The sequence below is a fragment of the Mercenaria mercenaria genome, chromosome 13, assembly GCF_021730395.1.
Source record: "Mercenaria mercenaria strain notata chromosome 13, MADL_Memer_1, whole genome shotgun sequence".
In the NCBI taxonomy this organism is placed as follows: domain Eukaryota; kingdom Metazoa; phylum Mollusca; class Bivalvia; order Venerida; family Veneridae; genus Mercenaria; species Mercenaria mercenaria.
In genome coordinates, this window is record NC_069373.1 from 67635456 (window position 1) to 67693088 (window position 57633).

At 34.6% G+C, this 57633-nt stretch overlaps 1 protein-coding gene across 1 annotated transcript; it reads left to right on the forward strand.

Moving 5' to 3' along the window:
- Positions 1 to 15541: 15541 nt before the first annotated feature.
- Positions 15542 to 56707, forward strand: LOC123528641 (transcription factor EC-like). The gene is made up of 8 exons (XM_045308517.2): positions 15542 to 16075; positions 17295 to 17513; positions 31841 to 32059; positions 35238 to 35339; positions 42463 to 42595; positions 43867 to 43942; positions 51574 to 51721; positions 55592 to 56707. Exons 1-8 carry the CDS (start codon positions 15704 to 15706, stop codon positions 55898 to 55900), a joined length of 1578 nt encoding a protein of 525 aa, XP_045164452.2. The 5' UTR covers positions 15542 to 15703; the 3' UTR covers positions 55901 to 56707.
- Positions 56708 to 57633: the final 926 nt, after the last annotated feature.

Genomic DNA, 57633 nt, shown 5'->3' on the forward strand with positions numbered 1-57633 from the left:
GTCTGTTGAAATCCAATTTCTTTTTACAGCATTGTGCGAATGGATCAATGTTGTCTTTCTTTGTTGGTCTGTCCTGTCTTGTTTATGTTTTTAACTTTTATGTAGTTTCAGATTTTTATTCGTTTGTGAATTTTAGAATGTGTATTGCAACGAACGTTTGAACGTATCTGTGGATGAATAGTGCGCTTTATAGATATGGTATAACGATATAAATAATAATAAAATGGATGAAAGTGTTTTTCGCATCTGTTTTGACTGAGCTACTCTGTGAAGTTTGTTTGTGCAAGGTTAAAATTGAGCCTGATTGTCGTTACTACAAGCTGGTGATCTCTGCAATCATGTGCTCCACTGTTTACTCGCACAACCTTCAAAAATCTGCACAACTTATCATACATGATGACGTTGTCAATTTGCTCCTGTGTCCAACCTTGTGCTGCAGTTACCTTGTTCAAAGAGCGTCCTTACAATTAAAAAGTTGTTAGTCAGGCCGTTGCTTTTTTTTCATTTCACCGCAACCAGGCTTGTTTATAGCCTCTCGCAATACGTCTTGTTTGCTGCAACATTTGCATTCATGTCGCCAACAATCAGAAGAATGGCTTGGAGTTAGTCTTTTGATATAACCTGTTATGGACTCTTATATCAATTGACCCAACCTTATCTCCATTTGTTTCTTTGGAGCATTAGAGCATAACATATTCTACACGTTTTAAGTTCGAGTAGACTATATGTTGCACTCCATGACTTTCTTACATCAATAATGATTTTAGTGTCAGGTGTCTGTTAGAAGTACTCTCTCCGAAAGGATTTGATTGCACTCTGTGGTTCGTTGTTGTTTTACGTAACGGTGGAATTCTTATAGAATAGATTCCAATCCTAGGTGGCAATGACCCGATATTGAAAACGTGTCTTAGGAAAAAAGCCGGGGAACACTTAGGCCTACAACAGACTAACTTCAAAGAGTTAATACCTGCGGTCAATAGATAACCTCTTTTCTTTTGGAGTCAACTGGTCAAAGATTAAGGTCACAGTAATCCATCAAGATTGCTTTAACGTACAGCTGTGGAACGTCATAGAATGATTCCTGCGTTCTGTAGAGAGTCATTATTGTTATAACAAGTAGGTATGCATATGTAATTAAATAAAAGAACATATCCTTTCCACAGCCTTAACGTAATAAAACGTATAAGCGTCTGATGGCCCTTTCACGCTTCCGTAGAATCAGCATTTATTACACGAAATTTATTTTGAAAATATTTCTGAACTGTCTAGGTCTGCAGCTCTCAAATACGGTTATATCTTACATCAATGTACTTCAGTTGTACAATACAAATCAGTCTTTCTTATTGTCGGTAAAGGCGGAGTTGTGCAAACTGTTTGAAGGTGAAAGCTGACCAAGTGAATGAAAACAATATTGATAGATGGATCCTTGAAAGGCTTTGTTGATATGCAAGTTATTAATAATGGCAATTTATATTCGCTAAATTGATATTCAACGCTTCCAAGTTAATTGCATTTTTACTTCGCTATGTCAGTAAACTACAGATTGAAGAATAAGGCATGCAAGAAAAAGAATCTAGCACTACTAGTAGTTGAGGGTACGGATGGAAATATCTGACTCTCGTGTCACTGTTTTGCGGTAACGAGGCTCAGCTTCGTTACCGCCTAAACAGTAACCATCGAGCCAGATATTCCCATCTGCACCTTTGTCACAAATTGACATACGGGCCTTATTTTATCTGTAGTGTAAATGCAGGTATTGCATCATCTTTTTGTAAATTTTTTGAGTTATTGAGGTAAATGTCAGATTTAACGCATGAAATACCTCTCATGTTTTCCTGTATTTCACAACTTAAATTTCCATGTAAATTTCATTAAATTCGGTTCAGTAATAAGAAAGTTGATATTTTATAAACTTCAGTAATTTATGTTTTATCCCCAAAACCACTATAATGGGCCTCAAATTGTCAATTTCAATCCTCGCCAAAGAGTTTACGCATAGGCCGTGAATCCCATGAAATTTAGTATTTGGCGGGACATTACCCTTTAAATAGACTGGACTAGATATGCCTTGCGCACACCACCTTCCGACATTATAGACGAATCTATGTCTGAATTATTTTCTTGCTAGAAATTTATGCTCGGTCGAGGTAAGAAATTTATTTGTTAGATATTTGTATGATTTTTGCATTACGATTTTAATCTGGTAAATTTTTGTGCATTCTACAGAATTCTGTAACATTTACTTTTCGGCATATGATTTTTGCTAGTTCCGGTATATCAGGATAATTTATTAAATTTTTCAGACTTTTGTAAATTGTTTCGAAAGAGGAATCTAAAATGTTTCATTTTTATAAGATGTTTAATTTGTACTGAAATTTGTAACATGATAATTATAAAGTACTTTGTTTCAAAAACTTACGTCAAACATTTCGTTGTTATGGAACGCCATTACTGCATTGTATTGTTATGTATAAATATGTATGGGAAGTTTAGTACCATGTATGTAATATATTATTGTAATTTGTAATTGTGTGCCAGTCTATAGCACATCTAATTAATGTCCGTTGTAGTGTATGGCATTAGATATTATATCGATACCAACTATGATATAACGTTTGATTTATATTGAATTTTGTTAATTTGTAGTTGTAAATATAGCTGCAATTTATCATGTCCGTATCTATAATGTTTCATCATATACTTTTCATATCTTTTTCATACTTTAACTTTAGTCTTTTAAGTAAGTAATTTTTGTAATAATGGAAGTAATTAGTGACGTATTTTAATCACGTGACGTCTGAACTTAGTAGCACATATATTTGTATAAGTAGCACGTATTATTTATGGGAGCCTACGGAGGTATGGTGAACCCAAAGGAGCAGTTTTATGCCCTGACTTAATTGTTTTGCTATGGTGCTTACCAAATGTTATATATTTTAGCTTCTTCCGCCAGACGATTTTACCTGGTGATGTCATAACCCGGAAGTACAATGCCCGAGGTTCACTTGTCTTCACTCGCCTGGATGTGATTTTCCCAGCACAGACCTTTCGTCCCATGGTTGTGCCGTAAACCGCAAAGACGCTGATTTTTGTTATCCTCTGAAGTCAGCTCAGGGATGCAATCACCTACCACCATAGAGAGCCAATACGGAATCATTGTATTCACGGTTTAAAGGGACTTTATTTCAAGATACGTTTTGATATTGTTAGTGCTACTTAAAGTTCGCAATTAAATTAAAGAACTGTGACACGTCACTTTAGAATGGAACTGTAAGATCTTTTGTATCCGGAGATACTGAACTTTGATTTTCTTTTCTTTCTTATAATCAGTTTTTTTTCATATCATCTTTGCATTGTCAATAATCATCTTATGTAAATAAATTTGTAAATATTGTAAAGGGTGTTGATTTGTTTTGATGGTTACTGTCGCCGGTACGCCCATTCCTGTCACAACCTTCAACCAGTGAAAGATTCTTATAGGACACTTAAATTATGGAATATATTGATAAAGAATAAGATATTTGGAAATATTTAAGAAACTTACCTGCTATGATTGCTCCTGTTTTTTTTATGTTCCTTCAAAATTGAGGTATTAATACAATGCCAAACATAGGACTTCATAGGCCATAATTAAGTTATTACTTTAAATGGCCGGCAAGCAATCAAGTATTACTTGCTTATTCTTTAATTTGTTTTTTTTGGGTCACAAAATACTTTTTTAATTTCAAATCCTCTCAAACCCATGTTACTTTTGCACTTTTCTGCTTATGTTGCAGTATTTTGTAACATGACTTGCCCAGGAATTACCTTTAAGTTTGCTTGCGGGAATATTCAAAACTAGGAATGTCTTTTTCTCGATAATTCTTTTACATGTATTTCATGAACTTTTATTCAAGCTTTCAGCTAAATATTTGGAATCACTAGCAATGCTTGTATTTTAGATATAGGTAGTTTTAGAATAGTCATCATTCATAGTATTATATAAATTCACTTTTTCTAAAATATTTTTGGCAACATGGGCGACATTTCAATAAAATCCTGTCATCCTGCCAGACTACCAGGACGAATAGAAACATATGATTGGTCAATCCTGACAGTCTCGGAACATTCAGAGTTTATAAAGGTATCCAAGGTATTACATTTGGGACATTTTTCAACTTGGTTGATATTCAACAAGGTCATAAAATCTTTTGACAAAACTCTAGTAATATCTACTTAAGAAAGCTATATATTATTTTTCATTGGTGATTTGCTGAAACAAACAACCCAAACTTTTGACTGTCTTTATATTAAAACCTGCTCAGTTCCATGATAATTAGTAAGAAGTAATCTACTGTGACGGGCGTTTATAGTGATGTTTGGCACACTTGTTAAAATTTCATTAACTACGTGTCAATACACTTTGCCGGAACGAAACTAAAGACAAAAGTTTATAGTTTAGATTAAACATGATTTAAAAGTGATCAGATCGGCCATAATGTATTTAAGATTGAAAAGTACGGAAATTTCCAGTCTTCAGCAGCTTTATTATAAATAATAAAGTTATAGTCAATATAGACAGTCTGGACGTTTTAATTTGCGCTTTCCATAAACATTTATTCAAGTTATGTGAGTTGTTTTTGATTATAATTTACATAATAAATGCCATTTTCATAACATTTTACGTCTGTTCCGAACATGAAATGTGAATTATTTAACTCGTGTTAATATAAATAGTCTAAAGTGCACGCACGTGGTTTTTAAGGTTCACGGTCGTTATGGTAATGTAACATCACGCAAAAAAAAAAAAATAGTTTAAGTATATCTTGTCATTATATGTTTTTCAACGAAGTTTGAAATATTGTAAACATCTATTTCTTACGAACGCCATATTTTACATTTTTCTCGTGGCAATGCTGGAGACGATGTCCAATCGCAATTATGGCACTAGATGTGCCATTATGGCAAGAAAGCACAACTAAACCGTATATTAATCTCTTACAGAATCTGAAACAAAATAAGAAACTAGAGGGTCATAATTACCCTATATTATTCACGTGAGTTTCATTGCGCAAACAGGTAACACATTAATATGGTAGAGGGTACTCAAAGTAAAGCATTTCGATTTTTTATGAACATACAGAGAAAAAAAACGTGCCTTCACAGTTATATTTCTTTGAAAAATCGGAATAGTATATACAGTCTTTGTAGAAATTTACTGAAGGAGATTTTGTATTAAATCATATAAAACTGGACAAGCTTCTAGAAGAAGATATTGTTTTGAAGATTCAATCCTCAGTTGTAGTGGACATGTTGTTGATGTATCGTTTGGGGCTCCAGGAGGATTTGACCATTAGTTCTTTAAAATTTCTTCTGTAAATATGTGTAGGTTTCTAAATAAAAATGATTAATCAAACCTAAATTTAGCAGAGGGCCTCTAAAAGAAAACCTATCCTTAATCATTTACCAATGAAATAAAATTTAGTATAGATATTGCTTTTGAAAATTACAAAGAAGTCAACGATATAAACAGAGGAAGCACCAATCTACTTCTTGGACATAATCAAGGGAAGTAACTGACTAATATTCCCCATTGTCACAGATCTGGAGACTGCATTATTGGGGAGTTTATCCCCTCTTCCTAATCATTTGTGATGTTACCTGTATCTTACATTGCTAGATTCCTGTTTCCCCCGTGACTGTGAATGGGTCTGCCTTCAGCATTCCAGCGCGGATGAAGGCAAATGTCTGGCGCTTTCAACTTCTTCAGGACGTTGATTGCTTCTTTGCTTCATCTTCTCACATGGACATGTGGTGATGTCGTGGTCACCTGGTGGGGAGAATATGCTTGCTGGATCGGCTATTTTAATACTTCAATGAAGTGTTGTACCATATTTTGCCATCTGGTCACGCTCAGGAGTTCTTATGGTGTCATTTTGTCCTTTTGGTAGTAATGAAATGGTCTTGATGCTTAAGAGAGCTTTAGTGATCCAATAGACATTTCGCACTGGGCGGCAGCCAACACTTCCAAAAAAGCCGCCAAGTGTCAGCTCTGACTGTACTCTTAGCCTCATTGCTTTAAGACTTGCTGGCTTCTTGGATCTCCTCTTGCAGTCTGGATGACAAGATATATAGTGTTGTCACTTTGAGCGTTTTTTCTTCTTCTGTTGTCTGTTAAACGTTCGCCGACAGCCATTAATTATAATATTTTTTCTAGAAGCCTACGGCCTTAAAAGCTTCCTACTTATTCTTGTCGTTATTTTCCAGTTTCCTGCTAGAATACTGTTTTGTATAATGTATTGTGTTACATCCGCTAAATCCGTGAATTTGGGGTTGATATTGCAAGTTTCGGATACAATTGTACATCATTCGAAAGGTCCCCAAAGCGGTATTAACATCATTTTGAAATGTAATAATATCTTAAATATTGAAAATGCTATGGTCAAAAATATACTTTCCCCTATAAAATTCTGACCAATGAGAACCTTAAAAAATTGTGTTTAGAAAATTTTAACAGGGAAATACGGCTTTTAGACTATTAATAACTAAGATATCAAAAACATATAAAACAATCCATCAATATATATAATCTAATATTTTGTTACTAAATGCTTTTACGAAGAATTCAAAACTAATAAAAAATGTGCTTAATGTCACCCTTCGTGTTCTTGGGAATGATCTAATCTTATATATAAAAGATACCAATAGACAGATTGTCTAACAGTGGGTGAAATATGCAGATGTCATGGCCTGCAGACGGCTCTGTGTCATTTAAGCCAATAAAACAGTAATAGGGAAGCGCTGTACTGTTGAATATCTTCAGTAAGATTTATACTAGCATTTTAACGAGGCGTTTAAATTTTTATGTAAATTTATTTGAAAAATTGGGTGAGCCACAAGCCGGGTTCCGTGAAGATTACTCTACAACAGATAATGTGTTTATTTTACAAGCAGTTATAAATAGACAACTAGCCAAACCCGGTGGGAAAATGTATATTGATTTTATTGATTTTATGAAATGTTTTGACTTGATTAAAAGAGACAAACTTTGGGGGGCTCTTAGGCGTTCGGGTTTAAAAGGTAAATTGTACAATGCAATTATTGGTATGTATCGATCTGTAGAAGCTTGTGTCAGAACAGATGAAGGTTTGACAGACTATTTTAACTTCCCAATGGGTCTAAAGCAAGGATGTTTAGCATCCCCGATTTTGTTTTTAATTTTTATTGATGAACTAGTAAAAATGATAGAAAATAGTGGCATAAGGGGTATACAGTTATTCCCTGACATAAATGAATTGTTATCGTTGTTATTTGCTGATGATCTTGCACTGACTTCCGATACAGTTGTTGGACTTCAAAAGCTATTAAATTTGCTAAAAACGTTTTGTGATGAGAAGAAAGTAAAAGTTAATCCACAAAAGTCTAAAATAATGGTTTTTAAAAGAGGAGGGGCGTTGTCTAAACATGAAAAATGGTTTTACGATGGTCAAGTTCTGGAAGTTGTAAGTAGTTTTTGTTATGTAGGCGTAACCTTATCATCACAGCTATCCCTTAACAGAATGGCAAACGAGCAAGCTTTGAAAGCCAAAGGAGTTTTAATCTCTGTATTATCTAAACTATATGAGTACGGTCAACTCCCGCGTAAAGTGTTCTTTAATATTTTTGATACTAAAATAAGCCCAATCCTATTATATGGTTCAGAAATCTGGGGAATACATGCTCATTCTTTAGTTGAAACTGTACAGCATTATGCATGCAAAATATACACGTGTGTTAGTAAAAACTCGGCAAATTTAGCTGTCTTGGGCGACTGTGGAAGGTTCCCTTTATTTATCAATGCTGCTAAAAGATGTTTAAAATATTGGATTAAAATATTACAAATGAGGGATACAAGATTAGTTAAGAAAAGTTATCTTATGTTGAAGTACCTTGACAATTGCGGACAAGTGAATTGGTGTACAGGTGTAAGGGACTTATTATCTTCTAACGGTTTTGGGTATGTTTGGGCAGCCCAGATGGTTCATAATGAGAAATCTTTTATGAAAAGTTTTAACCAGAGATTAAAAGATCAATACCGTCAGAAATGGGAAGCTTCTTCACAAGCAAGCCCAAAGCTTTTCAATTATTGTCAGTTTAAAAGTACATTCAGACATGAATATTATCTATGAATTGTAATGGAGAGAAAGCATAGACGAGCTCTCTCAATTTTAAGAATTTCTGCCCATGATCTTGAAATTGAAACTGGTAGATATCAGAATGTTGTTCGGGAAGCACGTATTTGTAAGTTATGTAAAAAAGACGTAGAATCTGAATATCATTTTGTATTAGTCTGTCCAAATCTTTTAGCTCTGCGAGAAAATTATATTCCTAGGAAGTTTTATACAGACCCAAATTTACATAAATTCAATGTTTTAATGAGTTCATCATCATATACCATTATTCTTAATTTAGCAAAATATGCATACTTTGCATTGAAAGAAAGGAAAAATATGTTAAAGCATAACCCTTGGTTTAATGCTCAACTCAATTTTATGTACTGTACACTTGATACTGTTATTATGTCATATTCTGCATACCTGCCTTGAATTGTAAGGTATGCCCCATTGGTTTGTTTTGTTCTAAAATTGTATTAAAAGTGAGTTATACCTTTCACGGGCAAGTGTGTGTACTTTTTGTACAGGTCACTTCAATTATATCATAATGTCTTTTTGTATTATACCACACTTGTATGTAGTTAGAATTGATAGTAGTGGTTTATTTGTAATACTACATTCAACCCATTGTCGGGTACCAGTTTTGTATTCATTTTATATTTGCTGTATTTGTTTGATATGGGCCGGTGGCCATTGTCAAACAAAAAATTGTCATTGTCATTGTATGAAAGGTTACCTTGCCTATGTCTGCTCGTGAATGAGTTGCACATATAGATATAATAGAAGTAAAGTTATCACATTAAAGCATAGCTATACACAAATTGCAGACGTATAGTAAAGGCCGGTTACTCAATAGTGTGAAAAATCTCGGAAATGGAGCAACAGGTCAACTCTGTGTCCATGTCTAGATATGCACAACCCTTCTGAATTGGTCACATAAGACTATACTTTACCAGTGATGCCACGACCTCTCTTCTGTACTGCGTTTTTATGAGGTATTCCATGCGTCATATTATACACCCTATCGGAAGCCCGTATTATTACAAGATTTTCAAGATTTTATTTCAAGTCATAGGCCTTTAAGGGCATAAGACATTTACAATTACAGTAAGACAATACTTTATAAGAAAACAAAGTACAAAAATGATGTTACAAGTATACTGCAATTAAAACTGCACCACGGTAATAATATTACTACTGTACTGAAGGAACTCGGTTTACAAATAAGGTACAACACACAAAAATGATTTACCCACACCTACAATGCACAATGTCATTCCGCAACCTATAAAAAGGATACAATATCAGTATACTTCCACCCTTAAAACACTTTGTCCTTTAATTATTCCGAGGTCTCCTTTATGCTAGGCTACTAGATCTTTGCATGCAAAGTACAGGTCCAAGGCTGTGGAACTGTCTCCAAAACATGACAAGGGAAGACGTTATCCCGACTTTTAAATGTCTGTTGAAATCTAATTTCTTTTTACAGGATTGTGCGATTGATCAATGTTGTCTTTCTTTGTTGATCTGTCCTGTCTTGTTTATGTTTTTTATGTAATTTCAGATTTTTATTCGTTTGTAAATTTTAGAATGCACGGTGGCACAGAGGTGACATGCACTACTCTTTTTTTTCAATTGCACTTCTCTTTTTTTATGTCGTTCCCACGAGATACTAACTCGAGGGAACGACTTAGTATGTCGTGGTAACGAGTTACTAAGTCGTGGGAACGACATAAAAAAAGAGAAGTGCAATTTAAAGAAAAAAGTATTGCATTGTAAAAAAGGAGTAGCGCAATAAAAAAAGTAGTGTAATAAAAAAAAAGAGTAGTGCGTGCTAGCTATGTCGAGGGAACGACTTACTAACTCGTGGGAACGAGTTAGCTATGTCGTGGGAACGGCTTGCTATCTCGTTCCCACGACATAGTAAGTCGTTCCCACGACATAGCTAACTCTTTACCACGACAAAGCTATCTCGTTCCCACGAGTTAGTCAGCCAATCAAATTGTTTGTTATATTTATTATACCTGTGATCATCATGGACGACCTGGTAGGGGTTGGAGTGGGTCGGATCCCAGTCGGGAGGTATGAACTGTTCCGCGGAGAATGCTCTGGCATACCGACAGCAGACGTCCGAAAGTCGTGGGAATGAGAAGCGCAATTAAAAAATAGAGTAGTGCATGTGCCACAGTAAGAATGTCTTTTGAACGGATCTATGGATGAACAGTGCGCTTTACAGATGTGGTTTAATGATTAAAATAATAATAAAATGAATGAAAGTGTTTTTCGCATCTGTTTTGACCAAGCTACTCTGTGAAGTTTGTTTTTGCAAGGTTAAAATTGAGCCTGACTGTCGTTACTACAAGCTGGTGATCTCTGCAATCATGTGCTCCACTGTTTACTCGCACAACCTTCAAAAATCTGCATAACTTATCATACATGATGACGTTGTCAGTTTGTTCCTGTATCCAACCTTGTGCTGCAGTTACCTTGTTCAAAGAGCGTCCTTACAATTGCAAAGTTGTTAGTCAGGCAGTTGCCTTTTTTTCATTTCACCACAACCAGGCTTGTATATAGCCTCTCGCAATACGTCTTGTTTGCTGCGACATTTGCATTCATGTCGCCAACATTCAGAAGAATTCAGAAGAATGGCTTGGAGTTAATCTTTGGATATAACCTGTTATGGACTCTTATATCAATTGACCCGACCTTATCTCCATCTGTTTCGTTGGAGCATGAAGTTTTTCCTGCGTAGTAAGGTAAGTAGTTTTTAGTAGAGTAGACTGTATGCACTCCATGCCTTTCTTTGACCAATAATGATTATATTGTCAGTTGTCTGTTAGAAGTACTCTCTCCGAAAGGATTTGATTGCACTCTGTGGTTCGTTGTTGTTTTACGTAACGGTGGAATTCTTACAGAATGGATCTGTAAGCTCCATATCCAACTCAAGGTGGCAATGACCCGATATTGAAAACGTATCATAGGACAATAGCCGGGAAACACTTAGGCCTACCGCAGACTAGCCTCAAAGAATTGATACCTGCGGTCAGTAGATAACCTCTTTTCTTTTGGAGTCATCTGGTCAAAGATCAAGGTCCCAGTGACCCATCAAGATTGCTTTAACGTACAGCTGTGAAACGTCATAGAATGATTTCCTGCCTTCATTGTTATAACAAGTAGGTATACATGTGTAATTAGGCAGTTAAAACTTTATAACTGAAATACTTCTTATCCAATGTGCAACAAGTTTAACTTCTTCTTACAAATGGATAATTTAGATAGATAAACATAATATCCACGCATAAACAGTTTAGACAGAGTATCTAAAATAAACTATGTTACATAAACTTTAGACAACAGAGTAGGACATTTAAATATGGAATATATTGATAAAGAATAAGATATTTGGGAATATTTAAGAAACGTACCTGCCATGACTGCTCCTTTTCCCCTGTTTTTTGTGTTTGAAGATAATTTCCTTCAAAACTGAGGTACTAATACAATGCCACACATAGGACTTTATAGGACATAATTAAGGCACCGTGTAAATATGGAGTGGAGTCGTGTAGTGGAGTTGTGGAGTGGAGTCTGGAGTCAATTTTGGAGTGGAGTCTCTGGAGTGGAGTCAATTTTGGAGTGGAGTCACTTGAGTAGAGTCTATTTTGGAGCCAGTTTTAGAGTGGAGTCAATTTTGGAGTGGAGTCACTGGAGTGGAGTCTCAGGACTGGAGTCACTAAACAGTGGTCTCTTAACGAAACTGTCTCTTCCTTAATACTTTGACTGATAAAATGGGTCTTAAGACAAATGTTCTCTAAATACAAGTGGCCTCTTGAGCAAGATTTACTGTATATCTTGAGGAATTTTATGAGTGGAGTTTGGTGTTTAATGTTGGGAATTATTTTTTATTAAAGTCTTTGGTTTAACTTAATTAAATTTAATCATTTTTGTGGGGAATTGAGGAATAGAATATTTCCTTGATTTTATGGTCGAGGACAAAACACTGGTTATAACTATGTTCATCACGGTTTCCTTGTTAAAAATGTTCTATTAAAGTCTGTGTTTTAGACAATGGTCATTCTTGGTAACATTATGATTTACCAAGGGTATTAAAGTCCCAGAAACACTTTGGATGTTATAATTTCAAGTAGCATTTTTTTACCAAAAAAGATATTGGCCTTTTTTGCTGAAAAATATAATCCTAGCATTTCTTTTTAAGTTTAAGTATAGGCTACAACAGAAATACAGCACAGTATTTTTTCAACGGTATTGCAAAAAAATAAGATTAAATGCCATAGAATGGTATTTGGTAACGTTGTTTTAGAGTAAAATAAAACACAGTTATATCACTAAACTATCAACACAAATTAATGTTCTGTAAGTAAATTTAAAGAGTTACTGGACCTTTAATGGTTTTATCTTAACTTTACCTTTCTCACTTATACATTTTATTAACTGCCTCGAGGGTATGATGAATATTTTTTGTAATTTTGTAGCACCAATATTGCTAACTTTATTGATGGGTTACAACGACCTGTGACCACCTGTGACCCTGGTCAGTGGGCCTTAGATTTGTCAGTCATCTGTTACCCTCATATATTAGGAGAGACTACAGTGTGTATTCTCTTGTGTCAGTTTATCAGGGTAAGTTTGTCATCATGTACCATTATAAATATGACTAGTTTGTTGGAATATGGAGGGTAACGGTAACATCATTCATTGGTTGTCCTCATAAATTAAGTGGTCCATTATGTTTCCAAGAATGACCATTGTCTAAAACAGACTTTAATACAACATTTTAACAAGGAAAACCGTGAGGAACATAGTTATAACCAGTGTTTTTTTTTCCTCGACCATAAAATCAAGGAAATATTCCATTCCTCAATTCGCCACAAACATGATTAAAATTAATTAAGTTAAACCAAAAACTTTAATCAAAAATAATCTCAGTATTACTGATATTGGTGGTTTGCTGAAATAAACGACGAAAACATTAAACTGTCCTTATATTAGTCAAAAGTAAAGTACTGTGACAGTCGTTGGCACACTAGTTAAGTTTTAATTTGCATTTTCCATAAAATTAATTCAAATTATATAAGTTGTTTTCATTTTAATTTACATAATAAATGCCAGTTTCATAACATTTAACGTCTGTTCCGAACATAACATGTGAAATAAATAATTTCTGTTACCAGTCTCCTTCAAAATTAATGAAATTTTGTCTATCGCCGTATAATGTGCTCAGCACAGAACCAAATATAGTTCTTGTGGCCTTACTAGCGAATGTTATATAACTATTCTATTTTAATTATATGCACGCACGTGGTGTTGAAGGTTCACGGTCGTTATGGTAATGTAACATCACACAAATAAAAAAAAGTTTACATAACGAAGTATATCTTGTCATTACAGGTTTTTCAGTGAATTATCAAAATATTAGTTTGAAATATATTTGGTATTTTTTCACTGGTAAGAAACTATAAAATGGGCAAATTTAGTTACATATGATAAAAAGAAAATTTGTTTGTTTTACATGTAAGATCAAATAATCTATCAATTATGAACGCCATATTTACATGTCCAGTCGTGGCAATGCTCGCAAAAACATTGCATACGATGTTCACTCGCAATTATGACACTAGGTGTGCCGTATATTAATCTCTTACGGAAACTAAAACAAAATCAGAAACTAGAGGGTCATAAAGGTCCTAGATTGCTCACCTGAGCTTCATTGCACAAACAGGTAACACATTTAGTATGGTAGAGGGTTGCCCAAAGTAAGGCATTTTGAATTTTTTTATGAATATATAGAGAAAAAACATGCCTTCACAGTTATATTTCTTTGAAAAATCGGAATAGTATATACAGTCTTTGTAGATATTTACTGAAGGCGATTTCCTATAAAATCATATAAAATTAGACAGGCTTCTAGGAGATATTGTTTGAAGATTCAGTCCTCAGTTGTAGTGGACATGATATTGATGTATCATATTGATGTATCATTTGGTGCTCCAGGAGGATTTGACCGTTAGATCTTTAAAATTTCTTCTGTAAATACAAGTTGTTGTTGATAAATGGGAACAGTTTGAACTGTCTAAGATAATGTTTAGTCTAAATTATAATGCATGTCATTCCTCTGAACCTTTACCCTTACCCTGCTAAATTTCTATAATGACCTTGTCTATCTTTCAACTTGGACAGTAAAATTAACTTTTAAAAGGGATGCTTACCAAAAAGATACTGGCTGAATAGCGAACAGTGCAGATCTTGATCAGGCTGCACGGATATGCAGGCTGATCACGATCTACACTGGTCGCAAAGGCAGAATCAATCGTGTCCAGCATGGAAAGGGTTAAAATTCAACGTACTGTCGTGGAGATTTCATAAACAGTGTAAAACATTATATCTATAAAATATGCCTTGCTTATCGAAAAGGCATGGGCCTCAGTATTCTAAAAAATATTGTAATGTGTAAAGTTATTCAGATAACAATAAATCAAATCTATCATTATTATATATAAATACGCATAAATGCACGCACACACGCACACACGCACACACGCACGCACACATGCACGCCCGCATATAAATGCCAGAAAGCATGACGGTACACTATTACGGAATGGGCTGGCTCGTTTCTTCCATGTCGTACAGTCGTGTCGGCGCTCTCTCCACAACTTTAGTTTCCTTCATTCGTGTAGCATTTTCAATATTTGACATGTTCTGTACAATTCCTGACATGAATCAGTGGTGGATAAACGGCCGAGAACAACGCCGGGATTCGGATAGAACTTACTGAAATGTATCAGAGATGGATAAATGGCCGAGAATGCCAAGTCCGGGATCTGATTTCAACTACCTAACATGAATAAGAGGTAGAAAAATGGCCGAAAACGCCATTCCGGGATCCGAGTCTACTGCTCTTATAGACATACTTACTTCACTGGATTGGCTAAATACTACAAGTGCAAAACGGTAATTGTACATAAATACGTGATAAAATCTGTAAGAAAATCCTTTTGAAGCATGGAATGCAAGTAGCATAGGTTTCATTGAGTCTACTCATGACAGGTAATGGGAAGTGTAACACTCCTCACGCCTAGTGGCAATTCTATTACACAGATATTGAATGGACACATCCCAAAGGACCAGAAGATATAAAACACTTAAGTACATATGTACTTGTGGACTGCTGACATTTTAATTAACGTTCTAATACCTTTCTGCATCATATATAATCATTTTTATATACTTTTGAAACCCTGCTTTGCTCAAATAAATTGTTAGTTTCCAAGTTAGTACGACAGTACGATAGTACGATAGAAATAATTGATAAAAAGAATACAGGATTTTCAATTACGCACGCCAAGAGCATTTTGCAGTAAAGGTATCATAATTTTCCCCGCATAGACGATAAATCTAGATTTTATTCTTTGATCTAAGATTGTCAAAAAGGAACAGTGTAAGACTTGCTTCATAAGTCTGGCCTAAAACGACATTACGAAACCAAAAAAAAAAGTATATAACTGTAAACATTGTTTCTACTGATCAAAACAACTCCGGAGTCCCACTTAGCTATGTCCGATTTCATTTGGAGCTATAAAAATTTAAAAGATGATCACAAAAATTCTGATTATGATAGTTTCAAACATCTATTATACGGTTCCCGTAACACGCCACAAAGTGACCGTGCTCGCTTCTTTAGCCTCAACCACGGGATAAATAATTCTGGAGAAAACTGGGACAATCAATACAAAGCAAGGCGGCGAACAGACTTTAGAAATAAATTTAGCGGCAGCGAAAGGGCTTATCAAGACATTGGAAGTACATACCGACGGGATAGTTACTGCAGGAAGGATGACAGAAAAGAGTATTGGGATTTTGATGAACTTGAAAGGTTGTCCTCGTGTTTGATCCAATTTCTTGGCGAAGCTAGAAAGGACGGCAAGGTATATTCTTAAAGAAATACTTGTGGGTGGGGGGAGGGGGGGGGATTTTTTTTTCTATTTTTAATTCAAATGTTAGTTTTGGGGGATTTGAAAATTTGTTATTTTATAATCATTTTTGAATCATTTTGAAACATTAATGTCTTATAATGTAATTTTAGCTTGTGAAAGAAATGAATTACTTAACATTTCTTAATTTAATTGCTTCTGAGAATCTGAAAGTTACATGTAGTGGGCCAAACCAAAAGTAATGAATACTGTTTAATCAAACAAATGAGAAATATAATGTAAAATTAAAGAAGTGCCTATTATCATCAATGGAGGTCTTTAGAAAGATCAATAGTTCCGTTACCTTAATATAGATTTTTGAAAACTGTATGATAAAAGACTAATTGAATATACAGTACATCAACTCTTAGCTCGCATTCCCTAATATTTAATAACTTATTTTTGTATTGTTTTTGCTCACATACAATACGAACATGTTTTGTATCTACATGTTTTTATAACGCTTGCTTTTGGTCAATGTGCCAGTGTGGCAAATTCGACATTTACTGAAAATGTAATTTATTTTTAAGATCTAGAAAACACTTTTATTTATTGATCTACTATTGGAGAAAAATAATGAAAATTCACCATTTACATTTCGTCTTTTTCTTTCCTATTAGACATAATTAGATTCAGAAATAATCAATTCCGCCATGGACTAAAATAAACGCGCTTTTTAAAAAACTTCTTTGTTCACAAACAAGAAATTTTCAAACGCTTTTTATTGTGCGAATATCTTTATAATATAATTACTAAAGGATTAGAATCATAATTATGTTGTTAATAACATTTTGAAATTTCCATAAAATCGTAGAAGCATCATGCAAAATATTCAGTTAACTAAATTAACACATTTTCAAAACTTCAAAATTTCAACAACAAAAAATAAAAATAAAAATAAAATGAAATGAAAAATGGAAAAAAACTAAATAGATCTAATAAAAAATGAAAAAAGCTACATTTTCAACTTCCTCGCTCGAGAAAACCTCGGATTTAAAACACAGAGGTATAAAAGTACTTGTTAGCAGTAACGAATACAAAAAAATAGTTATCCGAGCGTCGGTACATCAATTTTACCCGCACTATCAAATGCTAAAATATACACAATATAGAAAAGATTATTCACTTGGGAAATCACATTAAAAACTTAGAAACCTATGTATATATGTTGCAGTTACGGAAAAAGTTGGAACATCCGGCACAAAGCAATGTTATACAACAGTCAAAACCGCGCAATGCAATTAGTGTCGGAGACCCACCGCCGCACAATGTCGCGAAGGTTCAGTCAAGTACAGACACAATACCAGCATCTTTCAGCAACGTAAACACACAAACAAACGCCGACAGTCCGTTGTCGGTTGGTTTATGGAACACTCCTTTCAGCACTTCTGAGGTAAGACTTTCTTTTTAATGTTGTAAAGACCAGTCTCTCAAAATTAGCTATTGCATGGCTCAGTTTTTAAATTGGCCATGGCAAGATTTCATTCTGAGTTGGAGCATGCTTGCACGGTATATTGGCCCACATGCAGTATATCAATGAATACTAAAACTCTTGTATTCATGTATAAAAACTAATACTTCTAAATAGGAAAAGAAGATACCTTGTCAAAATGTGTATAGTACTGTTAACAAGTTAATTGACATCTGTGACAAGCTCCTTTAATGAATTTACATATATATGTTAAAGTATGTCATCAATGAATACTGAAAATCTTGTATTATGTGTAACAACTGGTTAGCCAAACACTATCAGCAAGTGAATTGACAGATGTGACAAGCTCGCTTTAAAAGAGGCTTTTTGTCAAAATATGTTTGGTACGTAAGTTAATTGACACCTGTGACAAACCCGCTTAAATGAATTATTTACATATGTATAATGTAGTATTGATTAACATAACATAACATAACATAACATAACATAACTTTATTGGCATTAAATGTCGTAATACATTTATAGCCTCTATTGATTAACATAACATAACATAACATAACATAACATAACTCTATTGGCATTAAATGTCATAATACATTTATAGCCTCATACATTTTGTATAATACAATAAACCTGTAGTGAAGACATGAATTTCCATAGAAGAACAAAACAATACTATAGATTGTACGGTAAACAATGTTAAAGATTGCGCGGTAAACAATGCTAGAGATTGTACGGTAAACAAAACAATGCTAGAGATTGTACGGTAAACAATGTTAGACAGTGTACGACGCTAGAGATTGTACGGTAAACAATGCTAGACGCTAGAGATTGTACGGTAAACAATGCTAGAGATTGCACTGTGAACAATTCTAGAGATTGTATGATAAACAATGTTAAAGATTGTACGGTAAACAATGCTAGAGATTGTACGGTAAGCAATAATAGATATTGTACGGTAAACAATGATAGAGATTGTACGGTAAACAATGTTAGGGATTGTACGGTAAACAATGTTAGAGATTGTACGGTAAACAATGTTAGAGATTTTACGGTAAACAATGCTAGATATTGTACGGTAAACAATGATAGAGATTGTACGGTAAACAATGTTAGGGATTGTACGGTAAACAATGTTAGAGATTGTACGGTAAACAATGTTAGAGATTGTACAGTAAACAACGCTAGAGATGTTACTGTAAACACTGCTAGAGATTGTACAGTAAACACTGTTAGAGATTGTACAGTAAACAATGTTACAGATTGTACGGTAAACAACGCTAGAGATTGTACTGTAAACAATGCTAGAGATTGCACGGTAAACAATGCTAGAGATTGTACGGTAAACAATGCTACAGATTGTACGGTAAAAAATGCTAGAGATTGTACAGTAAACAATGTTAGATATTGTACGGTAAACAATGCTCGAGATTGTACGGTAAACAATAATAGATATTGTACGGTAAACAATGTTAAAGAATGTACGTTTAACAATGCTGGAGATTGTACAGTAAACAACGTTAGAGATTGTACAGTAAACAATGCTAGAGATTGCACGGAAAACAATGTTAAAGATTGTACGAAAGAGAATGCTAGAGATTGCACGGTAAATAATGTTAGAGATTGTACGTTAAACAATGCTAGAGATTGTACGGTAAACAATGTTAGAGATTGTACAGTGAACAATGTTAGAGATTGTACGGTAAACAATGTTAGAGATTGTACGGTAAACAATGCTAGAGATTATACTGTAAAACAATGTTAGAGATTGTACGGTAAACGAAGCTAAAGATTGTATTGTACGGTAAACAATGTTAGAGATTGTACAGTAAACAATGCTAGAGACTGTGCAGTAAACAATGTTAGAGATTGTACGGTAAACAATGTTACGGACTGTACGGTAAACAATGTTAGAGACTGTACGGTTTAAAACGTTAGAGATTGTACGGTAAACAACGCTAGAGATTGTACAGTAAACAACGTTAGAGATTGTACAGTAAACAATGCTAGATATTGTACGGTAAACAATGTTAGAGATTGTACGGTAAACAACGCTAGAGATTGTACGGTAAACAATGTTAGTGATTGTATGGTAAACAATGCTATAGAATGTACAGTAAACAATGTTAGAGATTGTACAGTAAACAATGCTAGAGGTTGTATAGTCAACAATGTTAGAGATTGTACAGTAAACAATGGTAGAGATTGTACAGTCAGCAATGTTAGATATTGTACGGTAAGCAATGCTAGAGATTGTACGTTAAACACTGTTAGAGATTGTACGGTAAACAATGCTAGAGATTGTACGGCAAACAATGCTAGAGATTGCACGATAAACAATGTTAGAGATTGTACAATAGACAATGTTAGAGATTGTACAGTACAATGTTAGAGATTGTACGATAAACAATGCTAGAGATTGTACGGTAGGTAATGTAGACAATGTAAGAGATTGTACGGTAGACAATGTTAGAGATTGTACGGTAAACAATGTTAGATATTGTACGGTAAACAGTGCTAGTGATTGTACGGTAAACAATGTTAGAGTGTGTACGGTAAACAATGTTAGAGATTGTACAGTAAACAATGTTAGAGAGTGTACGGTAAACAATGCTAGTGATTGTACAGTAAACAATGTTAGAAATTGTACAGTAAACAATGTTAGAGATTGTACGGTAAACAATGTTAGAGATTGTACAGTAAACAATGCTAGAGATTGTACAGTAAACAATGTTAGAGATTGTACGGTAAACAACGCTAGAGATTGTACTGTAAAACAATGTTAGAGATTGTACGGTAAACGACGCTAAAGCTTGTACGGTGAAGAATGCTAGAGATTGCACGGTGAACAATTCTAGAGATTGTAGGTAAACAATGTTAGAGGTTGTACGGTAGACAACGCTAGAGATTGTACGGTAAACAATGCTAGAGATTGCACGGTAAACAATGCTAGAAATTGTACAGTAAACAATGTTAGAGATTGTACGGTAAACGACGCTAAAGATTGTACTGTAAACAATGTTAGGGACTGTACGGTAAACGACGCTAAAGATTGTACGGTAGACAATGCTAGAGATTGCACGGTGAACAATTCTAGATATTGTACGGTAAACAATGTTAGAGATTGTACTGTAAACAATGCTAGAGACTGTACAGAAAACAATGCTAGAGATTGCACGGTAAACAATGCTAGAAATTTTACAGTTAACAATGTTAGAGATTGCACGGTGAAGAATTCTAAAGATTGTACGGTAACCGACGCTAGTGATTGTATGGTAAACAATGCTGAGGATTTTACGGTAAACAATGCTAGATATTGTACGATCATTAATTAATACCGTTTGTATTACGTTGCTGAAAAGCAAGATATATATATTTAGCTACATTAATAATTTTCTTTCTGGATTCACATGTTAATAATTCTACAAATTTAGTTATGTTTGGCCATCTACAATAATAAGGATTAAAAATCGATTTCTGTATTTCGGACAGACTAGTAAGAAATGGTATTCATTTTCTACCATACCCATATTACAATGATAGCATAAACAATATTGTCTATCAGTGTTGTTATATCTTCCCGTTTCTATCGCCAATTTATGCGAAGATAATCGAAATTGAGTAAGAGCAATTTGATACTTTCTTTCCTTTATACACTCTAAATATTTTTCTAATTCGAAATTATGCTTAAATAAGCTATAAGACGATAATCTTCCAGAATTATTAAATATTAACTTTTGTGTACCAAGACTGCTTGTAGATATCAGTAACACGTTGTTTTATATGTAAATAAGGAATGTGTAATGTTCTTTGGTTAATCCACACATGTTATCTAAAATTGTTTTAATTTGGCTCGCCCAGTTCATATTATTATATGAGATATTTCATAAATTCGGACGATCAAAGGGTTTGATGATTTAAGAATTTTAATCCAGTAATTCAACCTTATGAGCTTTCTATAAATTTTCATGGGAAATCTTCCTAGCTCTCCAAATAATCCGTCCAAGTTTGTCGATTTTTTAACACCCAGAATCTTACGTAAACATTTTCAATGTATCAGTTCAATGTCTTTTCAATCGTGGTTTCCCCATACGGCTGCATTTTAATTAAGAATCGAGCCGACTAGACTGTCGAACAAACGACATTTATCACGGGTCATTGAATACAACAAATAAATTATGTAAAACGTAGGCGTAGTGCTGTGCAATTCTTTTCTGCGTTCTGTACTAAGATCCGTTTTTAAAAAAATGTATTCCAAGATACTTAAATGAATCAACGACTTCTAATATTTTTCCGTATGTCGGCCTTTTTCAAATATCATTATCTTTGTTTTATCGTTATTAGTCCCCTACTGGTTGAAAACCAGTTTCGGGGACTATAGGAATGCACTTGTCCGTCATTCCGTCCGTCCGTCCGTTCTAACCAAACGGTATTTATGTGACACCCCCATTGTTCTCTCTATTGTTCTATCAGTCACATAAAAAGAAAAAGGCCACATAAACAGAACGGAATGAATGACATTAAAGAGAAAGTACCGTTATGAAGTCACTTAACCATCATTTCGCGGGCACGGACAGACGGACGGACGTCCGTCCGTCCGTCCGCAATTTCGTGTCCGGTCAATAACTCTGTCATCCACGAAGGGAATTTAATATAACTTGGCACAAATGTTCTTTTTGTACCTCATAATAAGACGATGTGTCATGCACAAGTTTCAGACCCCTAGCTCAAAGATCAAGGTCACACTTAGCAGTCAAATGTTAACATAGCATGAACAGGGTCTGTTTCGTGTCCGGTCCATAACTCTGACATTCATTAAGGGATTTTAATATCACTTGGCGCAAATGTTCCCCATGATGAGACGACGTGTCATGCGCAAATCTCGGACCCCTAGCTCAAAGGTCAAGGTCACAATTGGGGGTCAAAGTTCAACAGAGTTTTTTTCCTGTCCCGTTCATAACTCTTCTGCCATCCATGAAGGGATTTTAATATTACTTGGCACAAATGTCTCCCATGATGAGACAGCATGTCATGCGCAAAGCCCGGACCCTTAGCTCAGAGGTCAAGGTCACAATTGGAGGTCAAAAGTCAATAAGTTTTTTTTTCCTGTCCGATCCAGAACTCTGTCATCCGTCAAGGGATTACAATATTACTTGGCATAAATGTTCCCCATTTTGAGACGACGTGTCATGCGCAACACCCAGTACCCTAGCTTAAAGATCAAGATCACACTTTGAGATCAAAGGTCAAGAGGATTTTTTTTCCTGTTCGGTCTATAACTTTGTCATACAAAACAGGATTTAGATATCAGTTGGCACAAATATTCCCCAGGATGCGACAACATTTCTTGCGCCAAACCCAGGCCCAAGGTCTAATGTCAAGGTCACACTTAGAGACCAAAGGTCAGACACAAGAATGACTTTGTCTGGAGCTTTTCTTCTTCATGCATGGAGGGATTGTGATGTAACTTGGCGCAAATGTTCACCAACATAAGACGGATTGTCATGCGCAAGAACCAGGTCCCTAGGTCTAAGGTCAAAGTTATATTTAGAGGTCAAAGGTCAAATTCAAAAATGATTTTGTACGGAGCATTTCTTCTTCATGCATGAAGGGATTTTGATATAACTTGGACCAAATGTTCACCACCATGAGGCACCCTTGTTTTTAGAATTACGTCCCTTTGTTTCACTACAAATAGATTTTATTGTAACTTTTTTATTACTGGCGGTAGAGGAAAATCGAGACATGGTGGTACAACATGCATGTTACATCCAATTTTTAGGTGTATTTTGACCTATCTCTACCTGGTAAAGAGTTTCTTGTGAACTTATATTATATAGATTTTTTTTTCTTTTCTTTTTTAAAGATTAATTTCCCTTTGTTTTTACTATGAATAACTTATATGATAACAATTTTATAATCAGCCAAAACAATTTAATATGAAAATAACTGTGGGTTTTTATATATGCACATTTTAATCCAAGTGTGATGTTATAACATAGTGTATATATAGTACAATATTGTTTATACATCATTGACAGCTATCGGTTCATTATGTTATACTGCAGTAGAGAAAATTAGGTGCTTTCCAGTAGGGTACTTTGTATTGCATGACAATACTTCTTTCACTTGTTAATTTTGAATCTCCACGTGTGGAGCAGTTTTCTAGTTTGTTTTATAGATGACAATGTAATCATATATATAATAATTGACTAGCTAAATTGTACTCTCAACAAGTTAGTTGACATTTGTGATAAACTCGCTTTAATGAATTTACACATAATTATATATGTTGAAGATTTTCATCAATGAATACTGAAAATCTTGTATTTATGTGTAACAATTGATTAGCTTAACTAGCAAAATCTGTATAGCACTGTCAACAAGTTAGCTGTGACAAACTCTCTTTATAAGAGGCTTTTTGTCAAAATCTGTTTAGTACTGTCAACAAGGGAAAACACATAAGTTGACTGACACCTGTAACAAACCCGCTTTAATTAATTAGTAACATTTATATATTGTAGTATATCATCAGCTAATACTAATCGTTTAAATGGGTCAACATTGTTGTTGTCCTTATAAAACAGACTGGCCCGGTTTATAGATTGGTCAGGACTACGGATATGCGATATATATTGTATTTTGCCATCAATTAAAGACATATAGCTTTGAAACTTATTTTTTCCTTTTCTAGGCCAATTACCAACCTCTCTGGGTCAAGTCTCATAACTCTGACATGTATTTTGAGCAAATTATGCCCCCTTTTGGACTTAGAAAATTTTGGTTAAAATTTTACATGCAAGTTACTATCTCTAAAACTAATGCAGATATTGATTTGAAACTTCACATGTGTCTTCGGGGTTATAAAACTAGTTGATAGCAGGAAGTCCCATAACTCTGACTTTCATTTTGGCCAAATTATGCCCCCTTTTGGACTTAGAAAATTCTGGTTAAAGTTTTGCGTGCAAGTACATACAGCTATTTCTAAAGGGCATATAGATAAGAAACTTATTTTTTTCTTTTTCTAGATCAATTACCAACCTCACTGGGTCAAGACCCATAACTCTGACATGTATTTTGAGCAAATTATGCCCCCTTTTAGACTTAGAAAATTTTGGTTAAAGTTTTACATGCAAGTTACTATCTCCAAAACTAATGCAGATATTGATTTGAAACTTCACAAGTGTCTTCGGGGTTATAAATCTAGTTGATAGCAGCAAGTCCCATAACTCTGACCTTCATTTTGGCCAAATTATGCCCCCTTTTGGACTTAGAAAATTCTGGTTAAAGTTTTGCGTGCAAGTATATACAGCTATTTCTAAAAGGCATATAGATTTGAAACTTGTTTATTCTTTTTCTAGATCAATTACCAACCTCACTGGGTCAAGTCCCATAACTCTGACATGTTTTTTGAGCAAATTATGCCCCCTTTTAGACTTTGAAAATTCTGGTTAATGTTTTACATGCAAGTTTCTATCTCCAAAACTAATGCAGATATTGAATTGAAACTTCACATGTGCCTTCGGGGTTATAAAACTAGTTGATAGCAGCAAGTCCCATATCTGATATGCATTTTGGTCAAATTATTCCCCCTTTTGAACTTAAAACTCTTTTGATATTTAACCTTTTTGGGTAATATTTGCCTGCTTCTGGGACAATATTTCGAATAGTCGAGCTTGGCATCTTACGGACAGCTCTTGTTTGTGAGCATGGATTCCCTTCAGTTTGGAACCGTCCATGTTTATAAACACGTTTGTTTATTTTATGAGGAGTACTAAAAGTCTTGTATTCATGTATATGACAATCAATACAATTAAATAGGAAAAGAAGATTTTTCTGTCAAAATCTGTATAGTACTATCAAGTTAATTGACAGGTTTAATGAATTTACATATATATTTTGTAGTATATCATCAATGAATACTTAAAATCATTTGTATTTATGTATTTTCCACAGGTGGCAATAATGTACCTCGGATACAGTATTGGTCCATGAGCCATATACATTTAAATTTATACAATTATAATGTTTTCTGAGAAATAAAAATGACAAAAAGTCATTTTGAAAAAAAAAATGCACCTGTGACAATGAGCCATGAGAAACGTTTATTTTTTTTAGGTTTACGCCGTTTTCAACAATATTTCAGTCATGTAACGGCGGGCAGTTAACCTAACAAGTGTTCCTGGATTCTGTACCAGTACAAACCTGTTCTCCGCAAGTAACTGCAAGGTAGATATGATCATTTTGACATGTGCCTTGCTTCCAGGTCCGTATTTCTTTCGAAACAATATTTCCTTATCAATGATTGGCCGTCTTTTTGGGCAAGTGAATAATCTTTCAGAAAAACCTTACTTTAAAACCCAGTTGCAAACCGTTTACGCATAGAGAGCGAGCAACGGCGTTAAAACGATAGGTTTTTCTCTATCCGAATAAATCCCACACATTTTCCGCACCAACACATCAAGTATTCCGTGTCAGTTAAAAATAGCGTTACAAGCGGACGAAATGTAAACGTTTGTTTGTTTGTTTGTTTTGGGTTTAACGCCGTTTTTCAACAGTATTTCAGTCATGTAACGGCGGGCAGTTAACCTAACCAGTGTTCCTGGATTCTGTACCAGTACAAACCTGTTCTCCGCAAGTAACTGCCAACTTCCCCACATGAATCAGAGGTGGAGGACTAATGATTTCAGACACAATGTCGTTTATCAAATAGTCACGGAGAACATACGCCCAGCCCGAGGATCGAACTCACGACCCCGCGATCCGTAGACCGACGCTCTACCTACTGAGCTAAGCGGGCGGGTCGAAATGTAAACGTACTAACAAGACAAAAAATAAGGTTCAATCCCACTTAGTTACTTACCAGTTTTATTTAATTTGAATTTGGTAAATAATCTTCGTGAGCCATCGCTGCTTGTTTATATTCGGGTACTCTTCGGATTTTATCGCTACATTTGAAATACGTAAACTGTCTCCGCCAATGAAAACTGTCTTTACAACTACCGTCTTGTCATCGGTAATCTTGGCAGGCGAAGGTAATTTGCGAAAGCGAACAAGTTAAATAGCGAATCTGTAAGTAACGAAGTAGGATTGAACCTGATTTTCGGTCTTGTTAGTTTGCATTTAGCCTGTTCTGAACGGTCATAACGTTATTTTTAACTGGCACGCTGTGCTTGGTGTGTTTTAGGGGAAAGACTTTGGTACTAAAAGAGGGTGGGATTAATTCGGATAGAGAAAACAAGACCGTTTTTACGTCGTTGCTCGCTCGCTGTGCGTAAACGGTTTGCAACTGGGCTTTGAAGTAAGATTTTTCTGAAAGAGTATTCAATTGCCCAAAAGACGGCCAACTATTTGTAAAGAAGTATTTAAAAAAAAAATACGGACCTGGAAGCAATGCACATGTCAAAATGTTCATATCTACCTTTTTCATGGCTCATTGTCACCGGGGCAAAATATTTTCAAAATGACGTTTTAGCATTTCCTTCCTTGGAAAACATAATAATTACAATATATTTAAGTGTATATGGCCCATGGACCCATACTGTATCCTAGGTACGCTACTCCCACCTGTGTATAACACTAGCAAAAGGTTAACTGACAGCTGTCACAAAATCGCTGTAATGAATTTACATACATATATTGTAGTATATACTAGTAGTTCGGTTTTAATGTCAACGATGTTTTTGTACTTTTAATAATGGAACAGTCCGTTATTTAGGTAGAATTATTCAGTACGATAGTGATTCTTACCTAACTAAGGCAAGGTAAATCATGATGGTTTCCCTAATTTGCAGACGAGTCTATAAATTGAACTCTCAAACGTCAAAATCAAACTATATCATCAATGAATAACGAAAATCTTGTACGTATGTATATCAGTACAACAAGATAGGTATCAATAAAATGTAAGGTACTCTAAATTCGCGAGATTGTTCTACATTTACAACAAAACTATTGACTGCGTACTGCAGGACAAAAGATAGTCGGCAAAAGTTAATCTGCCACGGAGTATGACAAGAAAGGTGTCAGGTCACGTTTTGAGTGAATTCTACGTACTGAAACTTATTTTTATCTTTGACAACCTATGCCAGAATTGTTCCTTCGGACGCCCATGCACCAAGAATATTTTTTGCGTTTTACAAGTTGTTCAAACAGGAGCTCAGATCTAAATCTGGTGTGGTCTTCGTTGACAAAGATGCCATCGTAACTGTTTGATTTGAGGAGCAAACGTTTTTTTACAAGTTTGTCACGTGAACGCCGAGAATTAAATTTAACTAAAATGCCGCGAGGTTTGCCTGATTCCCAAGGTTTGCTCACACGATGTGATACAGATATCTCGGGTAGACTTAGGTCGTAGCCTATGGCCTGTGCCAAGATGTGTTTGTCTGTGTTTTCGCTGTTATTTTCCATTGCTCCAGAAAAACGCAGATTGTCGCGACGACTGTATTGCTCTGCGGCATCAGCTTTGTCTTCAAGAATTTGCAGACGGTTAACTAAATCTAAATTTTCAGCTTTAAAAGCTTGATTTTCAGTTTGAAGAAAGTTAATTTGTGTTTGAAGACCATCTACCACACCTTTAACTATTGATTATATCGTTGAATTTAACATTGAACAGATTTCCGCTTGAACGGATCCCTTGAGTGCAGCAGCAATGGAATAGATGGCGCCTTCATCAAGACAGAGACTTCATCATTTCAGCGTCGCTTTTAATATCAGAAGCACCAGGAGATATATGTTTAGCTTTATTTTTCTTTGGTGCAAGATCTTCGTCCGGTAATGATAAAGCCCTCTTGTTTCTGCCAGTTACAGGTGTGCCTATATTAGTATTCATTATATAGCGGTGTAACTTTTGTTGAGAAGTATACTATGTGCCTTGCTTATTGAAAAGTTCAAAATATTTTTAAAACCTTCTGCAGGGGCCTCAGTATTTTGAAAAATATTGTAACGTGTAAAGTTATTCAGATAACAATAAATCATATCTATAATAATTATATGTAAGTACGCACAAATGCACCCACGCACGCACATATGCACGTCCGCATATAAATGCCAGAAAGCATGACTGTTTATTACATATATAATGGAAATAAAATTACTTTTCCTCTTATGGTGCCTAGTTTTTCAGCTGGCTAAATTGTACCGGCAATACTGAGCATTTTGATGTTTGATATTTATACCATAATTTTTTTGTACCAAACAATGCCAACAGCATTGTCGCACAGGCCTCTTTTCTTTGGTCGCCGACTTGCTGGACGGTATACTGTTAAGGACTGTGGCGGCCTGTTTCTTTCATGTCGTGCTGTCGTGTCGGCGCTCCCTCCAGAAATTTAGTTTCTTTCATTCGTGTATCATTTTCAGTATTTGACATGTTCTGTACAATTCCTGACATGAATCAGTGGTAGAACTTATTGAAATGTATCAGAGATGGATAAATGGCCGATTACAACTTCCTAACATGAACAAAAGGTAGGAAAATGGCCGAGAACGCCATTCCCGGGATAGGGGTCTGCTGCTCTTATAGACACACTTACTTCACTGGATGTACTAAATACTACAAGTGCAAAACGGTAATTGTACATAAATACGTGATAAAATCTGTAAGAAAATATTTTGGAAGCATAGAATGCAACTAAACAAAATAAAAGCAGAATAGTCTACTCATGAGAGGTAATGGAAAATGTAACATCCCTCACGTTTTAGATGAATTCTGTTTCACAGATATTGAATATACTCCATGATCCCAACACCAGAAAAAAAAACAACACTAAGTCCGTATGTACTTTCCGTATGTACCTATGGACGGCTGAAGTCCGTATGTACCTATGGACAGCTGACATTTTAATTAACATTCTAATACCTTTCCGCGTCATTAATAATCAAGTTTTTGTACTTTTGAAACCCTGCTTTGCTCAAACTGGTACTGATGTGATGTAAATAAATTGTTAGTTTCCAACTTCACAATAGAAATGACTGATAAAAAAGAATACAGGAATTTCAATTACGCACATAAAGAGTATTTTGCAGTAATTGCACCATAATTTTCCCTGCATATAGATCTAGATTTGATACATTTGATCTCAGATTGTCAAAAAGTAACAGTGTAAGATTTGCTTCATAAGTCTGGCCTAAAAAAAGCATTACGAAACCAGAACACAAGTATAGAGCTGTTAACATTTTTTCTACATATCAAAAACAACTCCACAGTCCCCACTTAGCTATGTCTGATTTCATCTGGAGCTATAAAAATTTCACCAATTATTTAAAAGATGATCGCAACGATTCTGATTATGATAGTTTCAAACATCTATTTTACGGTTCCCATAGCACGGCACAAAGTGACCGTGTTCGCTTCTTTAGCCTCAACCGCCGGATAAATAACTCTGGAGAAAACTTGGACAATCAGTACAAAGCAAGTCGACGAACAGAAATTAGAAATGAATTTAGCGGCAGCGAAAGGGCTTATCAAAACAATGAAAGTACATACCGACGGGATAGTTGCTGCAGAAAGGATGACAGAAAGGAGTATTCGCAATTTGATAAACTTGAAAGGTTGTCCTCGTGTTTGATCCAATTTCTTGGCGAAGCTAGAGAGGACGGTAAGGTCTGTTGTTAAAAATTTACTTTCGTATGAGAGGGTGGGGTTATTTCTATTTTGTTCTTAATTTGCAAGTATCAAATGTTAGTTTTTTGGGGATTTGAAAATTATGTTATTTAAGAATCATGTTTTTAAAAATCATTTTGACGAAACATTAATTTCTTATAATGTAATTTTAGCTTGTGAAAAAAAAATGAATTACTTAACATTTCTTAGTTTCATTGTTTCTGAGAATCTGAAAGTTACATGTAGCGGGTCAAACAAAAAGTAATGAATACACTTTAAACAAACACACGAGAAATATAATGTAAAATTAAAGAAGTGCTTATTATCATCCAATGAGTTCTTTAGAAGGATCAATAGTTCCGTTACCTTAATATAGATTTTTGAAAACTGTATAATAAAAGAGTAATTGAATATACATCGACTCTTTATAAGCTCGCATTTCCTTATATTTAAAAAACCAATTCATTTTGTATTGTTTTTTTTTTTTTGCTCACATACAATTTACGGACATGTTTTGTCTCTAGTGTAAAATTATCAAAGATGATTTTGATTTGTTTTAATTGTTATATAAGATTAGAAAGTACATTGTTATGATTACATTCCAGTTCACATCTGTCAAATTGATATATTGTTGATGCACTTTTGTAATAAATGCATATAACTGATGTTAGGATATGGCTATATATTGTTTAGATGTTTCGTATATCAAGAGAGTTCTAGGACAGTCCGAGTTGGGGCCCGGAGTCCGTGGCAGAAACCTAGAAAATGGGTCTCGTAGATATTTAAATGCTGAGAGACATTGTAGAAGAGAAGATTAAGTTAGGTTTTAGATGAGAAGCTTGTTAAGATAAGACTTCTGAAGTTACAAAATGATTTACGAAAGTTATGTACAAAATGCTCTACTACGTGAAAAAACGTCAAAAATGGTTCAGCATGTGTTGTTGTTATGGATCGACTACGTGACACTACATGTATTTCCAACGCTTGATTTTGCGTCAATGTGCCAGAGTGGCGAATTCGACAGGACCACTTACTTAAAATGTAATTCATTTTTAAGATCTAGAAAACACTTTTATTTATTTATCTACTATGGAGAAAAATAAGGAAAATTTACTATTTACATTTCGTCTTTTTCTTTCCTATTAGACATAATTAGATTCAGAAATAATCAATTCCGCCATGGACTAAAATAAACGCGCTTTTAAAAGAACTTCTTGGTTCATGAACAAGAAATTTTTATACGCTTGATATTGTGCGAATATCTTTATAATATAATTATTAATGGTTTTAGAATCATAATTATGTTGTTAATAACATTTTGAAATTTCCATAAAATCGTAGAAGCATCATGCAAAATATTCATTAACTAAATCAACACATTTTCAAAATTAAAAAATAAAATAAAATAAAATAAAATAAAATAAAATAAAAATGAAAATAAATAAATAAATAAATAGATCTAATAAAAAATGAAGAAAAAAAACCCCTACCGTTTCAACTTCCTCGCTCGAGAAAACCTCGGATTTAAAACACAGAGGTAAAAAGTGGTTTTTAGCAGTAAGGAATAACAAAAAAGTTATCCGAGAGTCGGTACATCAATCTAACCCGAAAATATACATAATATAGAAAGATTATTCACTTGGGAAATCACATTAAAAACTTAGAAACTTATGTATATATGTTGCAGTTACGGAATAAGTTAGAACATCCGGCACAAAGCATTGCTATACAACAGTCAAAACCTCGCAATGAAATGAGTATCGGAGACCCACCGCCACACAATGTCGCAGAGGTTCAGTCAAGTACAGACATAAGACCAGCATCTTTCAGCAACGGAAACACACAAACAAACGCCGACAGTCCGTTGTCGGTTGGCTTATGCAACACTCCTTTCAGCATTTCTGAGGTAAGATTTTCTTTTTAATGTTGTAAAGACCAGTCTCTCCAAATTAGCTATTGCAGGGCTCAGTTTTTAAATTGGCCAATGGCAATTGCTTGCACCGTATCTTTTGTCCACACTGGCCAACATGCAGCTTCCTACGGTAGCTGATGATTTCTGCAAACTTTATTTTGCTGTTCGTTGCCTTGCTCTTTCACCACAACGGATAAAAGAAAAGTGCAGCGCGACAGAACGAACTTCTAAAATTCGCACTAAACCGCATTTAATACAGCAGTTTCTTTAAATGCAAAACGGACACCGACGCCGATGAAAGTGTGACAAAACTAATTCTTGTTTTGACACTTTTAATATAGGCTGGACATAACCTCTTATCTGACTCGAATTTGATGTCGGATTTATAAAACTGACAAGTAAATTATTACTTGAATGTGAATTATAAGAGAACCATACGGATATTTTCTTAAATTTAAAAATGTCTCATATTTTCAAGATGGCAAATTAGTCAAGTAATAATTAACAATAATATGTCGCAAGATCTCCGCTTTAAAGCGACCGTGCTCAAGATTTAGCTATTTAGCTAAAAATAATCTTTCTTTAAAACTGGAGTTTGGTTAAATTATGAACATTAGAACATGAGTTTTGATTCTAAACTATTTTAAAAATGCTATAATCAAGAAACTAGCAAAAACATGTCAGAATCGCAAATCGAATACGGGTGTCCTCGGCAATAAGCTGCCCTACCATCTTAGACTACTTAACCATCGTTTACATATATAACACTTTATAATTAAGGTTGTTTACTAAGCGTACACGGTGACAAACGCTGAACTTTAGATGAAAAAAAATAGTAAAAACAACTCGTTCTCATGTCTCGAGAGGCTACTGATCTATACACTTGAGATAAAATGTCGTGAACTTGAGGTAATAAGTCGAGCGCTTGTGATAATATGTACCTTGTACCGTAGAATATATAACAAGCTGAGGACTCGGGATAAAGTGTGTTACGTCCAGCGCCCGAGAGGATAGAAGACATTGATAAATCGCAACAACGGTTAAAACGTAGACTATTTTAGTGTCACGCTAGACAAGGATGGCAATAAAATCAAAATCGCAAAAAAATGACATGTAGTGTTAAAACATTCTGTTTTTGTTTATTACATAATTTCACTGATTTTTATATCATGGTAACAATAATGTTCAATTGGTTTTAGATATTTACTTGCATTAACATTATAAGCATAATGTGCGTAAATAGAACAAACGGTTTAATAGTCGTTTTTTATTTAAGAAATAATAAATATGTGCCTATATTTTATCAGTTAATAAAATATGGACAGGAGTTCGGATGCGTAATAATTAAATCACGAGTGCGTATTCGCATCCGCACGACTGCCCATATTTTATTAACTGATAAAATTATTGGAACATATTTATTATTTCGATTGTAACCACGCAGATTCTTCGCATTTTACAGCACTACATTTTAGCTCGATATGTCATTCGGCTGGCCATATACTATTACAAAAACCTCCCCACGAATGGAAAGCGTTGCATAAAACGGAATTTTGAGATATTCAGCAAACTCAAATAAAGTATTAAGTAGTTACTGCTTTAAAAATGTTATTTTCAGTAACATTTAAGGTCGGATACAGAAATCAGAAGTAAATACTTCATTCAAAGTTTTATATGCAGTTTCTAAAAATAGTGCACGTGACCTACATGATGGCACTGAAACATACACGCCAGAATATTGCGGCGGCACATAAACACGTAAACACTTGAGTCTGGAAGATTGGAACATGAATTATAATTTATCTATTGTCAAAGTAGAATCTAGTTGACATTTGTGGTGCCTATAACGCAGAAATTGTAAACTACACACACGACCAGACATAGATGCACTGGTGTTGAACTGAAACTTACCGGGCTGAAACATTTTCTTACGGTAAAAATAATATGAATTAAGACACTGCCTAGCATGGGGATTTATCTTTTATATATATCTACTTACGAAGAAATGTTCAACACTCAAAAGAAATAAAACTTCGCCCAAATCAGTTTACATTTAGTGTCATCATACCTCTTATAGCGAATATCATACTTTGCAAAATTTACGGAAAGCCGCGACGGTGACGTCATGCACCGCGTTCTGGCACTGGCTTTAGGATTTTATTGTTTGTTTGCACTCCACGCAGAAACTTGACAGCCTTTACACTTCCTAACTGTTTTAAAAGTGTTTTTCAATTACATGTACAGTTTTCATTACATAAAAGAAGTAAAAAGAATCATGTTGACGCGGTTTACGAATTTCTGTGACTGATTCGGGGTGCTCGGATGTTCTTGCAGACAACCAGTCTCCGTTTTGTACATAAACCGGAACCGGAAAAAAACCCGAAAAAATTGCCTCAGTATATGCAGACAACAAAACGAATAACTATATACGGACGTTACCGTCTCGGGGATTTTCATCCCCTATAAACAAAAAACTTCATCAGTTAGAAATTGTTTGTTTCAGAAAATTTGATGTACTTTTTATTACTACTACATAGCACTGAAAAAGTCGAGTATTTAGTCGGCATATAACAGAAGCAGAGTAGAACCCCACAGACGTGTTATAATCGTAGGGTGGAATGGAAGTCGTAGATTCATGTATAGGCGATTTCACTATATGTTTATATAGCAACTGCTGTGGATCGTGTTAGAATAGTTATTAGTTTCTTGGTGATTTAAAGATGATATTTATTAATAAAGATATGGCATATACAGTGTTTTATATAAGTCATAAAGTACATAGCGTGCCCTTGTAGATAATTTCGGTATATTGAATAAAATCTTATTTAGTAAGCATCCTAATGTATAACACTCAGGCTACTACCTAGACATTCAAGTTTAGAATTAAGATCCGGATTTGAAATGAAAGTCCCTCTTTGAAAAAAAAAGGCATGCTTCGCATGCGGATGTCACAAATTCTAAAACAATGGCGCGCTATAACTTTAGTTCAGCTTGAAAATTCATGAAATTGTCTAACTTACATGCGCCGACCACCTTTTTGAAGATATTTCTTGTTAAGTGCCAATACGTAAATAATGAAATGTTCTTAAAAAAAACCTTTCTTTCATGATGATTAAGATTTGAATTTGCTTAACTCTCCTTACTATTTTAAGTTGAAAGTATTCTGTTTTAGGTCGACAGTATCCTAAACGACTTGCATGACCTTGACTCCCAAGAAAACATGGAGGATGATCTAAACTACATTACGCCATCCCTTTGCCATGCTGCGCCTGTGGTAAGTGCAAGAATGAGTGTATCAAATATGATTGTAAACGTCACATCTGCAAAGAAAACTAGGTTGTCTTCAATACTGTCAACACAATTAATGTAAATAAATATCAGATTTTAGCTCGATATCATAGGACGCGTATTACTGTGATAACATACTCCAAATTCACGACTTCAGTTTGATGCTTTCGCAGCAAATGTGTTTTTGTAAGTTTACCAGTAACTCGACCATCCAAAGAATAAATACATAAATTGCGCCCAACCGTTGATCGGCATCAGCGCCGCCGTTCGAGAAGGCGTCTACGTCCTGCTTTGGTTAAATTTGTGTTTTGGTATCCACTTGTGGGAATGGATTGAACTTCACGCGTTTGTTCACCGCGGTGATCACATGTTTCATAATTCTGTTTTCCTTTTAAACAAGGTTACCCATGTTTTAAGATATTTGTAGCAGTTTGAGTGAATATTTTGTATGCAAGCTGGTAAATTCAGTAAGTACTTACCAGTGGGAATGAACTGAAACAGCTAAAACGTGTTCATTATGATAATCTTACATTCATGTACAGTTTCTATATCTCCACTATGCTTTATTACAGACGAATGCCCCTTGTTTTTTTTTTTTTAAATTTGTAAACAACTATTTAACTTTTCTTATTGACAAAGCTTTTAATAGTTCAGTGTTGCTGTTCTCTGACATCTTTTATTTTCTGTTCCCTGCCATAGACCCAGAAGGAAATGACGAACTACCTTTTAAAGAATCATTGGAGCTACAAATTGTATGCATTTTTATAAAAATAATAATATAAATATAAGTTGTTTGCTTTTAACGATTTGAAAAACGGATTTATAACCATGGAATAGGATTAATGTTCGTTCTTCTATTAAACACAGGGCTAGCAGGGTTTGCACTTTATGATTTTTGTCGACTTTTCGTTTATGTTTCTTCCAATTTACAGACTCCGCATGTCCAACATCTGAATATTTGCAATGTGCTGAGTTTTCAAATTTTCCGTAAAATGTCATGTAAGGAGGGTAATAATATAAATTACAAACGTGTCTGAAATAATCACATTTCGTGATACCTAATAACGTTTGTCGAAAATATCATTTTCTAACATTTCAGTATTCGGATACCTTCCAAGAACACACAGTCCAGGACCACTTTCTGCCTTCAGTAATACGTGACTGGAAACTCTTCGCGTTCGCAGTGTAACAACATTATCTTCTTTCGAATATTATTTAAATAAAGATATCCGCCGCATATCTACATACTATCATATCTTACTTTCGATCTCATCCGTATAACGGCAAAAAACCGATAATAAAGGGAATGTACTGCGATTTGACGCTTTCCACACAAGCATTACGGGGTTACCGGTCAGATTATAATGTCGTTTACTATGATTTCTGCCAACTTCGCCTTTTCGCTTTGCCGCCTGCGATAAAGCGAAAAGGCGAGATTTTTGTTTTTGGCGCGTTGTCGCCTTTTTGCTTTGCCGCGGGCGCCAGAGCGAAAAGGCGAGATTAGCTTAAACGGTTTTTATTTCAATTAAGTAAACATAACATAAACATCGTTGTAACAAATACAGTTAGGATTAGGAAAAAAGTTACATGGTAACTTATCTGAATCCTTTTCCTAATACATACATCCAATAACATTTTGTTATGACAGGTAGCAACAAGATATGTACTGTTAAATGATTAAAACAATGTAGAAAAGTGATCTTAGAAAAAATAAAGAAGTAGAAACTGGAAAAAGGAACTGAGCATTTCTTCAACCTAATGTAGACGGATGAAAAAAAAACGACACAAAAAAGAAAGAAAACAATGTAAAAATATATATATATATATATATTCAGCTACTCGGGGACCCCCACCCATCAAACGTTGTGACTCGGATCAAAAGGCGAGACTGAGAACACGACAAGCGAAGAACCACAAGGCGAAATAGCGAGATATTTAAACGCGCCGTCAGCGGCGCATTAAAAACCTCGCCTTTTCACCTTGTCGCTTTGTCGCCGGGACAACCCGCCAGTACCAGAAATCTCGCCTTTTCGCTTTGTCGCCTTCCTGTAGCGCATGCGCTATATAAAATATACATTCTGTCATATTTCGTAACAATGGTGTGCTCATGTGCTACAGGAAGGCGACTAAGCGAAAAAGCGAGATTTTTCTTTTGGTGGTTTGTCGCCTTTTCGTTTTGTCCCGGACGATAAAGCGACCAGGCGAAAAGGTGAGATTTTTTAAAAATCTCGCTATTTCGCTTTGTCGCCTTCCTGTAGCGCATGCGCTGTATAAAATATACATTCTGTCACATCTTATACCACTACCAGTCTACTTAAAGTATCACACCTTAAGTTAACGAAACAGTACCATATAATTTTCGTAATGATATGACAACCTTGTGACTTCAGTACGCCGTACAGAAATATTCTCAAAATCTGTATACCATCATCAGTTATGGAATGAATTAGTACCTTCAGTTAGAGAATCGCCCTCCTTAAACATATTTAAAGCAAAACTGAAAGAATTGTTTAAGCCTCCAATTGTACCAAAGAGAAAATGCAGTTTATCATGTTGGATTAAGAATTAAATGTAGCATTCTTAACTATGATCTTTACAATAATCATTTATAAAAAGACGCCTTTTGTGAATGCGGAAACGGAAAAGAAAAGGCAGAACATTATTTCTTTATTTGTAAAAAAAAAGACTCTGATGAAAGACTTCGATTATTTCAATTAACCTGACAATTTCATCCTTTAAGCACAAAAATATTACTCTTTGGAAACGAAGAACAAAAAGAAGAAGAAAATAGTATAATATTTTAGCAGTGCAAGCTTTTATCCAACAATTAAATCGGTTTAAGTAGTATAATAAATTCAATAACCTTATATATCTTTCTTTTCATTTCTATTTATTACCTTTTATATACACTTTGTTATGAATGAAATTGTCTACTTATGTTCGTATTTGCTTGGACAAAGTATGACTTTATATAAGTTTATATAAGTTCTTATAAGTGTCAATTTATTTCAAGTGTGGGTTTCTTTTGGAACGGTCGGGATGAAGAGGTAGCTTCAAGAAACAATATAGTAGCTCCATTACAGAAATTTATTCTTTTGTGTTATTGTAATTGACAATTGTTTTGTTTGTTTGTTGTTTTTTCTCTCTCTCAAGTAACTTGCTCACATTAAATCTGTTTAGTAGAGTATAACATTGTTTCTATGGGAAGGACTGTATGCTGATGTTGAAATAACTCGTAGCCCGACCCGTCTGCTTTTTTTTTGTTATGAGTTAAAATTGTATGTACTATTGTGTGTATCTTTGAAACAGAGAGCAATAAAATATGATTAAACTAAACTTCTCATAACAGTGGTGTGCGCATGCGTTACAGGAAGGCGACAAAGCGAAAAGCGAGTTTTCCTTTAGGGAGTTGTCGCCTTTTTCGCTTTGTCCCGGGCGACAAAACGAAAAAGCGATATTTTTACGCGCCATTGAGGGCGCGTTAAAAATCTCGCTATATTGCCTTGTCGCATTGTTGTGTTTCGCTTGTCGAGTTCTAAATCTCGCCTTTTCGCTCTGGCAACAGCGACAAAGCCAAAAGACGACAACGCGCCAAAACCAGAAATCTCGCCTTTTCGTCCTGGCGCCCGCGACAAGGCGAAAAGGCGACAACGCGCCAGTACCAAAAATCTCGCCTTTTCGCTTTGTCCCATGGGATTAAAACTTGTCAAACTATATCACGGATTGTAAACTCACATTCCAATTCCCGCTGGGAATACGCTTAAAATGGGTTTCGCGATGTCCGGTGCTGGTGTTGCGCGTACAAAAAGACGAAACTGAGGTATGTGAAGTTATGATTTTGCTCAGTATGAGACAATAATAAATTTTCTCGAAAAGAATAAACTGCTATTGGACACAAATATGTCAATACATCATATATGTAAAATATCTGGTTTGTAATTTTTATGATTCGGCTCTATTATCACAAAAACTCTGGCGACACGAAGCGTGAAAAAGGTATGAAATCAACAAAAATGGCAGTGTCTGAATCTTGGGATATCTGACGCTTCTAATGATAAACTTACTGTAATAAAGTAGCGAATATCACATTTATTTGCTTCAAATCCTGCATACGGGGACATAATTGACAAAAAATCGTTGGGAATGGGATTGCGCCATGGGAATGGAGCATGTCAAACTTTTCTGTAAAGGTTGCGCTTACACATGTACTTTTATCGTTTCAATGGAAATAATTGGGATCATGATTTGGATTCCATCGCAGGTGAGGAAACACACGCATTGTATCATTGGGGTGGACCTTGGAAATGTTAGTGTAATTATAATGGAAATATAGTCATGAGGTAAACACGCATGAGTACTATATTTTATACCGCGCTATTATCATTGTCTATATCATTTGCATAAGTAAGTCCGTTACTTGTGGTTTATCTATACTGATACTGACTACGGTCAAAACTGATATGGCGTCGTAAGCTGACAGATTTATGTTGATTATATGGCAATTCGCGGACAAACAAATGGGCAACGTTTGGACTAACATTAACCAAATGCCATTGACTGCATTTACACAAATCTAATATTCCATGGTTAAGGAATACTGCTAATGAAGTTTCTTCTCTTCTGTCGAAGTATTGTTGTTGCAAGAACTAAGATATCTTCCTGCTGAAATGTTGCTACATAGGTCACACGTATATAAAAGAGCAATAATCAGGGAGAGGGTAGATCTACGTATCGCAAGGTTATGAGTTCGATCCTCGGGTGATGCTTATGGTCTCTGCTATGATAAAAGACATTGACTCTGAAATCATTTGTCCTCCAACTCTGAATCATGTGGAGAAGTTGGCACATACGGATCACAGGTTACTACGGGCTAGGTTAACTGCCCACCCAAACTTTACTGAAATACAGTTGAAAACACCACCAAATCCAAAAAGCCAACATCAGGTTTCCTGTTCTTATGTCGATTAAGACCATTTGAAGTCAGATTCCTTGAGGCAAATGTTACAGTTGTTTTAACCTCAATATGAACAGCAAATACTTAGTGTCTGCGCTGTTTGTATATTTTCGAAAACATTAAAATGGATTGTCTTTATTTGTAGTTGACCGTAAACTGCTATTATAAGGACACTGGCTACAAAGGAGTTTTGTGACAAAAACTAAATCAATAAAAATAAAATAAGAAGGAAACAAGGACATTGTAAAAACAATTGGGATGTAAAAAGAATTATTTGAGTATATAATGTATACGAGCAATTCCATTCTCGAGGCACAACCCAATTCCCGATTATTTTTTGCCAATCTTTACCCCCTAAACAACATTTTATTCAAGACTGTTTTACACGTTTTTGATCATCAAATGCGTGACATTTCCAGAAAGATGGCACAAGGGTTAGAAAATCTATTTTTTATGATTCCATACTTTTTTGACTGTTCGAGTCAGCAGAGTTTTCGTGATAACAGGGCTGATTCTTAAACTCATAAGCTGGTAATTCACACATATGATCTTTATTAATCTTTGTGTCGAATAGAATTCTGCATTTTTCGAAAACACTCTTAAATGTGTCATTATTTACAAAAACAAAAACCCACCTACCTTGATATTGTATATTTTGATGCGCAACACCATCACCGGACGTCGCGCAACCCATTTTAAGCGTGTTCCCAGCGGGGATTGGATTGCGTGTTTACCACCCGTGTATATGTAGAATCTGAACTGATATGAATATAAATATAAATACATGTGGGATAAGAAATAAGGTGATACGTTAATATAAGCAGGACAAACACCCACCAAAACTAAAAGAGAGAGCATAAATTTACGTGATAAGACAACGCAACAGAACGACGATACGTTCTGCGAAAATGTCACTTCGCATTATCAGTCGTCTTTTTGCACTTTGTTGAGCGTCGTAATGCATTGCCGTACGTCGTATTGTGTCGAGGTCAACAAAATGCAGAACGCAACATTGCCACAATGCGAACTGACATCGTGGCATTACGATACAACGTACGACAACGCAAAGTGAAATTGCGATCTATCGTACGTTTGACGAGTGTTGGGTGTCATTTTGCATCCTCGAGGTAATGTATTGTCACATCGAATTGTAGCGATGCCACTTCGCATGTGTCGCCCTGTAAGCGCGACGGGTACATTACAACGGGCACGAGCAGAATTTCGCACATTGCGCACTTTCTTACATCCGCAATTTTTGTATCCTGTAATAGCTTTTAAAGTGGCGTTATGCGCATCTTACTGCGCGCAGTGTGATTTTCGTGAATGTTTTATAAAAGCAATTTTCGGTTGCTGTGCGCTTAAATGTGTTAAATTAGCGATAATGCGCATAAGTATTTAAAGTTGATGCTTTAAAAATAAAGAAATCGGACTTATAAAATAATAGTTCTTTTCTTCAGTCTTCTACGACGTGATCTCCCTTACCTATAAAAGGGAAGCAACTCCTGCGTGCCGTTGACTTTTCTTAAAAAGAATGCCCCAGTCAAAATACGAAAAGTCATATTTGGAAAGTTATTATTTCGTACTGGTAACAGGAAGTGGTTAGTATACTGGGTTAAAAGCTATAATTTCCTCCACCCTTTTTACACACACATCTATTTTTACTTGAAAAATGCGCATACTTCCACTTTAATGAAACTTATATTTTATTTTTAAAACTACTGTACTGCAGATGTAATATATTTCTTTATTCAAATTGATACCAACAAAGTTATGAAAAAAATCATGATGTTATGTTTGTTTTCAATGTTGTGGGGTCAGGTGGCAGAAAGTTGTGAGCAACGAAAGATGACACAATTTCAGCCCGACGGGAATAAATACAATTAGCCCCACTGTCTACAAGAAACATTAAAAACAAATACATGTATCTAAAATGTAAGAGTATTCCCTTGAAATGGTATTATAAACCATTTTAAGTAGATCTAACTTATTTCGACTCATCTAAGTTGCCACTGATTATCATAATTCGAGTTTTCAGGAAATAGAACGTAATACATTGTACGGGCAGTAGAGATTAGTTTGTGGAACTAGACCGTAACTTCGAATTTTTGACTGAGATGAAATAGAGATACTGAGTACACTTATTTTGTAATTTCAGGCACCAGTGGTCCCGAACTGCATGTTCCCTATGCACAAAGGACCAGCTCCAACAACTCTTGCAACCGCTCCACGAGAAAACAGTGCCAAACCATGGGACAAGGAAAGAAAAAAGAAAGAAAACCATAACATGGGTTTGTATCTATACTTTATATATCATGCCCTTTCAGAAGTTTACTTATCCCTTACCCTGCTAAATTTCTATAATGAACTTGTCCATCTTTCAATTTGGACAGCACCATTAACTGTTAAAAGGGGTGCTTACAAAAAAGATACTGACTGAATGGCGAACAGTACAGACCATGATCCGTGCAGTCTGGTCTTGGTCTGCACTGGTCGCAAAGACAGAATCAATTGCCGCCAGCAGGCTGAGGGTTAAGTACAACTGATACTTCTTTTTTCAAAAACAGTTATAAAAATCTCCCCAAATAATTTTCCATTGGGTAATTTGATGCCTGTCTGGTGGCGGTAAAATTAATGCGTGTCGATTAATATCTTTAACGAGATGTAGGCTATTTTCTTCATATTTTTGTAATATAACAGATCATTGATAGATACCATGACCTCTTTAGGATAATGGAAAACATATGCTCTTCTTCTTTCGTTTTAGACTTTTATTGGTCAAAAACATTTCGACATATGTCACCTAGGACAGGATCTTAAATACTTGCCTAAAATCTAAAAGCTTTTACCGAGTTTAAAGAACATGAAAACAATTCATTATATATTCGAGTGATTTTATATTTGCAGCAAGTTTACCTCCCGTCTGAATATTTTTCACATCAAATGTCTGTTTTGAAATAAATTTATTCTGAAATTGAGAGCACAATGAAACGTCAGCCGGGTGTGTGATACATTTAAATAAAGCATCTGATATAACAAATAAATAAATAAATAGCACATAACCGAATACAGCACATATATATATATACAGCATGAAACTATCAATATCTTGCTCATACTGTTTTTACTTTTTACATGTTTTAAAGTTAAATGACGTTTTAGTTTTAAAAGAGAATTAGTTTAAGAGCTCCATCAAAATGAATTAATTTCTGTTAAAAAGAAGTGTGAAATCATGGCAAAATATTACCAGCTTCTTATATGGTTTTGTCTTTAAAGGGAGGTAATAAAAGTAAAATTAATAGAAAAAGGATTTCTGATGCGAATTTTACACATTGCATTATGCCATAAACCTACCATTTCGTTCTCAAAATATGAATATTTAAAATATGTTGCTTTACAGACCACCTTTAAGCATTTACCTAGTCACATGCTTTACAAACTCACGTGTTTGACGTATGAGTGACGTGTGAGTGACAGTTTTACGATATATACACAAGATAGTTTACATATTCGTTTGTGGAATATAATTTATTGTTTATTATATTTAAGACGATGTTTTCAGTTGAAAGGAGGAGAAGAATTCATATAAACGAAAGAATAAAGGAGCTTGGATCGTTGCTGCCTAATAATGGGGACACGTAAGATATGTTTCTTATTTGATATTTTCATAATTGATTCAAATAACTTTGGGGACTGTAGTTGAGGAATTGACCACATAGCCAGGAGATGCAGGGTTATTAGCTTTCTTTTACAAATACAGGAGATGTCTTCTCATTATATTATGAGGCTCCAGATAGGTAAGAAACCTGCAAGCTTCTGTTTCAACTGAAATGCTCGAATATATATATATATATAAGAATAATAAAGCTTAACTCGCATGTCCATAGGCTTCGCAATGCTTTTAGAATGTCCATAAACATTGTCGGTGTCGTAAAAGTTACACTGAGACCAGAGGCAGTGTTTTGCACCGTCTTGTACCTTCAGTGTATCTAAAAGAAATTGCAATTTCTTTTCCGCTAAAGCACCAAGACAGAAAGTTATGATACAAAATACAGGCCTGATTTGTCTTCTGCATTTTCATGAAAATGTCCTTCAAGATCAAAGCCTATTTCTATTTGAGAAAATCAAGTCGATGAAGAGAATGTATTCTGTAAATCACCTACCCATTCACAAGTCATCTTTGAGTTGTACTTCTGTAATATAATTTGAGAATGTTCATGTATTGTTAACTCATTTTTAATGTATCAAATTAAGAAATGCACAAATCTTACATATTTCCAGTGAAATATTACATTGCCTTGATTTATTTTCATTGACCTGGAGATTAAGTGAATTGTGTTTGCTGTGTGGTGGCAGAGTCAATTGGAACTTCCACAAACAGTCACTCATTTGTCCAAAACACTTTCATTAACTAGTAGTTTTTACTTTCGCACATATATTACAAAATCGTTTGCTAACAATTGTCTGTCTGAAATGGCTTTATAATGCACCATGTCTTGCTGAGTTTCAAAATTTGTCGTGGAGAACATCAATAATCCAGTCAAGTAGGATGTACTTAAGCTGATTTGCGCTAATGTTGTTGTCTGAAATTGCTTTGAAATGCACCGTTTTGTCTTGTGAATTTTCAAACATTTTCGGGAAGGTCTTTCGAATCTCAATCCTTACTTGTACTATAATTATTTCGGCTAATAGGGTTTACATTTCAACATAATATGCTCAGATTTTTTTATTTGAAATTTGCCTTATGTTTTTTCTAGATTTCTTGATGAGGACCCCAACACCCCTATCTTTCCAATGAACCAATTTACCTTTGTCCGAAATATTCAGGCTAGAAGTGTGTACTTTTCAACCTGACTTGTTAGAAGTTTTGTGTCTGAAATAGTTCTTAATCACAATTTGGATATACAGAATTTCAAAATTCTTTGGGAGGACCGCGGACTACTCACTCCTACATGTACTCTAATCATCTAGATCTCGTGTTGTACATTTCATCTTCCATCCTCCTCGGTCAGATTTTGTTGTCCGAAAATTTTTAAAATGTGCCATTTTCATTGGAGATTTATTTTAATATGTCTAAGGGAGACCGCCAATTCCCGCCTTAAAGCAGCATGCCTCCAGATCGTTCGACAACCAAAAAAGATATTTTTAGATATCTTGAAATAAATGCTATATTTCTTAAGAAGGCTTTAAAACTTAATTACTGACAAACTTTATGTTACGGCGCGGTCATATTTTTTTCTTGATTTGGAACTTTTAAAATATTTTAGAAACAGAAATTCATATTTTAATGTTCATAATATGACCAAACTTCAATTTGAAAGAATGATTATTTTTTAGCCAAATCTGTAGGTATGCTGCTTTAACATTTGACACGATTCTATATGCTTCTGTATTGTGGCATGTAACTTAATAGATACAGATCCATGTTCCAAATTAATAAATCTAAGTCTGTACCTAAGCCAGTTGAATGTGCCAACATCCCTTCCCTGATAAAAAAATCTTCCTTGGTATTTTTGGGTCTAGTTACGGCAGGAATAAATGTATTAAGAATACATATGGGCTATGATAAAAGATGCCAGGATGGAACTACACAGATCAAATCAATGATCGAGATATGTACTTGAGAAATTCCGAACACATTTTACAAATTAAAAAAAGACTTATGAAAATAACACTAAAATGAAAAATGAGAGAAAGTAGTATTATAGAAATACGATTAAATAGAATTTTATGAAGTTAAAAATAGTAGTACAGTCAATCTTGCTAAAGAGACCACGTCTATTAAGAGATCACTTGCATTAAGACACAGGTTTTCAGGTACATTTTGCGTTGTTAAAGAACAACTTATATCTTATAAAGAAACCTTTTGTGTTAAAATATTCCTATTTGTCTTGCTCCTACCTGGTCTCCTTATGCAAGTTGTACTGTATTTAAGAATGCTGATATGACTAACAACCCTTAAATCACCACAACGATATTATGTTTACGTCTCGTCGACGTGATATTTAGCGCCATGTATGCATCTAATATAGCTCTAATACTTTACTTAATAGCATGTTTAAAACGAAATGTCACATTGCACAATAGTTTTGATTAATTTTCGCACATACTAAGTTGGTTATTCGCTTTGCAGAATAATTCGCCATCATTTTTGTCCAAACGGAATTCTTCCGCAAGACGTATTACCATTTCCGGTCCAGGTGTGCATAAACAAAGGAGCGTGATGACCTACGTGCGTGCGCGAAGAAACGGTTCTATCATATTGATCCTAAATTTTACAATAAAGCCATATATGAATCGAAATAACTTATAGCAAAACAGTGTTTGAACACTATTTACACTCTCGGGCGGTCAGTGTCGTTCGAAATAATTTCACGAGGGCGCGCGACATATAACCAACCTTCGTGTAAAAATAGTGTTAATTGTTTCTTAAATAATTTATAGCAAAACTGTGTTTTAACACTATACAGGACAGGCGGTTATACGTCGGGCGTTATGAATTATTTCGTACGACGTATAACCGCCGGAGTGTATAAATAGTGTTCAAACCCGATTTTGCTATATTATTTCGATTCTAATATCTTTTATTCTAGAATTTAGACCAAATATGATAGAACTGTTCCTTCGTGCATATTTGGCGCCAAATGGTAGGTCCTTACGCTCCTTTGTTCATACACAGGACCGGAAATACGTCTTGCAGAATAGTTCTAGTAGGGCGCAAATGATGGCGAATTATTCTGCACAGCGAATAACCAACCCGGTCTGTTTGTAAAATAATCAAGACAGTTCTATGTGAAACTTCGTTTTATACATGTTTTTAAGTAAAATATTTTATCAAAATTGAAAGCTATACTTCTCGATGCATATATGGCGCTATTTTTTTTTCGACGTGACGTCAACATAATATCGTTGTGGTGATGGCATATTAGAATTCTATTTCAAATGTTTAAATTTCAATGACAACATCGGTGATAAGCATCAGGACATATACACTGAAGCTTAAATGGTTAAAATATCAATGAATAGTTATTATAGATATATGTCAGGAAATTAAATCACGGAGTAATGGGAAAGCCAGAAATTTAGATGAACATATTAAAACATTATTCCCTATTATCGATTCAATTGTTTCGCATATTTATCTTATTTTTTTTCGGCTCAGATTCTAAGAACAGCCGAATACCTAAATTGAATATACTTAAAATGACATTCATGAAACACCTTACTCCTAAGTTCTAAGCTTCTTCCGAAGTAGACTTCGTGAAACGGGCCCCAGGAATATAGGGATAATTAACTAGCTATATAGCACTATTAGATATACGTTTCCAGAGATATAAAGTACACTAGACTATTATCATATATAAAATGTAATCCTTCCACTCGTTTAAAAAAGTTTTTCGACCAATTTAATTAATTATTGAGCGTATTCCATTTCAAATGAAATTCAGTTTGTGATAGCTTGTTGAACTATGGTTACGGTGTAATTTTCTAAAATGATGAAGCAGACGAAGAACGGCAATGAACGTAAACTCAAAGTGAACACTACTAAAAGCAAAATTCTATTGTTTTTAATGGACAACAGTTAGGAATTGTTAGTGGATATGAATATGTAGGCATTTTCAAGTAGACATATTCCTTTTTAAATGCAGAAAAGCTAATTGCTAAACAAAGAGCATAGGGAATGTATAGCAGTAGGGGAAACTTCCCGTTCGGTAAGTTAGCCTTGGTTTATTTTATCCTTATTTCCTGAATGGGAAACTTGATACTAAATACATTTGCATTGTAACTTGCTTTTCATTCGGGAAGTAATGTAATTTTTTTTTGACTTGTTTCATTCAAAGGTACAGGTGGATAAGATCATTCAAAGGTACCTGTGGATAAGATCATTCAAAGGTACCGGTGGATAAGAATATGAATGGTATCGTTAAATGAGCCTTGCCATGAGAAAATCAACATAGCGGCTTTGCGACCAGCATGGATCCAGACCAGCCTGCGCATCCGCGCAGTCTGGTCAGGATCCATGCTGTTCGCTAACAGTTTCTGTTTCTGCAATTCCAATAGATTATAAAAGCGAACAGCATGGAGCCTGACCAGACTGCGCGGATGCGCAGGCTGGTCTGGATCCATGCTGGTTGCAAACCCACTATGTTGGTTTTCTCATGGCACGGCTCAAATGAATTACACCATTGTGAACATGAGAATTATGTCTTAATTTTTATCGTTCAGTTTTTAGATAAATAAAATTTTATTTAACATTGAAATTATTAGATTTTAATATTTCCCGAATTGGAAACGTAACTTCCCGATCGGGAAACTCATTCACAATACAATATATATATAGATTAACATTGAATTGCTTGTCTTTCATATAATAATTCAGTTACAAATATAATACTAATAAGACATATCTTAACATGCTCAAGATGATTGCTGAAACAAAATAATATTTCTAGATACTTCAACACTTATTTGTGACAAATACACAGTTTATACTAATACACAAACAGTCCTTGTTTTAAATGTAAGGATGATTAAAATTATACCTGTCAGGATCCATGCTGTTCGCTAACAGTTTCTGTTTCTGCAATTCCAATAGATTATAAAAGCGAACAGCATGGAGCCTGACCAGACTGCGCGGATGCGCAGGCTGGTCTGGATCCATGCTGGTCGCAAACCCACTATGTTGGTTTTCTCATGGCACGGCTCAAATGAATTACACCATTGTGAACATGAGAATTATGTCTTAATTTTTATCGTTCAGTTTTTAGATATCCTAATAAAATTTTATTTAACATTGAAATTATTAGATTTTAATATTTCCCGAATTGGAAACGTAACTTCCCGATCGGGAAGCTCATTCACAATACAATATATATATAGATTAACATTGAATTGCTTGTCTTTCATATAATAATTAAGTTACAAATATAATACTAATAAGACATATTTTAACATGCTCAAGATGATTGCTGAAACAAAATAATAGTTCTAGATACTTCAACACTTATTTGTGACAAATACACAGTTTATACTAATACACAAACAGTCCTTGTTTTAAATGTAAGGATGCTTAAAATTATACTAGTCCAAAGGGATTTTGGTTTAAACTATATTTTATTCATATAAAATACACATATACAATATGAAACGCTACATAATTAAGTTTTTTTTTTGTTGTTGGATTGAACGTCGCACCGACACATGATAGCTCATATGGCGACTTTCCAGCTTTAGTGGTGGAGGAAGACCCCAGGTGACCCTCCGTGCATTATTTCATCACGAGCGGGCACCTGGGTAGAACCACCGACCTTCCAGCTGGCTTACGGAAGGTCGGTGGTTCTACCCAGGTGCCCGCTCGTGATGAAATAATGCTAAAGCTGGAAAGTCGCCATATGACCTATCATGTGTCGGTGCGACATTAAATAATAATAATAATAATAATAATAATAATAAAAAACATAATTAAGGTAGAAAGCTAAGCTTACTTGAAACTGTCTCCTTGCGTCATATTTTGATATTCTGTTTTGAGAACATGTTAACTTCACAATGTTTACTGGTGATATTGATAGAGGTTAGTGTTGTGTGATTCGGATTGATTTATATGTGTGGCAGTCTTTGTTATTGTAGTTAAATAATCCATCATCATTTAAAATTTAAACTGCTGGGTTAGTCAATGGTGATATGAATTTCTTTAATATTTTCCAGTAATCTTATGGTTTGAGGTTTTCATCATTTTACTTTATCTGACAGGTTTTTTTAGAATGATGTGTTTTTGCATTTCTAAGGAACTGGGTTGCTTTATTTCTTATTTGTCTGTATATAGTAAAGTGATGTTCGCGCTGTGTACTTTTCGCCTTTTTTGTCGTATGCTCTTTTTCTTTTTCTGATGAGTTTTCGTATTTCATTGTGCATCCATGGAGGGTCGGCTGCTCTAATTGTAGTTACTTTGCTAGGGACATGTTTTTATATGGAAATATTATATGTTGAGTGATATTATTTGCATATGATTCAATGTCATCATCTGGTAGAGAGCACAAGTTGGTAGATGCTGCCCCTTGTCTCAAGCTGTCGTAGTCGCATTGGTCATATTTCCATACCATTTTTTTGTAAGTCTTTAGTTGTGGCTTAGAGTAGTTGAGACAACAATATATAGAACAGTTAAAATCTGATATTATGATCAAGGAATGGATCTCCAACACCTGATGTGCACACATTACATGTGGATGAAACAGGAAAATAGGTGTATGAGAGTTAGATGATTCAGTGAAATGTGTGGGTTCTTTAATTGTGTCATGTTATACTAGTATTGTGTGGCTATGTCATTAACTCTTCTTTGTGTTATAGGCTTGAGCATATCTAAGCTGAAGTAACTTTAAATTGTTATGTGACATATGTTCGTATCAAAAGCAAGACCAATTTAGTTTTCTATACTGGACAAAACAAGACGAGCAGAAAATTGAGAGGAGGGTAACATGTTCCATAAAAAAATTCTTGTGTATTGTTCTGAGTTCTATCCAAATACATTCAGTTCCATCCGGCTCCAGGTCATGTCTTCGAATAGTTGGAATATGACTTTTTACATAAACAAGAACCCCGCCATGGTTATCTCCTAATCTGTCTTTTCTAAATGGAGCAGTAAATTTTCAAAGCTAATGGAACCCGAATCAGTATTACTGCCTAGTTCTCCTTGCAAAATATTCTGTTTGTGTGGAAAGGTGGTCATAATTCTGGCGAAAGAAATGCAATTCAGTGTAAAATGTTTACATTCCTGCTCGAGAAGCTCTGAAGTTAAGAAAAAGAAAAGTTAAAAAAAATCTTGATAAGACATTAAAAAGAAATCTAAACGGTAAAAATTTAGATAATGTACAATCTAAATTTAAATTTGCATATTTCATTTAATGACAACAAGTATTCTCATAGGCACCGGGCCTTTTGGCCTTTTGATTGAAACATGTAAAAAATAAAATAAATAAAAGCGATAATTTTACTTGCCAAGCAGGAAACAAGTAACAATATTAAATTCTAATAACAAGTGTCCCGTTCGGGAAGTAGGGAAAAACCTTAAATTGAAACAGGAAGTTTCTCCTACTGTATAGTCTCATTAAGAACACGAAATCCCTTTACCTTCCTATTGATATGCAGATAGATGTTTAGTGCACTTGTTGTTTTACCGTACATGAAATGACAAAGTGGACCTGAGAAGTATATACCGTATAATATGCCATATTCAAATTTACATAAAACTTCTAAAGATTTTATACTGTTTTAGCAAATTACGACACAACAAAGGGTCTGTGCTTAAGGCAACCGTCGACTACATCAAACAACTGCAGAAAGAAAAAGAACGTTTCGACAAGATAGAGGAAATGGTCAGACAAAACTACATTTTATACAAGAAGATGTTGTTACGAATACAGGTACGAACAAACGAGTAAACTGGTAATACTGAAAAAATAAGAAAAAGAGGCAGTGTTTATCTTAACCCTTACTCGGATAAATTTCTACAATAAACTTGACCATATTATTTTCAGTTTGTACAGTACCATTAACTGTTAAAAGGGGTGCTTAACGAAAAGATACTGACTGAATGGCTAACGGTGCGGACCATGATCAGACTGCACAGAATCACTTGCCGTCAGCAGTCTAAGAGTTATTTGATTTTCTGTTAGGTTTGCTCTTAAAATGGTCGAATTCGAAACTGGTTACGGCTGAATAAAAAAACCTAGTACATATCACTGTGCACTTAACGTGGGAGTAGTTCTAAATTTGTTTATATCAACCGGAATAAAAGTTCCTTAAAGGATTATTAAAACATTTCAGCACATATATCAAAGATTGCATTGCAGCATTTGTATATATCAACGGTCATATTGAAATTTCAGTTCTGCAGTTTATAGCAGTTTTTAAATTCATTATTTTCACCGATCGTTTTTTATCAGTCAACATTAAATTGCGATTCAAATTATTTAAATTTGTCAAAAAATTGTCTTGAAAATTACGTATATATCAACTATGGTGGCATATTTCTGCCACGAGATAGCTAGGTAGTTATCACAATAATTTGTTAACTTTCCAGGAAATGCGTGCATTTTTTTCCCCGAAAACATTTCAGTAATAAATAATATTTTCTAAATATTTTCATTTTATTTCCTGAAAATGTTTAACGCAAAATTCCGCGTTAATGCTTGGAACTGCCACAAAATGCTCGGTAACTATCACGATAATATTTCAAACTATCTAGCAAAGTTGTGCTTTTTTTCTGAAAACATTATCGCAATACATTATTTTTTTCTCGATATGCTTTTTTTTTCGGGAAACTTTAGGCTATTGCGAAAAACTTTTCAGAAAAGTTCGAAATATCAAGATAATTTCCGAACGTATCGAGAAAACTTATCTAGCAAATAAATGACAGTTACGGGCTTTAACACAAAAGGTATTGAGAAAATAATGTAAATTACCGCAATAATATTTCCATGAAACCTTCTACTATTGAGAAAATCTTTTCAGAAAACTCCGCTTTATCAAGATACTTTTTTGATGTATCGCGATAGCCACCATAATCAACGGTTCAATTGGAATCAAAGCTCTTAAAATTAATTATATTAACAATTGTATTACATTTATCAAACATTTGAATGGAATTTTTTATTTCAATTTTTTTGTATATAGCGACAATTTGATTTGAATTCAAGATTATGAAAAAAAAATATTAAATTAAAACTGCCAAAGATTTGCATAGTTATATTGTTTATATCAACAGTTGCACTGAACGTATTTCCATAAAATCATGAGAATGAATAATTCATTGCGTTTGTTAATTTATGTATATATTATAACAGTCTAACTGGAATGCCATTTCTTTAAATTATGCTTGTAAGCAATATTATTACATTTTCAGTACGTATGTAATATCAAAAGTTTATTCGATTTCAATTTGCTTGAAGTAATGCTAATCCCCTTTGAATATACTAATGTTGCGCTGGCATAATTTATGAACTAGTAAATGTTTTTAAATGTACGAGCATTCCAGCGAAATAGATCAGATTTTTAAATACTGAATCATTCAATCTATCAATTAACTGAATTCAAAGACAAATACACAACTCAGTCTTTTACATTTGTGTTCTTTTCTAATTTTATTTCTGTCATACTAGTATATCATACATAATACTCGTACATAATTAGATTCGTATCAGTGGAAATATTGCGCGACTTTAGGATATCATTCCGCGAAAGAACGAATGCATATTTCTCGATGCAAATCTACAATTTTTATTTCATACACATTCTACAATTATAACTATTACATAAACGATATTTTGTTCTTTAACCTTTAAATTGAAAATATCGTCGTTAAAGAACTTTTTAAACGCGATGGCATGCATGAAACTGACTTCACAAATAACAATTAATAATAAACAACTCTATTCTATACAACATTTCAGCTTTATTGTCCTTGATCAAGTATAAATGTTCTGAGATGTGTCGTAAATATCACATTTCGACCATGTTCATTGCTTTCTCAGTAATCATCTCAGAACATTTATACTTGATAAAGGCGAATAAAGCCGAAACATTGTATAGAATAGATTTGTTTATTATTAATTGATATCATCAATCCCTTTAGATTTTATACTTATGTCACAAATAACGTCACGCCCCCGAATTGTTTTACAATATTGACGTTCATATATTATATCGGGTGCATGGCATCATTTGTGACTTCATGTGTGCTGTCGCATTTAAAAGTTCTTTAACGACAACATGTTTAATTTCACTCAGATTGAAGAACAAATCTATATCATTTGTAAAGAAATAACAAGTGTAGATGCCTATGTAAACAAAAGGTTATAAGATTTGCTTCGAGAAATTTGCACGTGTTCTTTCGCAGAATGATATTCCGTTCCTAAAGTAGCGCAATATCTCCGCTGAAGAACTCGTGCGTATTTTTCAATACAAATTTACTAACCTATATTTAACCATAAAACATCATCGTAAAATGGACTCTACTACTTTGTAATATCAGATATAAGCGTCTAATATTTAGATATATCGATATTGAACATACTTCTACAATATGTATATTATGCATTTCCATAAACAGTTGTATTACTGAGTATAAATGCCAGGCTGAACATTTATACTTACCCAAAAATAGTCGACAGTTTTAGTTACGTGTCTCGAAATATCGAGTTACTGAGTCAAATTTTCGAGATACGAAGTCGAAATATCGAATTTCTTAGTTATATAATATGAGGCGTACACTTAGTCTACATGAATCTTTAATTATGAGTGCAACCAAAAATCGGTTAGCTCGAGTCTAGAATATGCAACCGAGTGTTTTCAAACTTGTGTGTTTAAATCCTTCCGCCTGTTAAAGGCCGAAATTATTGATGGGCTACTTTGGTTGACTAAATAAGGTATTAAAATGTACTTTGCGGATACATCTACCAAAACACATCAGGATATTGTACCCGGTATGCAGAGACTTGAACATTATACTACTATACATCAATGTTTGACCTACCAAAACCACTTTGACTACACTAGATGCCGATCTGTGTCATGAATATATACCTAATTTTACATGTTTAGTATGTTCCTATGACAGCGGCTCATATTAACATTCTAAGTTCGAAAACTATCAGGTCACCATTTAAAATCTAGAGCTTCCCAGGTACCCAATCTTGGTAGGACTACACGTTCATGTAGGATATGTGTTCTATTTCCTGGCCATATGGGCTAAGACAGGGTCAAAAACCTTCCAGAATCAAACAAAGCTACCCGGCGGTTACACATGAGAAGACTCAAATTGTTTCTGGTCAGGACCTATATATCTACGCATACTATAACAGTTTGTATCTCGATATTTTGAATGCTCCTCAGTATGTTGACTGATTTTGGACATTTCGTTATATCATAATTGCGTGCACGCGGCTTAAGTAGCACATTTCATTGTGTCGTCCTGGCAACCGCGCCAACGTGCCATAACGAAATTTTGAAAGTTTTGTGTGTCGTGGCGCTAAATCAGACACCATACTTCAATATACCGTTTTGTTTGCTTAAAGATCTTCCAAATATAAATATAAATCTCATGAAACGATAAATATCCATAATTAATGCCTGCAAACGACTGTTCGCCTATTTGATTCTTAGATTTATCCCTGGTAGAATACTGAGAATTTAAACTTTATCCGTCACTGAAAGCATCCGTAGTGGATTTTACCTCATTTTCATTAGCTTGGATTAGAAATTAGGTTAGACTCTGATGATTGTTCTATTTGCAGAGGCTGGAGGCTATAATGAATATTCTGAGTTTGAACAAAATCTTTCAAGACAGCTTACAAGAAATAGCTTCCATTGCACAGACGCATAAAGTGAATACTATGACCATATCTTCACAAGTTAAATCAGGAGGACCCCAGTCGGTCCCGTCGGGGACCAACGCTCATGCAAATACAACATCGGCCAGGAACCAGTCCGCCGCAATGTTTTCAGCAGAGACGGAGAACATGGACTATGATGACGTCATGAGTGATTGTTCTGATGACTCATTGTATTCGTCCTCATCTGGAAGTCCGAACAGCTTAGCCTAAGAGGCACTTATAGAGAGTGAATAAACTATATTTATAAAGATATATGTAACTTTTTAATTGTACAGCAATCGCTTACATTTCCTTTGTTCAAGAGTCATGTTATATGTTAAATGGGATATGAAAGTCTGCAAACGATTCATAAAGAGAATACGTAGAATCATAAAGACCATTTAAAACCATTCTTTCAACGCTTAAAAAATCAGAATCGGATGTGTTTTTAAAACATTTAACATTTTTAGACTTGGATTACAAATTTAGAATGGCGGATTTTGAACTTTTTGACTTCTCTGACACACTTAATCAGAGTATTTGTTATAATGTCTTTGAATTTAAATATAAGTATGCTATAATATCTAGCTTCTTTCTCCCTTGTGAAAGAGATACTATATTGCTAAGACTTGAATAACTATCACACTTACTTAAGTGTTTCAACGTTGCATTTATTCGCGATTGTAACCACTAAGATGAACCGCCGGCTGACATTTGCATTATTTTCGTAAAATATAAGATACAGAAGCCTGTGCTATTTCCTCAAAACAAGCTGACAAATTTTATATAATTTTGACAACAGCGAAAATGAAAATTAACAATTCGAACACAAAAACACTTAACATTAATAATTTATATATTATGTCACCATAAATGGGACCACAAAGTCAAAGTAATAACTGACTGGTTGGCTCTTAAAACACAATAAGTATATTATGTGAGACTTATATTTGACTTCACAAGAAAAGGGGCACATTTGTGTTGCTATTATGTTGTCTTTATGTCTAATGTAACTATTAAACAAGAGTTTACAACCTATCATTGCCTTTATTGTAACTTTGGGTAAAACCGCCACATGAAGTTTTGATAGAAACGTATCTACCATTCCTTCATAAAAAAGGTCCGTGTTTTATAATTTATTATTTCGAAATTTCGACTTATGTCATAATTTCTATTCACTCAAACAAAATTTCGAATTGCGTACTCTGAATTTCGAGTTAATAAATAACACTCACCTGACACTAATCCTTTTCTGTAATTTATGCCTATAGTTTTTAAAATGCCCATTGCTAACAAGCCTTCTAGTCATGTATCAAATCTTAGTTGATTTCTGGGGCGTTCGTTTTGCGTATTGATAGATACATTACCCCGATTCTTATGAATACAGATAGAATAAAACAAAAACAAGAAGAAAAACAAAAAATAGGAAGATAAAAAAAAGGAATTGATTTAATGGTATATCATGAAAGTAACTGGATTCCAGCGGGAAATAAGTGGCCCGTTTTGTTCTAGGCGACCAACTGTCGAGTAGATGATTACATGGTACCATCATAGAGACTCGGTACCGCCTAACCATTTCCTCTCGAGACGGAGCTTTCCCATCTGTGAAAGAATCATCTAATGTCTTCTAAGGAACGCTCTCCCTGACTACATCCGGTCATCGACAAAACAACTACACGTTATCACTCAACGGTGTTATTGCAACATTGGTGTCTTTCCTTTCCTTTGTTTTTTTGTTGTTTTTTTTTTTCATTTATATAAAGTTTAATTTTCAAAAGAATACATATTCAATACAGAAATATTCGTCCGATGAAATCGCCTTCGACAAAAAGACAACACGCCTCTCTGTGCGACCGTTTCGAAAGTATCATGGAAATTAAGTATCTCCGTGATAAGCTAGAATAACAATTATTCAATCCTTCTTAACTCAGTATTGTGTTTATGCCATACCCTGCCTTTTATAT

Excerpts from the sequence above, each read along its gene's own strand:
- LOC123528641 (XM_045308517.2), top strand. The coding sequence starts at position 15,704 with ATGTCCGATTTCATTTGGAGCTATAAAAATTTAAAAGATGATCACAAA. Across the intron at positions 17,514-31,840 it reads CTCCTTTCAGCACTTCTGAG|TTACGGAATAAGTTAGAACA; the intron begins GTAAGACTTTCT and ends TATATGTTGCAG. Across the intron at positions 42,596-43,866 it reads GAAAGAAAACCATAACATGG|TTGAAAGGAGGAGAAGAATT; the intron begins GTTTGTATCTAT and ends CGATGTTTTCAG.